Below are 72,089 nucleotides of genomic sequence, written 5' to 3'. Positions count from 1 at the left end.
CACTATAGGAGACATTTGTGGCATAGATTGTCCATAGTCAACACACTCCCATAGTAGTAGAAGGAGAAACAATTTTTTTTTTTTTTTATGAAAAATTGACAGACGTTACTGTCTCTTTAAGATTAAAATGTAACTCATTTTTGTGTGTTCTTGTTCCATCCTAAAACATAAAGGATGGATTAAACAAATAAACAGTGAAATTCCTTTAATAAAGATTAACAGATAAAAACTGTTACTGTCTCTTTAAATGTAAAAATCAACTCATTCTTTGTGTGCTTGTTCCAATCTACAACCCAAAGGATGGATTAAACAAATAAACAGTGAAATTATGTCAAATAAGATGAACAGATAAAAATGTTACTGTCTCTTTAAATTTTAAACAGTAACTTTTTATCTTTGTGTGTAGAAAGTGCTTAGACTAGGACACAAACATAGAACCACCGGCAGAAACATCAGATAAAACTTGCTGAGGCGCCCTCCAGATACTTTTACATCCTTAAAACGTCATGCACCTAGAATGACATGACAGATTGTAAACAGATCCGGAACGCAGCTGTAGCACTATCCGGACCCACCTAGAACAAGACACAGAGTGTTTAGCTAGCCCGGAATAAGACCTATCTCAGAAACTGCTCTATGCGATTTAACAGAAGAGCAAGTCGGCCCCAAGCTCCGCCCTTCGTGGGTGTGACACTCCCATCTTAGAGACTGCATAGAATATGCTGCTGAAAAGAAAGGCGCCAAAACTAAACCCCGCCCTTCGTGGGCGTAACAATACATGCTCTCCCGGTCGCCATCATTATGTTAAAGATAGATTACCGGGAGATGTTACTGAAACCTTCTAGAATCTGGGGGCAAATTGTAATACCAGAGAAGGTATAAAATGTGCATAACTCAAAAAGCTTATACAGATGAATTGAGCCTACACAAATATAAAGATAATATACTAAGGGGTTTAGCCCTCACTGTTATAGGGCATATCCCTCATGGTATCCAGCTCGGTTTAAGTGTCCCCAAAAGCCACTCTCCTCAGCCCCAGTGCCTGCTATAAACATGCTGTCAGAAAATCCTCCAAATTCTATATATAGGAGATATATGTCCCAGTAAAGTGCTATACTTCCTCTGTCCTGAATTTTTTCTGTGTGCTTCAGACCCAGAATAAAAAGTTAGCACTTACCTTGATATTCTGCCCGACAGCAGGGCAGCTCAGCAGGTTTAGGAGGTCCTCTCCCTCCCATAGCCCTGTGGAAGATGATAAAGCCTGAGTTAAGTTTGCTTAGGCTATCAGGATAAGGGCAGCATAAATGTATAGGAGGCGCAGTGAGAATTATGTCCCACCAGTTCCTATCGCTCTAAAGCCACCAATAGCTCTACTGTAGAGACTGATATGGACTATGGCTACACCCTAGAACAAAGCAGCACATTCTGGCACTACTTTAAAAATAATAAACTCTTGATTGAAGAATCTAAAACTAACACCTCCCTTTACCTCTTCCTATCACTAACGTAGGCAAAGAGAATGACTGAAGCGGGAGGGAAGGGAGGAGCTATATATAGCAGCTCTGCTGTGGTGCTCTTTGCCTCCTCCTTCTGACCAGAAGGTGAATATCCCACAAGTAAGGATGATGATCCGTGGACTCATTGTGTCTTTAGAAAGAAATATTAGTTAGTATATACCAGTGTTTCCCAAACTAGCTGAACTAGTGCACCGGGAAATAATCAGCTGATGGGTGAGAGCAGGTTAGTAACCATGGCTACTGATCAGCTGATTACTTCACCTGTGCACTAGTTTAGCTATACTGAAAACCTGGCCTGTAGGGGGTACGTGAGGACCACGTTTGGGAAACACTGGAAAATATACCGTTGACAAATATTCACAAAACCATTACTCAACAATATTATTTTACTAGCAGTGATGTCACAAAAATTCCCAGCTACGCAAATGTCACTGTAACATTACTGTGAATGAATTTTAATTGCCATAACATTTCCGACCTTGGAGCAGTAGTGGTGGTAGTGGCCAGTAGTGCATTAGGACACACACTGGCATGCCTTGTGAGAGTAACAATGATGATATGGAGTTAACAATAGTACAACGGGTTACCTGTTCTATTTTTGTCAACAATATTCCTGTAGAGAATATGTAACTGTACAACTTCAGTTCCAGACCTAATGAAAGCACCAAACCTGTAAATATTTGGCTTTAAACTGGTTTCAGCAATAAAAAGCTGTTTTATTCCAAATTGATACTGAAGATTTCATGTGTGCCTGGGTTATGAGTTGCACTTCACTAATACAACATCATAGTTTGGCAACTTTGTGGGGTAATTTTAATTTTACATGATGCAATACGAATAGGGCTATCTCAAGTATGGCTAAACATTCAAACCCATTTTTTTCCCCTTAACATTCTTTACATTTTAATTTTAAAAACCAACCTTAAAGGGACAGTCTATTTGAAAAAGTGTGTTGTGTAAAAAGATAGATAATCCCTTTATTACCCATTCCCCAGTTTTGCATAACCAACACTTATATTAATTTTGGTATCTTATTTGAAATGCAAGAATGTTAGTTTAGATGACGGCCCATTTTTGGTGAACAACCGGGATTGTTCTTGCTGATTGGTGGTTAAATTAATCCACCAATAAATAAGCGCTGTCCAGAGTCCTGAACTAATAAAAAAGCTTAGATGCCTTCTTTTTCAAATTAAGATACCAAGAGAACAAAGAGAAATTGATAATAGGAGAAATTAGAAAGTTGCTTAAAATTACATGCTCTATCTGAATCACGAAATAAAAAAAATTGGGTTTAGTGTCCCTTTAAGTTAAAGCAGTTTATTTTGAACCTAACAGGAAGAGTAACTGGAATTTATACAGGTCTGATTGCCCAATGTATGACATGCAGATCTTCCACTGCTTTATTAGGGGACATCTTACAAACAATTAAAAAAAAAAAAACTTAGGGATACATTTACTCCATATAACTGATTATCAACATTTTAATATCGCTCTTCATTAGATTATGATGATTTAAGGCACAATGTATACAAATAAATTGCATAAACACATTTTCTGGGGGGAAAAGTAATCTCTGGCTTGAATAAGTGGATTCTCTAATATAATAGGACTTCAGTATCAGTCACCCTGAAAGACTATGTACTTAATGGATTACTACTTAATTATAGGTTAAAATGGCCTTTATTAAGTTGGCTGCCAAAGTATTTCCACATCTGTCCATAGAAATTAGTTTTAATTAATTACATTTGCCTTTTCTTTACAGGAATATATTACTGAGCAAGATTTTTTTTCTTAAATAGTATGTTAAAGAGGGTTCATTTAGTCATAGAATTCATATGGATCGGAATGATTTTCATTCCTTGCTGGTGTATGGTTTTCAAAGCATTCTGCCAAGAACAATCAAGTAAAAGTACTATTCTATGTAGGTGGTCCATAGGAAGCTTAGCACCCACCAGAGAAAGGCATGTAAGGGAAAATATATCGCCTCACATATATAGACATCCAGCCATGAAGGGTAGAACGTTAGGTGTCTTTTTTTCCCAGCCACACACTGTGAAAGCCAAGGATAGCTAAGATATGATGCTTGAATGTTGCACCTGCAAGTTGTTTCCGACTTTTTGTTTTGCTTCTTAAAGGACCAGTCAACACAGTAGATTTGCATAATCAACAAATGCAAGATAACAAGACAATGCAGTAGCACTTAGTCTGAACTTCAAAATGAATAGTAGTTTTTTTTCTGACAAATTTAAAAATTATGTCTATTTCCACTCCCTCTGTAAAATGTGACAGCCATCAGCCAATCACAAATGCATACATGTACCATGTGACAGTCATCAGCCAATCACAAATGCATACACGCTTATTCTGCGAATTCTTGCACATGCTCAGTAGGAGCTGGTGACTCAAAAAGTTTAAATATAAAAAGACTGTGCACTTTTTTTAATGGAAGTAAATTGGAAAGTTGTTTAAAATTGCATGCTCTATCTGAATAATGAAAGTTTCATTTTGAACATACGGGAAACATTTGTTGTATACACCTCATAAGTCTTAGGCTAGACAATAATATATAGGGCAAAATGTATCATCCTTGCAGGAGGACAGGTTTGTAATAGTGAGGCTGCCTCACATGGAGAAATTTAATGGTGCATAAGAGTTTTATTCTGCAATACCACCCGTCGTTTCTAAGCAACCAATTGTGCTAGAGCGACACATGTCAATCACCCAGAATGAGCGAGTTTCTGCATCTTAAATAAGCAGTTTCTAGTTCTTAAATATGTGTCTGCAGGATCGCTCATGCGAACCTGCACCACATATTCTAAAAAGCTGCAAAAACAGCTTCATAAATCTACCCACTAGTATAGTAGTAGATATTCTCTGGTGTGGCAATGTTGCAACAGAAGATCTTATATAAGGTAAAGTTTGCAGCTACCGTGCTAGAGGCAACCCAATGTGCTGCACTCCTCTCTGGTATCTAAGAGGTTAACAACAGTGCCTCCACCCAAGCAACGTCAAATGCGACATTCCCGTACAGGCAATATAGTTAAAGCCATATCTCAGCTGCAATACTTTGGCAAACTCTTTTACTACCACTGGGGCAACATTACCAGATTTAAAAAAAAACCCACAAACACACACATTACAAGCGTTCACTTTATCCTTATGATTTACTATATCTGTTCATTAAAGGGACATGAAACCCCACATTTCTCATTCATATCATTCAGACAAAACATACAATTTTATGGTCAAAATTTAAATGCACATAGATGAATTACATTTATGAACAGAGACATATTTGCAGTATACATATATTAGCAAATATGCTTTTAGTAAATTATCACTGTTTTAGAGTTAACATTTTTCACTGCACGTGCATGTGAAGCATAGCTAGATATTCTCAGAGGACCAGCATCTTAAATACTGCAGCTGCTCAGAGCACCAGTGGGGCTTGCATCATGTCAGCAATTAAACTGAATCATTACCTGATGGTATAAGAACCTTAGGCTTAAATACACTTTTGAAACTGCTATAGCTTTTATTAGAAGGACTTTTGCTAATACATGTATATTACAAAAATGCTTCTATTCAAAACTGAAATGCATACAGGTGGATCACAATTTTGGCTAGAAAGTCCCATTTAAAAAAAAAAAAAACTTTCCAATTTACCTAATTATTTTAGTATCTTTTGTTGAAGGAGTAGCATTGCACTACTGGGAGCTAGCTGAACACATCGGGCGAGGCAATGACAAGAGGCATATTTGTGCAGCCACCAATCAGCAGCTAACCCCCGGAGTTCACTGCTGCTCTTGAGCCTGTTTCTTTAACAAATAATACAAAACGAATGAAAGGAAATTAGATAATAGAAGTAAATTGCAAAGTTGTTTAAAATTGTATTTTTGGGTTGTATGTCCCTTTAGGGACAATCTTAAGAATTCTGATGTAAATTTGAATTGCGTACTGTAGTTTATGCAAATGAAAGTATTCTAGGATAAGGGGACAAACAAGAGACAAATGGTTAATCAGTGGCCTGGTACCATAAACTTCCTGTATTGCATATGTCGTCACAGGCCACAAGCATATCATTAAATAGAAACTAAAAAGTTACTAGATAGAATGATGTATTCAATGCAAAGATTAGCCTGATAATAATATGCATGAGTATAATTTAAAATTATATTAAAGGGACAGTCTACACCAGAAGTGTTATTGTTTTAAAAGATAGATAATCCCTTTATTACCCATTCCCCAGTTTTACATAACCAACACAGTTATATTAATACACTTTTTACCTCTGTGATTACCTTGTATCTAAGCATCTTCTGACAGCCCCCTGATCACATGACTTTTAGTTATTATCTATTGACTTGCATTTTAGTCAATTAGTGCAGTGTCAGCCACAAGCCACAAGCGTGAGCACAATGCTATCTATGTGGCTCACATGAACTAGGACTTCTCTGTTGTGAAAAGCAAATAAAAACCATGTGATAAGAAGCTGCATTTAACGGCTTAGAAACAGGCAGACATTTAGAGGTTTCAATGTTTTAAAGTATATTAATATAACTGTTGGTTGTGCAAAGCTGGGGAATGGGTAGTAAAGGCATTATATATATTTTTAAACAATAACAATTTTAGTGTTGACTGTCCCTTTAACAGTAACTATTCAAATATTGAAGCAATAAGTGTAAAATTTTAGTCTCCGTATAGTAATATGTGCTACCATGTTCTAACTTAAAGGGACATGAAACAAAAATGTTCTTTCATGATTTAGGTAGAACATTTTAAACAACTTTCCAGTTTACTTTTATTATCAAATTTGCTTAATTCTTTTTGTATCATTTGTTGAAGGAGCAGCAATGCACTACTGGTTTCTGACTGAACACATGGGTGAGCCAATGACAATCGGTGTATATATATACACCCTCCAATCAGCAGCTAGAATCTAGGTTCTTTGTTGCTCCTGCGCTTTCCTAGATAAACCTTTCAGCAAAGGATAGCAAGAGAAGGAAGCAAATTAAATAATAGAAGTAAATTGGAGAGTTGTTTAAAATTGTATATTCTGTCTGCATCATGAATGTCTATTTATTACTTTACTGTCCCTTTAAGTTTCCTTTTTTTAAAAAAAAAAACATTTCTCTTCTGCTGAGGCTCATTAGGAACAGATGAAAATGAGCTACTGAATTGATGAAACAATGTCTGAATAGAATAAAGTAGGCTAAGGCTAGCGAAGTCTCGAGTCTTCATGTTTAAAATTGTGTTTTCACGTTAACACCAAGATTGCAAATGTTTTTTTAATACACAAAATTAAACTTGTTTTATACTATAACCTCAAAGTATCCCTTTAATAAAAAATATTAATCCATCAAGATAGTTTCTGATTGGCTGCGCTGAGCAGCCTTAGTTGCAGCAAAATGAAGAAGACTGGAAATTGGTATCACTTGACCATGGTAAGCATCCTCATTGCATGAAAGCACCCAGAGGCAACTGGCTGGATATTCCCAATTAAAATCCAATTGGTTTGCATAAAAAATTGTAGATTTTATTGGAACAAAAACAATAAAATCAGCTAAAGCTGAGCGCTCTTGTAAAGCAGACAGACAACAGGCACCGAGTCTGACGCGTTTCGGGCCCCCTAGTGGTGCTTATTCATAGACATGTCTATGAATAAGCGCCACTAGGGGGCGCAAAACGCGTCAGACTACGTGCCTGTTGTCTGTCTGCTTTACAAGAGCGCTCAGCTTTAGCTGATTTTATTGTTTTTGGTTTTTGTTCCAATAAAATTTACAATTGTTTATGCAAACTACCCCCTAGCAGTGCCTGCTCTTTTCTTCTTCATATTTCTATATAGAGTGGTTTGATTTCACCACTGCTACGTGGTAGTAGGAGGTGCTTGGATCACTTAGAGACAGCGGGTTCACTTCCGCTATTGGGGAGAAAAGGATCGGAAGCTGCCTGGACCTGTGTTCTTTTTTTTTGGTTTGAAATGAGGCATGTTTGACTTAATTCAAGCATTTGTCAGAATATCTTGTTTGTATGAGAAACAGAAGCTAATTTTCACACAGTTCATGTGGTCTGGAAAGCTTAGAGCATTGTTTAGTTAGTCATTAATCTCAGAATGGCGAAAGGAAAGGGAAACTGAAAAGTACCATTCCAACACAGTATGGTTTGGATTTATAACTAGTTAATGATCAGTGTGGAATCTCAAGGTCCTCACACAAGGTCCCTTTATGTTTAAACTCCTCAGACCCCAGCCTTCAAAACAGCAGTCAATATCACTTTGACAGTTGTAATCACTTTAAAAAAAAAAACCTCTATGATCTCCCATTTATCAGTGTAATAGATGTCTGCGTTTGAACTGACAAATAGAGCTTATCAGGAGAGCTATAAATTAATGAAACCAAGAGGTAAAACACACATAGGGTCACTGACAGCATGTGATAACAGGGACAAGGGAAACTAAACATCTGGTAAACGCACCCATTAATGCTATGAAGGAGCACTGTATCTTGACAATAAGCAATGACTTTAATGCCTTCATGTTTTACTGTTTGTGTTTTCCAGACATATTTTTTTGTCAGTGTATGTTAACTTAGGATCAGTTAGATGTAGGGCCATTATACCTTAAGGCCTAGTTTCCATTTAGGTGGTCTATGGAGAATTCTTATGTTACCACCAGTTTCCAAACTTTATCACCTCAATGGAAACTAGGCCCAAGTCAGCTGTGCTCATCATCTACTGAGCTGACATTTTAGCAACTGTATCACAGTGTCTACATACACCTTAAAAGGTTATTAAACAGTATGTGATTGTAATACAAAATGATTATGTGTAGTTAAAAAAAAATGTTTTCAATATACATTCATTATTTATTTTGTCCCCTTTTCCAGTAATTTAACCCTAAAAATTGTTGTTTTTCTTAAATGCTAATATCTCCTGTGGGAAAATGGTGATGATTTGCTGTACAATTATTATCATTATTATTATCAGGTATTTGTAGAGCGCCAAAAGATTCCGCAGCGCTGAGTGATCTGTTGTGGATCACTAGTTTGAATTTCATACTATCAGGAAGTGAATAACTGGTCTGTGCAATAGATGCCTACTAGCTGAAAAATAGAGCTCCCACAGCTCCAAAGTCTCTTCAAGTTGACAGTCATAGGGGCCCATTTACTAAGTGTCCGCCCGATATCGCTGAATGCCAACAGCATACGCTGTCGGCATTTAACATTGCACAAGCAGTTCTGGTGAACTACTTGTGCAATTCCGCCCCCTGCAGATTTGCGGGCAATCGGCCCCTAGCAGGGGGTGTCAATCAACCCGATCGTATCCAATCAGGCTGATTGCTGAGTCGACGGACTAGTTAAGGAGCAGCGGTCTTAAAGGCTCGCGTGGAAACAGGTGCATTCAGGGCCATTAATAAATCGGCCCCATAGACAGTAATAGAGGTTTTTTTGGAACACAACATTTTGTAGGAGCTCATGGAAGCATTTGGACTGGAACTACTGACGAGTCTCGGTTTGGAAAAAAATCAAAACTCAATGTTATTAGTACTCTGCAACTCAACACCTTACTGATTGATGCACATTAAAGAAGAACTATATATATATATATATATATATATATACACAGCATACAAAAGAGACTTGCACTTGCTGGATTTTTCAAAAGCAAATTTACTGTGACCGTGTAACGTCTGAGGAAGGGGATACATTATCCCCGAAACATTACACGGTCACAGTAAATTTGCTTTTGAAAAATCCAGCGAGTGCAAGTCTCTTTTGTATGCTGTTTATGACCATTCACTAGCACCCTGGTAGTTGACGTTCAAGTGAGAGTGCATTTCCCTGCTACATTATATATATACAGGGAGTGCAGAATTATTAGGCAAATTAGTATTTTGACCACATCATCCTCTTTATGCATGTTGTCTTACTCCAAGCTGTATAGGCTCGAAAGCCTACTACCAATTAAGCATATTAGGTGATGTGCATCTCTGTAATGAGAAGGGGTGTGGTCTAATGACATCAACACCCTATATCAGGTGTGCATAATTATTAGGCAACTTCCTTTCCTTTGGCAAAATGGACCAAAAGAAGGACTTGACAGGCTCAGAAAAGTCAAAAATAGTGAGATATCTTGCAGAGGGATGCAGCACTCTTAAAATTGCAAAGCTTCTGAAGCGTGATCATCGAACAATCAAGTGTTTCATTCAAAATAGTCAACAGGGTTGCAAGAAGCGTGTGGAAAAACCAAGGCGCAAAATAACTGCCCATGAACTGAGAAAAGTCAAGCGTGCAGCTGCCAAGATGCCACTTGCCACCAGTTTGGCCATATTTCAGAGCTGCAACATCACTGGAGTGCCCAAAAGCACAAGGTGTGCAATACTCAGAGACATGGCCAAGGTAAGAAAGGCTGAAAGACGACCACCACTGAACAAGACACACAAGCTGAAACGTCAAGACTGGGCCAAGAAATATCTCAAGACTGATTTTTCTAAGGTTTTATGGACTGATGAAATGAGAGTGAGTCTTGATGGGCCAGATGGATGGGCCCGTGGCTGGATTGGTAAAGGGCAGAGAGCTCCAGTCCGACTCAGACGCCAGCAAGGTGGAGGTGGAGTACTGGTTTGGGCTGGTATCATCAAAGATGAGCTTGTGGGGCCTTTTCGGGTTGAGGATGGAGTCAAGCTCAACTCCCAGTCCTACTGCCAGTTTCTGGAAGACACCTTCTTCAAGCAGTGGTACAGGAAGAAGTCTGCATCCTTCAAGAAAAACATGATTTTCATGCAGGACAATGCTCCATCACACGCGTCCAAGTACTCCACAGCGTGGCTGGCAAGAAAGGGAATAAAAGAAGAAAATCTAATGACATGGCCTCCTTGTTCACCTGATCTGAACCCCATTGAGAACCTGTGGTCCATCATCAAATGTGAGATTTACAAGGAGGGAAAACAGTACACCTCTCTGAACAGTGTCTGGGAGGCTGTGGTTGCTGCTGCACGCAATGTTGATGGTGAACAGATCAAAACACTGACAGAATCCATGGATGGCAGGCTTTTGAGTGTCCTTGCAAAGAAAGGTGGCTATATTGGTCACTGATTTGTTTTTGTTTTGTTTTTGAATGTCAGAAATGTATATTTGTAAATGTTGAGATGTTATATTGGTTTCACTGGTAAAAATAAATAATTGAAATGGGTATATATTTGTTTTTTGTTAAGTTGCCTAATAATTATGCACAGTAATAGTCACCTGCACACACAGATATCCCCCTAAAATAGCTATAACTAAAAACAAACTAAAACTACTTCCAAAACTATTCAGCTTTGATATTAATGAGTTTTTTGGGTTCATTGAGAACATGGTTGTTGTTCAATAATAAAATTAATCCTCAAAAATACAACTTGCCTAATAATTCTGCACTCCCTGTATATATATATATATATATATATATATATATATATATATTATTTTGTGAGAAGTACAACATTTTCCTCCCCTGCCTAGAAGTTCACAACTATTTATCACTCTCTCTAATAGTCTCTCTCTCTCTCTCAATCACTCTGTCTCTCTATTTCTCTTTCTCAATATCTCTCTATCACTATATCTATCTATCTATGCCAACATTTTGAAAAATACATCTACTATATTATATTGAGACACAGAGATAAAGTTTTTTCCATGCAGTCCAGCTGACCCTGTAAGCATCTGGAGCTCTATAATTCAGCATCACACATTTTTGTCATTCAGATTTTATCTTGGCCATAAATGGCACAGCTCCGACAATTGAACATTAGCTGCGGAAAACCTCATGGATATCTTCAATTGATTTCCCACTAGAGATTTTAGTCTGGAAGACTCTCTCTCTTCTTTCCTCTCTTCAAAGCAAAAGTATCTTCCATATACCGTACAGAAGTCTCACCCACACAGACATCCAATTATGCACACAAATCCAGCAGCAGTTTAATCCTAAAAGGGAATTCAATAAACCATGTGGTGTATTAAAGCCAAAATAAATACTTGTTTAATAGCAAAATACTTGTTCCTATGGAACGCCTTCAAATCTCAGACAATACAGCTGTAGAAATCTGTGATAAGGAAAAAACAAAAACAAAACATAAAGTGATATAGAACACCCACATTTTGATCAATAAAAAGATTATAAAAGTTTAATTTAAAGGGATGTCAAACCCCAAATTTTTCCCTTTTATGATTCAGATAGAGCATGCCATTTTAAACAACTTTCTTATTTATTTCTATTATCAATTGTTCTTCATTCTCTTGGTAACTTTTGTTGAAAAAGAGGGACTTCTACTTAGGAGCCGGCCCATTTCTGGAGCACTATATAGCAGCAGTTTTGCAAGAATGTTATCCATTTGCAAGAACACTAGAGGGCAGCACTGTTTCCTGCTATGTAGTGCTTCAGGCGTACCTACAGTCATGTGAAAAAGAAAGCACACCCTCTTTGAATTCTATGGTTTTATGTATCAGGACACAATAACAATCATTTGGTCCTTAGCAGGTCTTAAAATTAGGTAAGTACAACCTTAGATGAACAACATATGACATATTATACTGTACCTTGATTTATTTAACAAAAATAAAATGGAGACGCCATGTATGAAAAACTAAGTACACCCTTACTGCTTCCGAAAGAATTAAGAGGCTAAGTAGCAACCAGGTGCTGCTAATCAAATGCCTTTAATTGATCATCAGCAAGTGTGACCACATCTATAAGTTTCTGTATACCAAAGTAATCTCGAGTCAAATGTGAGGCCATCTGTCCGACAGCAAAAGCTTGGCCGAAATTGAGTCATGCAACAGGACAATGATCCCAAACACACCAGCAAATCTACAACAGAATGGCTGAAAAAAGAAAAGAATCAAGGTGTTACAATGGCAGACATCCCAACCTGCAAAAACTCATTTCAGGGAGATGGCTTCACCCGCTACTGTGCCGCCACCCGCCCCCCCCCCCCTTCCAGTTATATATTGGACACCTTGAAATGCTAAATAAGATAGAGACTTATCATTAAAGTAGCTTCCCACTAAAGTCACATTAAAAAAAAGTAGCTTAATTGCATAACCACATACAACAAACCTATTTTCCAGTGATCGTACGCTTGTTAAATGCTTAAATATTTTAAAATATGAAGTTTAATTACGTGCAGTAAATAAGGTAGTATTTGTGTTTTATTTTATTAAAATCAGTGGGGGCTTTTTGGTTACTGATGCATGCTTTGAGGGTTCTATAACTTCCCAGCAACTAAAGGCATTCCTTAGAGAAACACTTTTCCGGATTTGGGCCACATTGGATCATGGTACTTGGAGTTTCAGGGAGATTGCATTCCATTTGCTGGCATCAGGGAACCGCTATTACAATCAGGGAGACTCACTGAACTTCAGGGAGAGTTGGGATGTCTGCAATGGCCCACTCAAAGTCCAGACCTCAACCCAATTAAAATGCTGTGGCGGGACCTCAAGAGAGCGGTGCATAAACAAATGCGTGTAAACCTCAATGAACTGAAGCAACGCTGTAAAGAAGAGTGGGCCAAATCTCCTCCACAACGATGTAAGAGACTGATAAAGTTATACAGAAAACGATTACTTAAAGTTATTGCTGCTAAAGGTGGTTCTAAAAGCTATTGAATCATAATGTTTTTCACACATGGCTTCCCCATTTTGGCTTTATTTTCGTTAAATAAATCATGACACAGTGTAATATGTCATGTGTTGTTGTTCATCTGAGGTTTTTTTACCTAATTTTAAGACCTGCTAAGGACCAGATGATTGCTATTTTCTTTTTCCCATGACTGAAGGTATCACTTCAACACAGAATATCATGGGAACGAACATCGGATCTCTGGTTAATTTTATAAATGTGCCCAAAATGCCCCCAAAATCAAGTGTTAGCTTTCTTTTTTGTATTTTTTTAAATGTAGCATTTAAAAAAAAAAAAAAACTGCACTTAGCAGTTTTTGTGGGGTAAAAAAATAAATGTTTAAAAGCATTTAAAACTGTTACCTTAACTTTACGTATTGTAGAATAAGGCCTGGAATCTAAGATATTTTACATGGACTTTAATTCAGCAATTCAAATGAAGATACGCTATAACTTTTTAATGTAGCCGTGATATTCTAACACCCTACGCTCCGGCCACCCACTTTAAAACTATTTTTTTTGTAAAATTACATCTTTAGCTCTTTTCCAATAGGCCCTTTAGCCATACAGCACTCACACACACAAAAAAAAACATTTCTCATTGGTTCATCTGTGTTTAGCTAGCTCCCAACAATGCATTGCTATTCACAAGTCTACCTAGGTCTATTCTTCAACAAAGGATAGCAAAAGAAGCAAATTTGATAAAACTGCATGTTCTGTATGAATCATGAAGGTTTAACTTTCACTGTACCTTTAATTGTAGACAATAATGCTAGCATTTGCTCCACTGCTCTAAGCAATCAATGTTCAGTATGTAGCTTACTTAGGCTTTGAAGGAAACCTGGGTTACAGATTTTACTTAAAAGCCTCTCTAATGAGTGTGGGAAAGGCACAATATTAATAATGTTATGGTAAAAGCAGACTAAATAAGAAATGTTTATTATAAAATGTATTTTTACTTCACATAATCAAACAATTACATTATAGTCTCAAGATATTTAATGTCCCTTTAAAGAGACAGTTCACCCAAAAAATTTCTCCCCTTTAAATTATTCCCAATGATCCCTTTAACCTGCTAGAGTGTATTACATGGGTTACAAGTAGCTCCTTTACTCCTATTTCAGCATTTGAAATAGCTGATTTAGCCTGTGGTATCGCCACCTATACTGAACAAATTAATACTGGAGTATAGGCTATGGAATAGCCTAAGTATACACAACCAGCAGAAGAGATTACACTCTCAGTGGGATGCAGGATAGTTATGTAATAAAATGATAATTTTCCATTGTTCTCTCTATGTATTGAGCTTTGGTGTTCCAGCCAAATAAAAGATAAGGAAGCAAGTGTGTATACACAAAGTGATAACATAATGAGATCTGATATCACCTTTAAGTTCAACCCATTGTAATAGGCTGTGGTTTCAAAGCACAAAATCAGCTAATTCATATACAAAAATAAGCATGAAAATGGAATTTCTCAAATATTTTATACTCTGCAGCTGGTATAACAAGTCATTGAAAATACATTAATGGAAAAACAATTTTACAGTGTACTGGCCCTTTAAGCAAAATCAGAAGTGAAAGGGTTACCAAAAGCATAGTACGAGTAATTTTAAGGAAATGTCAATGGTAAACACCTTTCTAAGTGCAAAAGAAAAAAATCTGAGCTGACTTAAAGGGACCTGAAACCCTAAAAAAAAAAAAAATTATTCAGATGGAACATGCAATTTTAAACAACTTGCTAATTTGCTTCTTTCATCAAATTTTCTTTGTTCTTTTTGTATCTTTTGCAGAAAAGCAGGGATGTAAGCTCAGGAGCGTGCATGTGTCTGAAGCACTATATAGCAGCAGTTTTGCAAGAATCTTATCAATTTGCAAGAGCACTAGAACTATTTCCTGCCATCTAGTGTTCCAGAAACCTACCCAGGGATAGGCAAGGTGTCCTTACACGGTCACTGGTGTTCGTGACCGGCCCTTGCAGTGTCCGCCGCCTGTTTTCCGGTGGGGAGGGACTTGGGATGAATAGAATCCTCCGTGACACATGCAGCACCATGTTTCGCAGGGTTGGGGCAGCGCCCGCGTGAGGAAACCACTCAGTAGCGGGAAAGTAAGACGAGGAAGGGACAATTCAAGAAGCAAGCTGCCATTGCACTGTGTTTCTTTATATGCAAAGGTAAAGCATACAAAAGCAGTGCACTTTAACAGGCAGCAACCTGAGATCTAGGGGCCTATTTATCATATGTCTGTCGAAACCTGATCTGACAGTGCGGATCGGGTCCGACAGACATCGCTGAATGCGGAGAGCAATACGCTCTCCGTATTCAGCAATGCACCAGCAGCTCTTGTGAGGTGCTGGTGCAACGCCGCCCCCTGCAAACTCGCGCAGGGAGTGTCAATCAACCCGATCGTACTTGATCGGGTTGATTTCTGGCGATTCCTGTCCGCCTCATCAGAGCAGGCGAACACGGTTATGGAGCAGCGGTCTTTGTGACCGCTGCTCCATAACTTTTGTTTCTGGCGAGTCTGAAGACTCGCCAGAAAAAAGGGCCCACAAGCTCCTTACAGAGCTTGATAAATGGGCCACTTAGTGCTGATTATAAGGAAGCCATAGTGGTCATTTTAGCTCGTTTCCTGCTTTTGCACATCTCTAGTTTACCTCTGTTGTTATAAATGTATTACAATTTTAATCCCTTCAGTTGAAGACAATAGCTATTCTGATATCCCAGACTGTCATGATATATAAATACTCAATACTATTTAGTCATTTTGGCTATGTACATTTTAATTTAAAATGTATAATATTTATAAATTCAGGAGAATAGCTAAGAAAATCATAGTCATAGTAGAAAAACAAAATAATGGAAAACTACTATAGATTTATTAAAAATGTTGTTTCATGTTTTTATCACATACAAGTTACAGTTCTATCTGTTTTTTATTTATTTATTTATTTTTCTCTGAAAGATTAGATTTTTAACCATTAATAATAAACACATTTAAAAAACTTGTGGGGTTTCACAAACTAACAGGTCACAAAGAGGCCAGCATTCTATGACACCTTAATTTTTGTTACTGTATCTTTATGCCCTACAGCCAACAAAATGGTGATATTTTCATTTAACCTTTCTTGCACCACACACTATATAATATATGAGCCAGTTAGATTGATGGAAATTTTGTTTCTATTAAAGGGACACTAACCCTAATTTTTTTTCCATTCTTTCATGATTCAGATAGAGCATGCAATTTTAGGCAACTTTCTAATTTGTTCCTATTATCAATTTCTCTTCATTCTCTTGGTATCTTTATTTGAAAAAGCAGGAATGTAGGCTTAGTATACGGCCTATTTTTGGTTGAGCACCTGGGTAGAACTTGCTGATTGGTAGCTAAATGTAGACCTTGGTGTCCTTCACTAAGATCTGTACTTTGGAAAATGTCTGCCACAGCTTGGGTCCATGCCTATCCCGGAACCTACCTAAGTATCTTTTCAACAAAGAATACCATGTAACCTGTTAAAAATTGTATATGCTGTCTGAATCACAAAAAAGGAAATGTTTGGGTTTCATATCCCTTTAATATTACTAATTATACAACAGATGTATTGTTTTAGACAATTGTATTATGTACTATACTATATAAAAATGCAGTATGTTGTGGTTATGGAACATAGGGCTACACTTAAAGGGACACTGAACCCAATTTTTTTCTTTTGTGATTCAGATAGAGCATGACATTTTAAGCAACTTTCTAATTTACTTCTATTATCAATTTTTCTTCATTTTCTTGGTATCTTTATTTGAAATGCAAGAATGTATGTTTAGATGCCAGACCATTTTTGGTGAACAACCTGGGTTGTTCTTGCCGATTGGTGGATAAATTCATCCACCAATAAAAAAGTGCTGTCCAGAGTGCTAAACCAAAAAAAGCTTAGATGCCTTCTTTTTCAAATAAAGATAGCAAGAGAATGAAGACAAATTGATAATAGGAGTAAATTGGAAAGTTGCTTAAAATTGCATGCTCTATCTGAATCACAAAAGAAAAAAATCGGGTTCAGTGTCCCTTTAAGTGATATATTGCAAGTAAAGCCCTAAATATCAAGTACAAGTATAAGCTAAAGGTTAATAGTTGTATGATTTATGAAACAAGAGAATACTTGGCCATTGTATCATCTTCTTACACTCCACGCCCCACATAAATACTCGGACCTCACCCATCCATATCAATGGTCAAATGCCAGTAGTGTGATGTCATTTAATAAATAAACGCTGCAAACTATTCAAATCAGCAACATACCCATAAAAATCAAGTCCAACATGATAGCACATAATTCTAAACTATTAAGTATAAATAGCTTTCCAGCCTTGCTTTGATCACAATATACATTATGTAAGGAAATAAAAAAAAATATAAAAAAGAGAAATAATGTATTTTATTATTGCACTTGCAGAGAACTATAGGCCTGACGATGCAAAGCTCTCCGCTCTATCTAAGAAGTCTCATCAGTACTGCGAATTCCCACAAAGAATTTTAGAAAGGCAAATGTTAGCCCTAGTACTATTTATCCATCAATGCAGGTATATGGATGTGAAGGGGAGGCACAGGGCAATCATTTTGCGTGATTTTTCTTCATACTGGTGAGATTTTGATTATCAGGTCCTTCCTTTAAACACACAAAGCAGTTAAACACATAGTTAAAGTCAACTCCATAGCAGCAATGCCCTACTGATGCAGAGCTGAATAAGGCCACTGAGACAATCAAGGGCAATATTTGTGTGCACCATTCACTGGCAATTTTCAGCTCAGTATTAGCAGTGCATTGTGCATTGCTATTGTGAAGCGGATTTAACTGTATTTAATATACATGTGCATTTATTTTTAAGAATAAAAGAAAATAACGAAAATGGCGATTTTAAACTTATTGTAGACTGCTCAGAGGTTCAGATCTGTGTTATTCTTCACTGTGTTAGCAGCATTGCTATAGCAGTTGCCAGTTACTGTGTGACTGTGCCCCCCCAGTTATAATATTTTAAAAAAGATTATTTATTGCACTATTTTTGTATTGTATGCTTAAGTATTGTATGCTTAAGTATTGTACACTACTTATCTTTTTTTCTGAGTTAAAATACAAGTTGTTTGTTTAAAACTTTTTAAAGTGTATGAACATTTTAATAAAAAAGTGGCCGGTTTTTATTTTTTTTTTATTAAAAACAGGGGCACTTTCATTCATTAAACTTTACATTGAAGCATTTTTTTAAAATACTTACCTTTTTCTTTAGGAAAACCAGACCGGCGATCCTCGGCCCGCAGCTCCTGCTTTACTTAGCACAGCAATGACGAAACTGGCTTCCTCCAATCGTTGCATGGCCTCACGATCTGGATGCCTTGGGGTGCATGCAACGATTGGAGGAAGACGGTTCCGTCATTGCTGTGCTAAGTACAGCCGGAGACACAGACGCAGGTTCGCCAGTCTGATTTTCCTAAAGAAAAAGGTATTTAAAAAAAAAAATGCTTCAATGTAAAGTTTAATGCATGAAAGTTGCCCTATTTTTAATAGTATTTTTAAAAACCAGGCACCTATTCATTAAAATTTACATTGGCTTTAATAAGTTAGTATTTTCAATTTTAAAACGTTATTAACCCTTTTGTTGCATAGCTACCCGGCTGCTGGCTTTACACTTAGCAACCCAAATATGTTATTTCATGATTCAGATAAAGCAAGGAGCATACATTAGTAAGTAACTTTTCATTTTTTTTTATTATTTTTTTATTATTTATTTATAGATTTATTAACAAAGACAAAAGTTAAAAGATACATGTATAAAGTACATATACATCTATTTAGTTATTCCATATAGTAATTCATATCAAGAATCAATTTCAAATTATAGTCATGTACAATCATTAATCGGGGGAATACGTTAAACATTTAACAGTATCGCCCATGCTCTGACCTATTATACCGCTTATTCAATTGTTTAAAACAAAAGTCTATTATCTTAACATTGTTGTTATACTCACTATATCAGACCTTTATACACCATGTTTTGAGTTTCCTCATTCAGAGTCTTTATATATTGTTCCCATTTACTCATGAAGACACTTTTTCTCCCTCTGATATCTCCTAATATATCATATTTCTCAATGATTAATTGTTGCCATATCGCTTTCTTAAGGATTATAATGGATGGGTACTTTCTTTCTATCCATAATTTTGCAATTGTTTTTCTTGCCAATACTATTACCATCACTATAAATAATTTAAATTGTGAAATCTTTGGATCGGAAATTTGTAAAAGAAACATTGTTTGTTTATCAACTATATAATCTACTTTGATTATTTTTGATAGCAAAAATGAGACTTGTGCCCAATATTGATATATTCTTGGACAATCCCAAAAATAATGTGATAGATTAGGGAAGGGGTATGAACATTTTGGGCAGATTGGAGAATTTCCCTTTGTCCATTTATATCTTTTAGTCAATATTATATAATCGTTGTGTAAAATTCTATACTGTGATTCTCTCAAATCACTTGCCAATGTAATTTGCTTCACTATTTTCATACTAAGATATAATTGTTCCTTAGTATTTTCTATGTCTATTAACTGGTTGCATTTTTCAACTATCTTAAGGGTATTTGCATCCACTAACATATTTATTAGTTTGTTATATATATTAGTTAGCTTATAGTTACCTTTTTCATATTTTTCACATAATTCTATTATTTCATTTTTAATACTATCAGGCCCATTTATCAAGCTCTGTACGGAGCTTGAAGGGCCGTGTTTCTGGCGAGTCTTCAGACTCGCCAGAAACACAAGTTATGAAGCAGCGGTCTAAAGACCGCTGCTCCATAACCCTGTCCGCCTGCTCTGAGCAGGCGGACAGGAATCACCGGAAATCAACCCGATCGAATACGATCGGGTTGATTGACAGCTCCCTGCTGGCGGCCGATTGGCCGCGAGTCAGCAGGGGGCGGCGTTGCACCAGCAGCTCTTGTGAGCTGCTGGTGCAATGTTAAATGTGGAGAGCGTATTGCTCTCCGCATTTAGCGAGGTCTTGCGGACCTGATCCGCAGTGTCGGATCAGGTCCGCAAGCCCTTTGATAAATGGGCCCCAATTACTTTTTGAATCTCGAATAATCTTTTTTAGGTATGATTCAGTCTGAAAATAATAAAAGTAATTATTAATTTTAACTTGATATTTTTCATAAATTTCTTGAATAGAATATATACAGTGGGGCAAAAAAGTGTTTAGTCAGCCACCAATTGTGCAAGTTCTCCCACTTAAGAAGATGAGAGAGGCCTGTAATTTTCATCATAGGTATACCTCAACTATGAGAGACAAAATGTGGAAACAAATTCAGACAATCATATTGTCTGATTTGGAAAGAATTTATTTGCAAATTATGGTGGAAAATAAGTATTTGGTCACCTACAAACAAGCAAGATTTCTGGCTCTCACAGACCTGTATCTTCTTCTTTAAGAGACTCCTCTGTCCTCCACTCATTACCTGTATTAATGGCACCTGTTTGAACTTGTTATCAGTATAAAAGACACCTGTAAACAACCTCAAACAGTCACACTCCAAACTCCACTATGGTGAAGACCAAAGAGCTGTCGAAGGACACCAGAAACAAAATTGTAGACCTGCACCAGGCTGGGAAGACTGAATCTGCAATAGGCAAGCAGCTTGGTGTGAATAAATCAACTGTGGGAGCAATAATTAGAAAATGGAAGACATACAAGACCACTGATAATCTCCCTCGATCTGGGGCTCTACACAAGATCTCACCCCGTGGGGTCAAAATGATCACAAGAATGGTGAGCAAACATCCCAGAACCACACGGGGGGACCTAGGGAATGACCTGCAGAGAGCTGGGACCAACGTAACAAAGGCTACCATCAGTAACACACTACGCCGCCAGGGACTCAGATCCTGCAGTGCCAGAAGTGTCCCCCTGCTTAAGCCAGTACATGTCCGGGCCCACCTGAAGTATGCTAGAGAGCATTTGGATGATCCAGAAGCAAATTAGGAGAATGTCATATGGTCAGATGAAACCACAGTAGAACTGTTTGGTAGAAACACAACTTGTCGTGTTTGGAGGAGAGAGAACACCATACCTACTGTGAAGCATGGGGGTGGCAACATCATGCTTTGGGGCTGTTTCTCTGCAAAGGGAACAGGACGACTGATCCGTGTACATGAAAGAATGAATGGGGCCATGTATTGTGAGATTTTGAGTGCAAACCTCCTTCCATCAGCAAGGGCATTGAAGATGAAACGTGGCTGGGTCTTTCAGCATGACAATGATCCCAAACATACTGCCTGGGCAATGAAGGAGTGGCTTCGTAAGAAGCATTTCAAGGTCCTGGAGTGGCCTAGTCAGTCTCCAGATCTCAACCCCATAGAAAACCTTTGGAGGGAGTTGAAAGTCCATGTTGCCCAGCGACAACCCCAAAACATCACTGCTCTAGAGGAGATCTGCATGCAGGAATGGGTCAACATACCAGCAACAGTGTGTGACAACCTTGTGAAGACTTACAGAAAACGTTTGAACTCTGTCATTGCCAACAAAGGATATATAACAAAGTATTGAGATGAACTTTTGATGTTGACCAAATACTTATTTTCCACCATAATTTGAAAATAAATTATTTCCAAATCAGACAATGTGATTGTCTGGATTTGTTTCCACATTTTGTGTCTCATAGTTGAGGTATACCTATGATGAAAATTACAGGCCTCTCTCATCTTCTTAAGTGGGAGAACTTGCACAATTGGTGGCTGACTAAATACTTTTTTGCCCCACTGTATCTTTATTATTCTCATGATAGAGGTCCCCTATTTCATTTTATTTCTATTACCAATTTTGCTTCATTATCTTGTTATCCTTTTGTTGAAGGCGCAGAAATCCACTTCTTGGAGGGATCTAGCTGAACACATTGTTAAGCCAATGAAAAGAGGCATAAATGTGCAGACACCAATCATCATAGCTCCCTTTCTGCTTTTGAGCCTCAGCCTACCTGTAGGTATGCTTTTCAACAAAAGATACCAAGAATAATAATCAAATTAGATCAAATAAGTAAATTGGAAAGTTGTTTAAAAGTGCATGCTCTATCTGAATAATGAATGAAACAAATTGTGTTTCATGTCCCTTTAAGTATAGACACTTTAATAGTTTTTATAGTATTGTTATGCACATATAGTACTACTAGTTGTTACTGTACCTTCAAGTAAACTCTTCGTTTTACAAAGCATGCATTGTACAATAATGTGATGTATAAATAAGAGTAAGATTAAAGGAATAGTCTAGTCAAAATTAAACTTTCATGATTCAGATAGAGCAAGCAATTTTAAGCAACTTTCTAATTTACTCCTATTACCAATTTTTCTTCGTTCTCTTGGTATCTTTATTTAAAATGCAAGAATGTAAGCATAGGATCTGATCCATTTTTGGTTCAGAACCTGGGTAGCACTTTCTGATTGGTGTCTAAATGTAGCCACCAATCAGCAAGCGCTACTCAGGTGCTGAACAAAAAATGGACCGGCTCCTAAGCTTACATTTAAATAAAGATACCAAGATAACAAAGAAAAAATAGATAATAGGAGTAAATTAGAAAGTTGCTTAAAAAATCTGAATCATGAAAACATAATTTATGTAAGAACTTACCTAATAAATTAATTTCTTTCATAGTGCCAAGAGTCCATGAGCTAGTGACGTATGGTATATACATTCCTACCTGGAGGGGGCAATATTTTCCAAACCTCAAAATGCCTATAAATACACCACCCACCTCACTCATACTTAAGTTTAACGTATAGCCAAGAAGTGAGGTGTAAAAAAGGAGTAAAAAGCATACAAAAAAAGAGGAACTGGAAAAAATAATGTGCTTTATAGCAAAAAAAATCATAACCACCAAAAGATAGGGTGGGTCTCATGGACTCTTGCCACTATGAAAAAAAATAATTTATCAGGTAAGTTCTTACATAAATTATGTTTTTTTTCATGTATGTGGCAAGAGTCCATGAACTAGTGAGAGTCCATGAGCTAGTGACGTATGGTATGTAATACCCAAGATGTGAAAGTCCACGAGTCACTAGAGAGGGAGGGATAAAATAAAATCAGCTAATTCCGCTGAGAAATTAAAACCAAAAAAATAATTACGTTTTCTTAAAAATGTCAGAAAAACTCAAATCAAAGGCATTAGAATCAAACTGAGACAACTGCCTGAAGAACCTTTGTACCAAAGACTGCATTCAAAGAAGCAAACACATCAAAATGGTAAAATTTAGTAAAAGTATGCAAAGAAGACCAAGTTGCTGCTTTGCAAATTTGATCAACTGTAGCCTCATTCTTAAAAGCCCAAGAAGTGGCAACTGATCTAGTAGAATGAGCTGTAATTATCTGATTCAGAGACTGCGATGCCTCCAAATAAGCTTTGTGAATCAAAACTTTTAGCCAAGATGCCAAAGAAATGGCAGAGGCTTTCTGACCTTTCCTAGAGCCAGAAAAAAATAACAAATAGAGTAGAAGTCTTTCTGAAATCTTTAGTAGCCTCAACATAATATTCCAAAGCTCTTACCACATCCAAAGAATGTAAATAACTTTCAAGAGTATTCTGAGCATTAGGACATAAAGAAGGAACAACAATTTCCCTATTGATGTTGTTAGAAATCACAACTTTAGGCAAACATTTAAATGAAGTCTGCAAAACAGCTTTATCTTGAGGGAAAATCAGATAAGGAGACTCACAAGAGAGCAGACAACTCAGAAACTCTTCTAGCAGAAGAGATAGCCAAAAGAAATCACTTTCCAAGAAAGTAATTTAATATCCAAAGAATGCATAGGCTCAAAAGGAGGAGCCTGCAAAATTTTCAAAACCAAGTTGAGACTCCAAGGAGGAGAAATAGATTTAATAACAGGTTTAATATGAATCAAAGCCCGAACAAAACAGTGACTTTCTATGAAATAAGACAGAAAGAGTAGAAATGTGTCCTTTCAAAGTATTTGCAGACAAACCTTTATCCAAACCATCCAGAAGAAACTGTAAAATCCTAGGAATTCTGAAAGAATGCCAAGAATAATTATGAGAGGAACACCAAGAAATATAGGTTTTCCAAACACGATGATACATTTTCCTGGAAACAGACTTATGAGCCTGTATCATAGTGCTAATCACTGAGTCAGAAAAACCTCTATAACAAAGCACTAAGCGTTCAATTTCCATGCCATCAAATTTAGAGATTTGAGATCCTGATGGAAAAATGGCCCTTGAGACAGAAGGTCTGGCCTTAAAGGAAGTGGCCAAGGTTGGCAACTGGACATCTTTACAAGGTCCTCATAACAAAACCTGAGAGGCCAAGCTGGAACTATCAGAAACACATAAGATTGTTGCATTATGATCTTGGAGATCACCTTTGGAAGAAGAACAAGAGGCGGAAAAATGTAAGCAGGTTGGTAAAACCAAGGAACTGCTAGAGCATCTACCATCTCCGCCTGAGAATCCTTGGACCTGGAAAGATATCTTGGAAGCTTCTTGTTCAGACGTAAGGCCATCAGATCTATTTCTGGGGGACCCCACATCTGTACCAATTGAAAAAACACATCTGGATGGAGAGACCACTCTTCCGGATGTAAAGTCTGACGACTGAGATAATCCACTTCCAAATTGTCTACTCCTGCAATATAAATCGCAGAAATTTGACAAGAGTTGGATTCTGGCCAAGAAAGTATCAGAGATACTTCGTTCATTGCTGAAGGACTGTGAGTCCCACCTTGATGATTGACATATGCCACTGTAGTGATATTGTCTGTCTGAAATTGAATATAAAGTTCTCTCTCCAATAGAGACCAAGCCTGAAGAGTTCTGAAAATAGCTCAGAGTTCTAAAATATTAATTGGTAACCTCGCCTCCTGAAGTTCCCAACCCCCTTGTGCTGTTAGAGACCCCCAGACTGCTCCCCAACCTGTAAGACTTGCATCTGTTGTGATCACAGTCTAGGGAAGACGAACAAAGGAGGCCCCTTGAACAATAAGGTGATGGTTTAACCACCAAGACAGAGATTGTCGAATGTTGGGACTTAAGTATATCAACTGTGATATCTGAATATAATCCCTGCACCATTGGTGCAACATGCAAAGCTGAAGAGGTGTCATATGAAAACGAGCAAAGGGGATTGCGTCCGATGCTGAAATCATGAGACCTAAAACGTCCATGCACATAGCCACTGAAGGGAATGATAGAGACTGAAGGTTTAGACAAGCTAACACTAACTTCATTCATCTCTTTTCTGTCAAAGAAAGAGTTATGGACACTGAATCTATCTGGAAACCTAAAAAGGTGACCTTTGTTTGAGGAATCAAGAAACTCTTTTGTAAATTGATCCTCCAACCATGTCTTTGAAGTAACGACACAAGTTGTTTCTTGTGAGATTCTGCTAAATGAAAAGATTGAGCTAGTATCAAGATGTCATCCAAATTAAGATACACTGCAATACCTTGCTTACAGATAGAAGGGCACAGAGAACCTTTGAAAAGACTCTTGTAGCTGTCGCTAGACGAAATGGAAGATCAACAAATTGGTAATGCTTGTCTAGAAAAGAGAATCTCTGAAACCGATAGTGGTCTGGGTGAATCGGAATATGAAGATAAGCATCCTGTAAGTCTATTGAGGATAACCTTGCTGAACAAAAGGCAGAATCATCCTTATAGTCACCATCTTGAAAGTTGGGACCCTTACAAAATGATTTAAAGTTTTCAGATCCAGAATTGGTCTGAATGAATCCTCCTCCTTTGAGACAATGAACAGATTTGAATAAAACCCCAAACGGATATATTCCATCTTAAAAAGAAAGGAAGACTTATCAATTTTAGAGTCTGAAGTAGGATCCTCTGAGCCAGAGAAGTTCTCATCAGCAGACAATACTTTGGTATGCTGTTGGTCAATACAAACTTCATCAGAATTATGAGAAGTATGAAGAGACCTTTTACTTTTATTCGAAGGCGGAATAGCAGTCATAGCCTTCTCTATGGCTGCAACAATATAATCTTTTATATCTACAGGAATATCATGTACATTAGACTGTGAAGGTTTAACAGTAGATGTATTTGTACTTATAGAAACTTTATCAGCATGAAACAATTTCTCATAACAAGTGACATACTTGAGCTGAAGTAGGAAGATCAGTCAATTTACAACATACGCACTTAACTTTGGTAGATTTGTTTTCAGGCAACTTGATTCCTACAGTAACATTTAGAGGCAGGATCAGTTTGAGACATCTTGAAAAATGTAACAAAAAAGAAAAAATAACATTTAAACAAAATATCCAATTTCCTCAAAATAGCTGTTTCAGGAATGGGGAAAAAAATGCTTATATGAAAAACAAAAGCAAATATCATAGCCCTCTGTAACAAATGAAAGCAGAGAGCAAACGAGGGAGAGACTTAAAGGGACACTGAATCCAAATTTTTTCTTTTGTGATTCAGATAGAGCATGCATTTTTAAGCAACTTTCTAATTTACGCCTATTATCAAATTTTCTTCATTCTCTTGGTATCTTTATTTGAAAATCAAGAATGTAAGTTTAGATGCCGGCCCATTTTTGGTGAACAACCTGGGTTGTTCTTGCTGATTGGTGGATTAATTTAACTGACCAATAAACAAGCGCTTTCCAGCTTCCTGAACCAAAAAATAACTTAGATGCAAATAAAGATAGCAAGAGAATGAAGAAAAATCGATAATAGGAGTAAATTAGAAAGTTGCTTAAAATTGCCTGCTCTATCTGAATCACGGAAGAAAAAAATTGGGTTCAGTGTCCCATTAATAACTAAATTTTTGGTGCCAAAAATGACGCCAACAAAGATGACGCAAATGCTGAGAAAAAAACTTTTGGCTCCAAGGTTAACAGGAAATGACACAATCTGCATCATAACAGGTGCGACTTTGCGGCAAAAAAATTTGCGTCAACAAAGACGCAAGAAATGATGTGACTCGTGTCACAATAAACGCAACCTTCGCGGCAAAAATAAATTTGCGCCAAAAATGACGCAATAAATAGTATTTTGCACCTGCCCAAGCCTAAATTGCCTGCGAAAATTTGAAAAAACAGACAAAAGATACAACTAGCTGAAACCTCAGGTAAGTAAAAAATATACAAAATTTCTCCCAAACATAATTTTCCATGCTGAAACTGTTAGACTGCAAAAGGAAATAAACATAGACCTGACTCATGACAAATATATGCAATATATATTTAAAACTTTAAAAATATAAAATGCCAATCATAGCTGAGAGTGTCTTAAAACAGATATATACATACCTGAAGACACCCATCCACATATAGCAGACAGCCAAACCAGTACTGAAACATATCAGCAGAGGTAATGGTAGAGGAGTATAATGTCGATCTGTAAAGGGAGGTGGCAGATGAATCCCTGTGACCGATTTACAGAGAACCTTAGAATAGATTTCCCATAGGTGAAAACATGGTATCATCAGGAAATACTCCCTTCACATCCCTCAGACAAACACTGTACTTTGAGAGGAACTGGGCTTCAAAATGCTTAGAAGCGCCTTTCACAGAACAAATCAAGCACAATTTGCTTCACCATCCTCCAATGAAGGCAAAGTTTGTAAAACTGAGGTATGAGTGAGGTGGGAGGTGTATTTATAGGCATTTTGAGGTTTGGGAAACTTTGCCCCCTCCAGCTAGGAATGTATGTCACTAGCTCATGGACTCTTGCCACTTACATGAAAGAAAGTTTAATTTTGACTAGACTATACCTTTAAGAATTAAAGCTAATATACCTGATTACAGCTTCATATAATGAAAAATTGCAAGAATCTGCATTGTAGCTCAAACTAATTTTAGTTCAAAAGGAAAATTTCAGGCGAAAGTTGCCCAAATCGAAATTTTTTTTGCAAAATTGTGCTCCATACCACACTTCAATACCAGCGCTGCTTAAGTCAGCAGTGAGCTGGTTGTACGTGCTCGTGCATGATTTCCCCATAGACATCAATGGGGAGAGCAAGCTGAGAAAAAGTCTAACACCTGCAAAAAAGCAGCATAAATCTCAGTAACGCAGCCCCATTGATTCCTATGGGGAAATAAAAGTTATGTGTACACCTAACACCCTAACATGAACCCCGAGTCTAAACACCCCTAATCTTACACTTATTAACCCCTAATCTGCCTCCCCCAACATCGCTGACACCTACATTATCCCCTTAATGACCACAATGTACCCTGTATGTCACTGGTCGTTAAGGGTTTTTCAGGACATAATAGCACAAGTCTAGCAAGAACACGCTATTAATGCCCTCCCTCCAGCAGGCTTTGTGGAATAGAGCAGTCTCAACGCTGGTGGCAAGACCGCACTATAAAACAATCAAGTCCCAAAAAAAGGCCAGCGACATACAGGATACATCGCTGGTCCTTAAGGGGTTAAACTTATTAACCCCTAATCTGCCGCTCCCGACATCGCCACCACTATAATAAACATATTAACCTATAATCCGCCGCACTCCCGCCTCGCAAACATTAGTTAAATATTATTAACCCCTAATCTGCTGTCCATAACATCGCAGCCACCTACCAACATTTATTGACCCCTAATCTGCCGCCCCCAACGTCGCCGCCACTATATTAAATTTATTAACCCCTAAATCTAAGTCTAAATCTAACAACCCCTAACTTAAATATAATTTAAATAAATCTAAATAAAACCTACTATTATCACCTAAATTATTCCTATTTAAAACTAAAAACTTACCTATAAAATAAACCCTAAGCTAGCTACAATATAACTAATAGTTACATTGTAGCTAGCTTAGGGTTTATTTTTATTTTACAGGCAAGTTTGTATTTATTTTAACTAGGTAGAATAGTTACTAAATAGTTATTAACTATTTAATAACTACCTAGCTAAAATAAATACAAATTGTCCTGTAAAATAAAACCTAACCTAAGTTACACTAACACCTAACCTAACCCTACAGTTAAATAAATTACCTAAATTAAACACAATTAAATAAATTAAATAAAATTAGCTAAATTACCAAAAAAAACCACTAAATTATAGAAAATAATAAACAAATTACAAGATCTATAAACTAATTACACCTAATCTAAGAGCCCTATCAAAATAAAAAAAAGCCCACCCAAAATAAAAAAACCCTAGCCTAAACTAAACTATCAATAGCCCTTAAAAGGGCCTTTTGTGGTGCATTGCCCCAAAGAAATCAGCTCTTTTACCTGTAAAAAAATACAAACAACCCCCCAACAGTAAAACCCACCACCCACACAACCAACCCCCCAAATAAAAGTCTAACTAAAAAAAAACTAAGCTCCCCATTGCCCTGAAAGGGCATTTGGATGGGCATGGCCCTTAAAAGGGCATTTAGCTCTATTGCAGCCCAAAGCCCTAACCTAAAAATAAAACCCACCCAATACACCCTTAAAAAATCCTAACACTAACCCCCGAAGATTCACTTACCGGGAGAAGTCTTCATCCAAGCGGCAAAATGTCCTCAACAAAGCCGGCAGAAGTGGTCCTCCAGACGGGCAGAAGTCTTCATCCAGATGGCATCTTCTATCTTCATCCATCCGGGGTGGAGTGGGTCCATCTTCAAGACATCCGGCGCGGAGCATTCTCTTCTTCCGACGGACTAACGACGAATGAAGGTTCCTTTAAATCACGTCATCCAAGATGGTGTCCCTTAGATTCCGATTGGCTGCTAGAATTCTATCAGCCAATCGGAATTAAGGTTAATAGGATTGAGCTTGCATTCGATTGGCTGTTCCAATCAGCCAATGGAATGTGAGCTCAATCCTATTGGCTGATCCAATCAGCCAATAGGATTTTTTCAACCTTAATTCTGATTGGCTGAATTCTATCAGCCAATCGGAATCTAAGGGACGCCATCTTGGAAAACGTCATTTAAAGGAACCTTCATTCGTCGTTAGTCCATCGGAAGAAGAGGATGCTCCGCATCAGATGTCTTGAAGATGGACCCGCTCCGCGCCAGAAGGATGAAGATAGAAGATGCCATCTGGATGAAGACTTCTGCCCATCTGGAGGACCACTTCTGCCCGTCTGGAGGACCACTTCTGCCGGCTTCGTTGAGGACATCTTGCCGCTTGGATGAAGACTTCTCCCGGTAAATGGATCTTCGTGGGGTTAGTGTTAGGATTTTTTAAGGGTGTATTGGGTGGGTTTTATTTTTAGGTTAGGGCTTTGGGCCGCAATAGAGCTAAATGCCCTTTTAAGGGCAATGCCCACCCAAATGCCCTTTTCAGGGCAATGGGGAGCTTAGGTTTTTTTAGTTAGAGTTTTATTTGCCGGGTTGGTTGTGTGGGTGGTGGGTTTTACTGTTGTGGGTGTTGTTTGTAAAAAAAATTAAAGGTAAAGAGCCGATTTCTTTGGGGCAATGCCCCGCAAAAGGCCCTTTTAAGGGCTATTGGTAGTTTAGTTTAGTATAGGGGATTTATTATTTTGGGTGGGCTTTTTTTATTTTGATAGGGCTATTAGATTAGGTGTAATTAGTTTAAAGATCTTGTAATTTGTTTTTATTTTCTGTAATTTAGTGTTTGTTTTTTTGGTAATTTAGCTAATTTTATTGACTTTAGTTAATTGTATTTATTTTAGTTAATTGTATGTAATTGTAGGGTTAGGTTAGGTGTTAGTGTAACTTAGGATAGGTTTTATTTTACAGGTCAATTTGTATTTATTTTAGCTAGGTAGTTATTAAATAGTTAATAACTATTTAGTAACTATTCTACCTAGTTAAAATAAATACAAACTTGTCTGTAAAATAAAAATAAACCCTAAGCTAGCTACAATGTAACTATTAGCTATATTGTAGCTAGTTTAGGGTTTATTTTATAGGTAAGTATTTAGTTTTAAATAGGAATTATTTAATTATTAATAGTAGGTTTTATTTAGATTTATTTTTATTATATTTAAGTTAGGGGGTGTTAGGGTTAGGGTTAGACTTAGATTTAGGGGTTAATAAATTTAATATAGTGGCGGCGACGTTGGGGCGGCAGATTAGGGGTTAATAAATGTAGGTAGGTGGCGGCGATGTTAGGGGCGGCAGATTAGGTGTTAATCAAATTTAACTAGTGTTTGCGAGGCAGGAGTTCGGCGGTTTAGGGGTTAATATGTTTATTCTAGTGGTGGCGATATTCGAAACGGCAGATTAGGGGTTAATATTTTAGTGTTTGCGATGCGGGAGGGCCTCGGATTAGGGGTTAATAGGTAGTTTATGGGTGTTAGTGTACTTTTTAGCACTTTAGTTATGAGTTTTATGCTACAGCGTTGTAGTGTAAAACTCATAACTACTGACTTTAAAATGCGGTACGAATCTTGACAGTATAGGGTGTACCGCTCACTTTTTGGCCTCCCAGGACAAGCTCGTAATACCAGCGCTATGTGAGTCCCATTGAAAAAAAGACTATACGCAAATTGCGTAAGTTGATTTGCGGTAAGGCCAAAAAAGTGTGCGGTGCCCCTAAATCTGCAAGACTCGTAATACCAGCGGTAGTGAAAAAGCAGCGTTATAACCTGATAACGCTGCCTTTTCAGTATAACGCACAACTCGTAATCTAGCCGATTGATTTTCAGATTTAAATGACATGATAAACAACATTCCATTCCAAAGATTTTTATTATTATTATAGAAAATTTTATGGGGAATTCCGTTTTCAGTTTAAAGGGGTATAAAAGTGCAAATAGAAAATGCTTTAAAGGGATAGTAAACCCAAAAATGTTCTTATGATTTGGATAGAACATACAATTTTAAACAACTTTCCAATTTACTTCTATTATCAAATTTGTTTCATTCTCTTGTCTTGAATGAACAGCATTGCACTACTGGCAGGAAGCTGAACACGTCTAGTTAGCCAATCACAAGAGACAAATGTAGCACCAATTAGCAGCAGCTCCCACTAGTGCATGATAAGTGTGTATTCGTTTTCAACAAGGGATACTAAGAGAACGAAGCACATTTTAAAATAAAAGTGAATTTAAAAGTGTCTTAAAATTACATGTTCTATCTGAATCATGCAAGTTTAATTTTGACTTTCCTATCCCTTTAAAACGTTAAGAGCATTTTATTATTGTACTATGTGTATAAATGAGTGTTAAAAAACTTTGCAGGAATTAAACACATATAGTTAAAGTCAGCTGTAGAGCAGCAATGCATTACAGTGAGCTAGCTAAATATATCTGGTGAGACAAATGTGAGTAGGCACCATCACCAGCTAGCTCCAAGCCAGTAGTGCACTGCTGCTGCTGAGCATATGCACATATGCTTTTCAACCAAGAGAAAACATCATGAAAGTTAAATTTGACTTTACTGTCCCTTTAAATTCAAACTAAAGAGACATAAAACACCTTGTAATTAAAAGGTATTTCAGTTGTGTTCCTATAGAATAACATCCGTCAAGTCTAAGGGGTAGATTTATTATGCAGCGGATACTTTTGGCTCGCCGGAAACATAAGTTAAGAAGCAGCGGTCGTAATCATCACAATCAGATGGGATCAGGATGAATGACACCCCCTGCTAGCGGACACGAATGTGCAGGGGTGGCATTGCTCAAGCATTTCACAAGAAATGCTTGTGCAATGGAAGCGTATGCTGTCAGCATTTTCGATGTCGGCCGGACATGATCTGCTACAGCGGACCATGTCCGCCCGACATTTAATAAATCTACCCCATAATGTTTTAAAAAAAAAAGAACATTTTTTTTATGCATTTATTTTTCAATAGCCAAACTCCACTCACCATTTGCCTTATTTGAAGGAGCCAACCTGGGCTTTTGTCTGCAGACAATAAGGCTAGCCATGGTCATAAAGTTAGTATAAAGTGCTCTGTTATATGATAAAGCCAATTATTGAACGATATGTAGCAGGGCTAGCTTTAAGAATTCAGTTGGATGCTTTTCATGTTCAGAGAATTAGAAATTGCTCAATTTTGGGGGGCGGAGCCAACTAATGGAGGAGTAAGACGTGCTTTTATGTAGCTCTGGCTTTCAGATATGAAACAAGGGACAATTTTGTATTTAAAACCCTGAACTTTGTCTCCAGCTTATCAGTATTTACATATTAGCTTTTGCACACTAAGACTAGACGAGTGGCATGCTATAACGGGGTTCTGTTACATATACTCCCTTCTTAGATGAGCCACGCGGTGCTACTACATTTTTTCAAAACTCAACTAGGGCGACCAGTATGGAGGCTGTGCAGGCTTGGGAACAACACACTCAACGGATACTAGACAGGCATTTTCTGAGCCTAGAGGAGGACATATTATTGCTTCTGGAATCTTTCTCATTACTGCAACAACAGGAGCCTAGTAATGAGGACCCTTTGTCGGATATTGGAAACGGCGATGTCACAGAAAGTACAAAGGGGCTGCCGCAGGAGACCCGGATTGAAACAGCTCCTTTCTCACTAATGAGTGCCGTGAATAATCGGCCTCCAGAAGCACTTCATTTTACCGGTTATATGAGCCCTTTACCCACCCAGTCCCTGAGAGATGCAATCGACTTGCTAGGTGGGGAGGCACTTTGTCCTTTGAAAGACTTAGCCCTCTATGTGGATACGCTGGAGACGCCTGGCTCACACTATTTCAAGCATGACTCGGCAGCAGCATGGATGGCATCCGCCACTTCTTACCTTGCGGAGAGTGAGTTGATTTTCATGCCGGCGGACCTGCTGACTTGTGACGGCCCGGTTGGCTCTCCTACCCCTGTGTGCTATGCAGACTGTGCTTCTGTCGGAGGGTTAGTGCCTACGCAAGGGAACTTAAGTTTAGGATCATTAAACATCGATCCACATAGACTGGGTATTGGCTAAATCATATTGCTCATCCCCATACGTGGAAAGAACTTCCAGCTCTGCTAGTTTTTCTTTTTAGTTTAAGCCTTCACAGAGACTGGTAAACTCTCTACATTTGTGACCCTATCGCCTGTATCATCCTAGTCCATAAATTCTTGCATTACCGTTCATTGAAAATCTCACAGTAACACCATATCTGGGACCGTATTGTTTTGCACTGTTTGCTCTCCCTATAGATCTTTCTAATAAGACTCTAGACATTTCACTATGCACTTGTTTAATCTTTTGTTTATTATTGCCTTAAAAATGTTAATAGCGCAAAATGAGGATCATTATGTTTAACTAATTCATGAGGTTATGACTGGAATTGTTGGAGTTGTTTTATTTTGCATGCTTATCCCACACTATACCTACTCTATTGTCCTCCTATACGTGTGTACATAACCAAGCTGGGATCATTATGGCAGTGCATATCTAAGTAGCTTGCTCAGCTTTTTGCCGCACTGCCAGCGGCCGAGGCAGGGTGGTAGGCTGAGTATTGCAACTTAAAAACTATTACACAGAAGTTGGAATAGTATTGGATATATGGCTGGCACTACTTAAGCTCTCAGTTTATATCCCTAAAAGGATATAGTCCTTTGGGGTACATTAAAGGCCTACTAAGTAGCTGAGGATGTTGATGCATCTTGGGAGGTGATATCATATCTGCCCCTGATAAAAATGATTTGTTTGGACCATATCCAAGACTTCCTTTAATATATGCACAATGTCTAAACATTAGTACCCTGACTCTTCAGGTTTCATAGATACACATACTTAGCTAACCTTGTTTTACTTAATAGAGGTAGACCATATCAACTTACTACTTCTAAACATCAGGCTAAGATTGCTTAGCTCACACAATTATCCTCCATACTGGTTGCAATTTAGAACAAACAAGCAGCACCTGCATACTAGGCAAACCTTGCTCAGATTGGCCCTGTTGGTCTTGCACATACATAAAATATCTTTTCCCCATAGAATTGTACTCTTTACATAAAATTAGCACAGCAACTGGAATCAACAGACTTTAGAGTGTTTCATTTCCTCGTGCTTTACAACCTACTCTAGTTGTCGTGGCCATTATCACATTGCGGCACATAACTTTATTTTAAAGCCTCTGATATGCTTCTTGTGCGGGCTGGACCTGCATTACTACTGTTTTATATGACCTAATTACTCATAACATCCTATAGGAATTGCATATAATGTGTAGCCTCTGAGAACCTGAGGATCTATTGTGCCGAGTACAACATTAGTCTCGTGGGCAATCAGCGTATCTCTAATTTTTCCCCCTACTAACTCGTAAGCTCATGAGACTTTACACATGGACATGACAAGGTGCTACCTACCACACTTAAATAATCATCCTCCTCCGTCACATAAGCATATGCCCCTTGAGAATTTAAACTACCTCCCCCCCCTCATATAATGAGCCTCTTCGATGAGTAGACCTACCTATGTGGCTTCTCTTCCCTATGCCACAACCTTTAATACTCCCCTAGCATTTACCTTCACATATTAACATAGTACTGACCCTTCCTATTATACTTTGCTCAGCAAGACTGATTACCATAATTCGTTGGATGAGTCTTACATTGCTTCATCATATTACTTCCATTTAGAAATTTTGTTTAGACCATGTCAAAAAAGAAAAAAGAGGTCCCAGTCTTTTATATAGTATCTAGTATAATGTGAATGTTGTATATCCATATTGAATTGTATTGCACCATTCTTAGTTCGATTTACGACATGTTATTCAATATAAGTTGTATTGTTTCGCACAACCTCGATAAAAATAAAAAAAAATACTACATTTAATAAAGCATAATAATTTATGATAAAAAAAAAAAAAATATTGCTCAATTTTCATATCTAAATTACATGAAAAGTGGGCAAAATAAATTATTAGAATATACTGCAAAGTTGTTTCATTATGATTAACTAAACATTTTATTTAACAATCTCAAGATGTTTACTGTTCCTTTAAAGTGATAGTATAGTCCAAATTAAATGTTCATGATTCAGATAGGGCATGTCATTTTAAACAACTTTCAAAATGCACTTTTATTATCGAATTTGCTTTGTTCACTTGGTATTCTTAGTTGAAAGCTAAATTTAGGTAGGCTCATATGCTAATTTCTAATCCCTTGAAGGCCACCTCTTATCTCAGTGCATTTGACAGTTTTTCACAGCTAGAAGGCGTTATTTCATGTGTTTCATATAGATAACATTGTGCTTACACACATGGGCCTCTAGTTATTAAGGTCTGGCAGACCTGATCCGACACTGCGGATCAGGTCCGCCAGACCTCGCTGAATACGGCGAGCAATACGCTCGCCGTATTCAGAATTGCACCAGCAGCTTACAAGAGCAGGGGGGTGTCAATCAACCCAATCGTACACGATCGGGTTGATTTCCGACGATGTCTGTCTGCCTGCTCAGAGCAGGCAGACAGGTTATGGAGCAGCAGTCTTTGTGACCGCTGCTTAATAACTGCTGTTTACGGAGCTTGATAACTAGAGGCCATGGAGTTATTTAAGAGTCAGCACTAATTGCCTGAAATGCAAGTCTGTCAAAAGAACTGAAATAAGGAGGCACTCAGCAGAGGCTTAGATAAAAGGTAATTACAGAGGTAAAAAGTCTATTTCTAGAACAGTGTTGGTTATGCAAAACTGGGGGATGCTGAATAAAGGGATTATCTATATTTTTAGTATTTACTATCTCTTTAAGCGAGTTATATATTCTACCACATTTTTTTTATTTATTTTTTAAACTTATTAGTTTCCCACCTACTACTAACTAGTGATCCAGGCAACTTCCACAATAGTTCTGCAATACACATCTTGTTCCAATGTCTGAAGAATTAATTTCTCATTTCAACTTGAGGATCTCACCACCTGGGTATTTAGACCAGAACCTTGCTTTTAGCTTTTGATTGTGCCTTTAGTCCTTCTGTGACCCATAACCACTTTCCTGCACCGGTTGATCAGATGGATCTTTGAACTGTTCCAGCTCTCTTTGCTTCCTAATTTATGCACCTGCAGGTTCAGATCTGCAGCAGCCATAGACTACTGCAATCAAAGACATACGACTAATATTTCCTCATAGGTCAGTGTCATAGTTGATGATCAATCAAAGGTTTATAGCATTGAAGTTGCAGGTGATGGTGGAGCAGAAGTATCCGTTTGTTTATAATTGTCAAACACAGATGGTGAAGCAGTCTAGTTTTTCTTTTCTTTTTTCCAATCTCCCCTTTGGGATGGGTAACTAATACCAGCTGGCATTTAACAGTATGAAACTATGTGAAAAGCCCTACTCATGAGGATGGGCAGCACATTAATATTTTTGAATATGAAAGAAAAAGAAAAGTTGACACTACTTATAGTGTTGAATTTAAAGGGACAGTCTAGTCCAAAATAAACTTTCATGGATTCAGATAGGGCATGTAATTTTAAACAGTTTTCCAATTTACTTTTATCACCAATTTTGCTTTGTTCTCTTGGTATTCTTAGTTAAAAGCTTAACCTAAGAGGTTCATATGCTAATTTCTTAGACCTTGAAGGCGACCTCTTTTCAGAATGCATCTTAACAGTTTTTCACCACTAGAGGGTGTTAGTTCATGTTTTTCATATAGATAACACTGTGCTCATGCACGTGAAGTTATCTGGGAGCCAGCACTGATTGGCTAAACTGCAAGTCTGTCAAAAGAACTGAAATAAGGGGGCAGTTTGCAGAGGCTTAGATACAAGATAATCACAGAGGTAAAAAGAATATAAATATAACTGTGTTGGTTATGCAAAACTGCGGAATGGGTAATAAAGGGACTATCTATCTTTTAAAACAATAACATTTTTGGTGTAGACTGTCCCTTTAAACCAAGAATTAAATATGGTGCCTCCATCCCAAAAAAAGGTGAGGAATATGAGATTTTGATGCACAGGTAACTCCTATAATGTAACTTGTATTTGTTTATTAAAATCTATGTTGATGTTAAAAAAAAAAAAAAAAAAAAAGCTTTTGACTTTAAAGAGTCAAACAAGAGCTAATTTCTAAATATTATATAACAGGCAAGTGGTTCAGTACTAAAACACAAGCCAAAAGTCCTACAAAAACACATATTATGAATGTGCCTCCTGGTAACCTCTCAGAGAAACAGATACATCTGCATCAGGTGGGTACACCCTGTTAACAAATATACGTGATTATAGTGATAAGATGCATAACAGCAGCACATACTAAAAAAGCCCGGTCTGTGCAGTCTCTGGAAACGGCCCTTGCTGCATTGAAAGCAGCACTCAGTATGTGCTGTAATAGTGGGCGGGGCTAAGGTATTCGGCGGCCTACCGGGTAATTGCCCGGTATGCCCTATGGCCAGTCTGGGTCTGAATATACCACCAAGAGCTATATATATATATATATATATATATATATATATATATATATATATGTACACAAATACAGACAGGTTTTTTTATAATATGTAACACTGGGTGGACTAGCAAATTTTTTCTCCTAACATGTAGCTTCCCCCCCCCCCCCCCCCTGGAAAATAAACTATAGTGATATTGTTCCAGCCCTATAGATAACATTATAAAACATTTATTCCAACCTTTGTTTAACTAAACCAGTAAATATGTAACTACTTAAATTCTTTGATAAATGAAATGTGTTCAGTGCTTGAGATTATAAATAAAATAAATGAAATGTGGCAACATGTCAGAATATCAGTTGTTGGCGATAAACACAGCACACCATAGTCATGCTTGAACAAGGTAAGACGACTTCAGCATATGTGAAATCATTTCTCACCAGCTGGCAGATTAGAAGCATGTAATTGTCATCTAAACTAAGATTTATCAAACACACCACTTACCCCCAGTTAAAAAAAAAAAAATCCCACAAGTATCTATATGTAATCCCTGAGGGTGTTAGATGTAATAAACAGGACTTTTAATGGAATGTTGACAGTCATTAACAATTGAAGACCATTTAAGCCCTTGAATGATAGATGGGCTTTCAAAAGGTTATTAAAGAAGGTGCCCCCTGCCAGCACTTAAGTGGTTAAACATGATCCTTTTTCCTGTCAGTGACTAGATTTAGCTGATCCTTGAACAATTTTGTTTAGAGATTAAGATAAGTACTTTTTGAAATCCCTTTGTGAATGTGTCTTCATTGTTTGAGACCGCTTAAGAACTGCAGCCTAGTCTAAACAGCCAAGGATGTTTTGTAATTTGTCATAGAGTATCTGTATTCAAATTGGTGGGCTAACACTTTCATATCATTGCTCACACTTTCTCAAATTGATGGGTAATTCTTACCCCAGGTAACCTCAATACCCATATCCAGTCATCCAAGGGTTTCTGTAAATATCTCTCCTCACCACTGAGAAGAAAACAGACTTTTTGTGTGTGTGTAAAGCAGTTTCTAACTTTATTAGGAAATTAAAGGGACAGTAGGGATACTAAACCCAATTTTTTTTCTTTCATGGTTCAGATAGAGCATGCAATTTTAAGCAACTTTCTAATTTACTCCTATTATCAATTTTTCTTTGTTCTCATGTTATCTTGATTTGAAAAAGCAGTAATGAAAAGTTAGGAGCCGGACCATTTTTAGTTCAGCACCTGGGTAGCGCTTGCTGATTGGTTTGCTACATTTAGCCACAAATCAGCAAGTGCTACCCAGGTGCTGAACAAAAAATTGTCCGGCTCTAAACCTTACAGTAATGCTTTTTCAAATCAAGATAGCACGAGAACAAAGAAAAATTGATAATAGGAGTAAATTAGAAAGGTGCGTAAAATCTCATGCTCTATCTGAATCATGAAAGAAAAAAATTGGGTTTAGTGTCCCTTTAAGCATATTATGACAATTATTATTATGATCATCATCAGTTATTTATAGTAAAACAACTTTGCAATATACTTTCATAATTTATTTTGGCCCCTTTTATGTAATTTAGCTCTGAACATTGTCTGTTTTCTTATTCTCAGAGTTGGAAATGTATACTGTAGACCTCTCGAGGATAACCCTACTACATATTTTTCCTTAATTGGCTTCAGCAGATAACTGCAAATCAATGCACATTATACTAACATAATGACTGTAGCTAGTCTTGTCAGCTGCAGATTCAAGTGCTGACTGGCTCCTCCAAATTATTCAAGGTGTGGGTGAAATTTAAATATTGAAAAACAATTGCAGCAAATATTGGGGCATATTTATCAATGTGTGAGCGGACATGATACGAAGTAGTGTATCATGTCCGCTGCACATCGATAAATAGCGACAGCATACGCTGTCAGCATTTATCATTGCACCAGCAGCTCTTGTGAACTGCTGGTGCAATGCCGCCCCCTGCAGATTTGCGGCCAATCAGCCGCTAGCAGGGAGTGTCAATCAACCCGATCGTATTTGATCGGGTTGATTTCTGTCCGCGGCCTCAGAGCAGGTGGACAAGTAATGGAGCAGCGATCTTTAGACTGCTGCTTCATAACTTCTGTTTCTGGCAAACCTGAAGGCTCGCGCGGAAACAGGGGGCATCAAGCTCCATACAGAGTGTCGTTTATCGTGCTTTTATCGATCTTACATTTTGTAAGTGTATTTTTATTGTGCACAATCTTCTTTTCATTAAAACAGTTTTACCCTTAGATTGGGGTGCGCTGTGTTTCTTTCTTTTCAGTTTGACTCACATCAAGGATCCCACAGACGGAAGTTTCCTACAACATACAGCAGCGCCCAGCTCTGATTCACCCTATTCCAGGGAAGGCACGTTTATCATACTATTTATCTTGGATCCTCACCACCAGCCTTCTTGGATTGATTGTTATTTACCATACCCCAAGTGGGGAGAAGAATACGATCCAATCAATTGGGATTCCATTATACCTGCCCTCCATACGTGACTTCTACCATTACAGCCGGTACTGTATTTTTCTAACTTTCATTGTTTGGAGCCCCTTGGATCCGAGACTTTTTACATAAACTGTGGTTTTATATATATATATATATATATATATATATATATATATATATATATATATATATATATATATGCCAACTACTCATTTGTGGGACTTATTTATTTTGGTATTTAGAATTTGCAACCATACAGACATTTTAGGCACCCCTAAATTTCTTAGCTAATTTACAGTAGTATCTTTTTTTTTTTTTTTTTTTTTGGGTTAAGGTGTTACTCAGTAATTGCATTAATTGTTAAGGTGTTTCTTACATATTAATTGTTACTGTTTTGTTAGGATAGCCTTATGCATGCGCCAAGAAAACAGTAACATGTAATATGGATAGACTTGATGGGCCTTTTTGTTCTTATTTTCCTGCAAATTCTATGCTTATATGTTTCTATGCAATTACTGATGAACACCTTAATAAAAATAAATCAATAATAATAAAACAATTTATATATATATATATATATATATATACACAGGTATACCCTGTTTTATTGCGCTTCACTTTATTGCCTTTCACAGATATTGCTCTTTTTACAAATTAAAGGTTTGTGACAACCTTGTATTGAACAAGTCTATCAATGCCATTTTCCAACATACTGTATATACATGTAAACACAAATACACATGCATATATACATACAGTATATACACACACAACACCAGCAAAAAGATTATGACTCACTGAAAGCTTAAATAATGGTTAGCATTTTTCTTTAGCAGTAAGGTAGTTTTTAATTAAGATATGTACATTGTTTTTTTTAGACATAATGCAATTGCACACTTAATAGATTGCAGTAAAGTGTACATGTAACTTTTACATTCACTGGGAAACAAACAAAAAAAAATAGTGTGATTCACTTTGCTATATTCGCTTTATTGCGGTGGACATTTAGGGGTGTCCAAAATAACTGTTTTCAATTAATCTAATTTCTAAAAAAAAAATAACCTAACACATGTGCTGGCTGGTCAATGGGGTCCCTTATGGTAAAACCCATTCGGCAAAAAACACCACCACCACAATTGTTTCAGAATGTAAAGATGTTTTTGTTTATGAGTTTTTAAAATAATTTCTTGTCCATTATTCTTTAACCCCTCAATGACCGATGACATGCTGGGTACGTCCTCCAAAAAAATACAGTTAACGACCGAGGACATGCCCTGCACGCCGTCTGTCTTGGAAAGCGATGGAAGCGATCCTGATCGCTTCCAGCCACTTTCCGGTTATTGCAGTGATGCCTCAATATCAAGGCATCCTGCAATAAACATACTTGGCCATTCGATGCAGAGAGAGCCACTCTGTGGCCATTTCTGCATCGGACATCGATAGCCGCAATCGTTGGTGGGTGGGAGCCGGGTGTGTGGCCATCAATGGGTTGATGATGCAAGAGTGGGGGCGGGATCGTGGGCAGGATCGCTGGGGGCGCGCACAGATGTGTGCACGTGCACGGGGGCGGCGGGCGGGCGCGTGCACAGGGCGGGAATGGGTGTGAACCACTACACTATGGAAAATGTAATGCTACAAAGTGGGAGAAAGGGGGTGGAAATTGGGAATAATTTAGATCTAAGGGATCTGGGAGGGGGGGGAAGCTACACTACAGAAAAAAAAATTTTTTTTATTGTAAACTTGGAACTGGCAGTACCCAAGATGGCTCCCAATAAGGTAGAAATAAAAGATACCTTTTATTTTAGTACTGGCAGACTTTCTGCCAGTACTTAAGATGGCGGAGACAATTGTGGGGTGGGGGAGAGAAGAGAGCTGTTTGGGAGGGATCAGGGGGTGTGATGTGTCAGGTGGGAGACTGATCTCTACACTAAAGCTAAAATGAACCCTTCAAGCTCCCTATAAGCTACCTAATTAACCCCCTCACTGCTAAACATAATACACGTGTGATGCGCAGCGGCATTTAGCGACCTTCTAATTACCAAAAAGCAGCGCCAAAGCCATATATGTCTGCTATTTCTGAACAAAAGGGATCCCAGAGAAGCATTTACAACCATTTGTGCCATAATTGCACAAGCTGTTTGTAAATAATTTCAGTCAGAAACCTAAAATTGTGAAAAAAAAATTTTTTATTTGATCGCATTTGGCGGTGAAATGGTGGCATGAAATATACCAAGATGGGCCTAGATCAATACTTGGGGTTGTCTACTACACTACAGTTAAAATTAACCCTAGAAGCTCCCTACATGCTCCCAAATTAACCCCTTCACTGCTGGGCATAATACACGTGTGGTGCGCAGTGGCATTTAGCGGCCTTTTAATTACCAAAAAGCAACACCAAAGCCATATATGTCTGCTATTTCTGAACAAAGTGGATCACAGAGAAGCATTTACAACCATTTATGTTATAATTGCACAAGTTGTTTGTAAATAATTTCAGTGAGAAACCTAAAGTTTGTGAAAAAATTTGTGAAAAAGTGAACGATTTTTTTTTATTTGATCGCATTTGGCGGTGAAATGGTGGCATGAAATATACCAAAATGGGCCTAGATTAATACTTTGGGATGTCTTCTAAAATATATATATACATGTCAATGGATATTCAGGGATTCCTGAAAGATATCAGTGTCCCAATGTAACTAACGCTAATTTTGAAAAAAAGGGGTTTGGAAATAGCAAAGTGCTACTTGTATTTATTTCCCTATAACTTGCAAAAAAAGAAAAGAACATGTAAACATTGGGTATTTCTAAACTCAGGACAAAATTTAGAAACTATTTAGCATGGGTATTTTTTGGTGGTTGTAGATGTGTAACAGATTTTGGGGGTCAAATTTAGAAAAAGTGTGGGTTTTTTTCTTTTTTTTCCTCATATTTTATAAAACATTTTGTAGTAAATTATAAGATATGATGAAAATAATGGTATCTTTAGAAAGTCCATTTAATGGCGAGAAAAACGGTATTTAATATGTGTGGGTACAGTAAATGAGTAAGAGGAAAATTACAGCTAAACACAAACACCGCAAAAATGTAAAAATAGCCTTGGTCCCAAACGGACAGAAAATGGAAAAGTGTTGTGGTCATTAAGGGGTTAAAAAAGCACTGACATGGTTTAAAAAAAAAAAAACAATACTTTAACAATTGTTTTGTTACTTTTATATTTGCAATATGTTACTGTATAATCTTTATAATTACAGAAAAAAAATCTATTTTAAAAAGCTATGCTATGGACTCAAAGACAAAATCTTACTCTAATTCAATAGACAAAACACTCATTATAACATAAGAAAAAGATAGGAAATATAATCCTCGATGGATTAAATTTCAAAGTTTAAACTTGTTTATGCTAAATCAGCTTGTCCTGAGTAATGTGTTGCAGTCTTTTTTTCCCCAAGCTGCCCTTGTATGTCACAACAGGGTTAGGGCAACTTAGGGGGTGGAATAGACTTTCCCTGTGACTTCTCCATTATCTTTGTATATATAGAGCTAGGATACATTTAAAAAAACAATGCTTGGCTACTAAGAATTATTGTACAAGGGGCAGTAAACACCTTCACCTAGATTACGAGTTTTGCGTTAGAGGCTATGTGGTGCTAACGAGCAGTTTATACTCACCGCTCACAGACAGCACTGGTATTACAGGTTTTTACAAACCCGGCGTTAACAGACAAAAAGTGAGCGTTAAGCAAAAGTTTGCTCCACATCTCACTCCAGTACCAGCGCTGCTTACGTTAGCGGTGAGCTGGTTGTGCGTGCTCGTGCAAGATTTCCCCATAGGCATCAACGGGGAGAGACGGCTGAAAAAAAGTCTAACACCTGCAAAAAAGCAGCGTTTAGCTCCTAACGCAGCCCCATTGATTACTATCGGGAAATAAAATTTATGTTTACACCAAACACCCTAACATGAACCCCAAGTCTAAACATCCCTAATCTAACACTTATTAACCCCTAATCTGCCGTCCCCGACATCGCCAACACCTACATTATAACTATTAACCCCTAATCTGCCGCTCTGGACATCACCGCCACCTACATTATACTTATTAACCCCTAATTTGCTGCCCCCAACATCGCCGACACCTACATTATATTTATTAACCCCTAATCTGCCACCCCCAACGTCACCGCCACTATTCTAAATTTATTAACCCCTAAATCTAAGTATAACCCTAACCCCCCCTAACTTAAATATAATTAAAAGAAATCTAAATAAAACGTAATACTAATAACTAAATAATTCCTGGTTAAAACTAAATACTTACCTGTAAAATAAACCCTAAGCTAGCTACAATATAACTAATAGTTACATTGTATCTAGCTTAGGGTTTATTTTTATTTTACTGGCAAGTTTATATTTATTTTAACTAGGTAGAATAGTTAATAAATAGTTATTAACTATTTAATAAATACCTAGCTAAAATAAATACAAATTGAATGTAAAATAAAACCTAACCTAAGTTACACTAACACCTAACTCTACACTATAATTAAATTATTTCCCTAAATTAAATACAATTAAATAAAATAGCTAAAGTACAAAAAAAAACAACACTAAATTACAGAAAATAATAAACAAATTACAAGATTTTTAAACTAATTACACCTAATCAAATCCCCCTAACAAAATAAAAAAGCCCACCTAAAATTAAAAAGCCCTACCCTACACTAAATTACAAATAGCCATTAAAAGAACCTTTTGCAGGGCATTGCCCCAAAGTAATCAGCTCTTTTACCTGTAAAAAAAAAATTACAAATCCCCCCCAACATTAAAACCCACCACCCACACAACCAACCCTACTCTAAAACCCACCCAATACCCCCTTAAAAGAACCTATCACTAACCCCTTGAAGATCACCTTACCGGGAGAAGTCTTCATCCAACCGGGCCGAAGTCCTCAACAAAGCCAGGAGAAGTCTTCATCCAAGCCGGGCGAAGTGGTCCTCCAGACGGGCATAAGTCTTCATCCAGACGGCATCTTCTATCTTCATCCATCCGGCGCGGATCGGGTCCATCTTCAAGACATCCGACATGGAGCATCCTCTTCATCCGATGGCTAACACTGAATGAAGGTTCCTTTAAATGACGTCATCCAAGATGGTGTCCCTTCAATTCCGATTAGCTGATAGAATTCTATCAGCCAATCGGAATTAAGGTAGAAAAAATCCTATTGGCTGATGCAATCAGCCAATAGGATTGAAGTTCAATCCTATTGGCTGATCCAATCAGCTAATAGGATTGAGCTAGCATTCTATTGGCTGTTCCAATCACCCAGCAGTCTGACTTCCAGGGTAGCTCCAACTTCAAGAAAGGTGCTTCACTAAATGGAAGTGCAATTTTTCTTTATATATTATCTCACAAGAATACATACAGTGCTAGGCCGCTTCTGTTCCATTATATCCTCTACAGATTGTTGCTTTTATCTACTATAATCCTGATATTTGGTGCTTCTTACACTGTGATACCGCATCCTGAACCATTATAGTTTGAGCTACACCGGAGGCCAGTCTGCTGGGTGACAGTTCGATTCCAGCCTGCTCCATTTACACCAAGAGGGGTGTTTCACCAAATGTGAGTGCAAATTTCTCATATATCATCTCACAAAAATATATACAGTACTAGGCCATGTGGCACTTCTGTTTCTTTGTATCCTCTTAAAAATTGATAATTTGCTGAATCAACATTTTAAATGACTGCTTTTTAATGCACGCTCATAAGAGATTTCCAAACACCTGCACATACTGGTGATCTGCCAGGAATTAATTAGTTATGTTATTTCAATTTTGGATATACATGTCTTAATTGTTTTTGTTTCATCTTAAAGAGGGCATTTCAAAATGAACTACGTTTTTAAAAGCTATTTTCTTGTGCATGCACAAGCATGTTTCGCATAACTAACAGACTTGGTATATATATAAAAATTGTGTTTGGTTTTTTACCTCATGAAAAGGTGGGTAAAAAAAAGTTGTTTAAACTAAACCTAATAAGGCAGCATCAGTTGTGTATTTTCTATATTCAGACAAAACATTATTTATTTAGAACATAGTTTTTCATGTGTGTGACAAAAGAAAAATCTTCCTTGAACCCATTTAACAGTATATATACACACACGCACAGCACACACACAAGCATACCATATCATGCTATATAGAGAATTATTATACCTATGGAATTTATTTTTCAATATTTTGGCCATTAGTTGGGGTATTGTTCTAGGATATAAAGCAAACATTAAAGGGACAGTAAACGTACCAAATAATGTTGCACATAGTGCAGAATTATATCATATTAGCTTAGTGCTAGCTTTATAAAACAAAGGGCTGCATAGATATTTACCTGAGAAAATTACTTTAACAGAACGCTGCTCCTTGTTCTGCTGAGCGGGTATGTTTTTTTCAGAAGCGCATCGTGGCACACTGTCTATTCATAGCTGGCCCGACCGCACCATTAAACTCAATCTAGTTCGCTCCCGCTACCAGACCAGAGCGGGAGCGAGTCAGATTGAGTTTAATGGCGCGGTCTGCCGGCTGTGACTAGACAGTGCGCCACGAAGAGCTTCTGAAAAAAAACAGACCCGCTCAGTAGAGCAAGGAGCGGCGTTCTGTAAAAGTCATTTTCTCAGGTAAATATCTTGCAGCCCTTTGTTTCATAAAGCTAGCGCTAAGCTAATGTGATATAATTCTGCAGAATTATATAACATTATTTGGTATGTCTACTGGCCCTTTATAGTGATTATAAAGTTTAATTAATTAAAGGCCAGTATCTAAAAATAATCTTAAAAACAGGGGCACTTTAACCCTTTGAGTGCTAAGGTATTCTAAGTTTTTTTTTTTTTTTTTTTTACAGATACCCAAGACATACATTGTTGGAAAGGTTCGGCGATTACCTTTCCAACAGTGGGTCTTGGGGGTCTGTAGCTGCTTAGATGCCTGAGTTACAGGCTTCTAAGCAGCATGCCCCCTTTCCCTATTCTTGTCATTGTCTATTTTAAATAAAGTTGCGCAGTGTCATCACGTCATTGCACGTGACGTCACTGCGCAAAACGTGAAGCCCCAGCAATGCCTGTCACTATACAGGCCTGATCACCGGGGTAGGAGCGGGTGGGAGCCCCCAGATCTCCCTCAAGGTGGGAGAGTGTTAGCGATGGCTCTGAGATGTCATTAGCACCTGAGTGAGAAACTCTGCGACGGCTCAGAGCCATTGTTGGCACTGAAAGGGCCAATTCATTAAACTTTACAAACACACTTCTTTTTTTTAAAACCTTTTTATTTTGATACGGTAAACATACCTGCCAATCCTCCTCCCTTATCTCCTTCTGTATTGAGCATATCGATGTCAAACCCAGCTTCCTCCAATCGTTGCGTGCGCCCTTTGGGGTCTAGATATTGGAGCATGCAAAGATTGAAGGAAGCCGTATTCGTCATCGATATGCTAAATACAGAAGGATATGCGGGCGGAGGATCGGCGGTCTGTTTACTGTAATGAAATAAGTATTTTTAAATAAATCGTCTTTATAAAGTTTAATGACTTAAAGTGCCCATGTTTTTAAGATTATTTTTAAATACTGGGCTTTAATTCATTAAACTTTACAATCACTTTAAGAACCATTTTTTACTTTTGTGTTGAGTTACTATGAAAAGCTGACAGCCTGCTGTTTTTTAAAAAAAATACTTCTGATATTCAAATCATTAAAGAATCAATAAAGCCAAAATTAAGATTTTATGGTTTAAATTCAGCATGCAATTTTGCTTCATTCTATTGATATCCTTTGTTGAAGAGTAGGTTCAGGAGCAGCAATGCACTACTGGGATCTAGCTGAATACACCAGATGAGCCAATGACAAGATGCACATGTGTGCAGCCACCAATCAGCATCTATGTAGCTCTCCGTAATGCTGGAAGTACTGACAAATGGCTCAAATTAAAATAATTCTAACAATTATTTTAAAAACGTGTTCATTCAAATAATTTTTACAAGTTTTGTAACTGTTCATGGAATATCATAGTACATACCCAAGTGAATAAAACAAACATATCAATAAGACTTAAGTATTATACATACTGTATCTAGAGGACATCCATTTTTATAAGTTATTTAGTTGATTATTGCCGGCCCTACCACCTTAGACACCCTTAACAACATTACCTGGGCCATGTACTGTACCTATCAGGTGGTTAGCCTACTAATTAAATATGAAGCATTTGTTTTAGACAGTACTACTGCATTGGTTAATTAGTAAGTTGAAAGGTTACCAACATACGTTAGGACAGTTATGTAGATCCTGACATTTGCTTTCTACTTTCTTATAATTTTCTTAGTTTAACCCACTGGACTCTACTTGACTGGATATGATTTCCCATATTGACATTGGACAGTAAATTAAAATCTTACAAGTTAAATAAATGTTTTTTCTTTCATAGGATGACAAAAGCAAGAGCAAATTTGTGTGTCCATCAGTATGGAAGCAACCATTAATAATGTCCACTGTAGTATTTATATAATATCCATTAAAGCAAGCCCTATGCTTCAAGCACTAAAAATGGTCAATATCAAGAAGTCACCACATTAAACCAGCACCCAAAATTCTTTTATAAGCTATAATATAACAGTGTTTATATATTGAGAATACTACTCCCGCCTATTGAACGGTTGCTTCAGCCTTGATGACTAAATTCAGGGGTCAAGTCCTACAAAAAAAAGTGTGGGAACTCACCAAGACTTCCACCCCTTCACAATTAATATTGTTTTATACACACACACTGTATTTATATAATTAATTAATTTATATAATGTTTCATGAAAGCAAATTAAAACCAATAAAGGGTTGAATGGTTGCCTTTGGGCCTGAGACTCCTCCTCTGTCACAGAGTCTCACTTACTTACAGTGCAATAGTCCTATTTCTGCTGAGGGGAGCTAAATAACCCCAGAGCAAGTCACACAGAAATGTAAGCACCATGTGTTCCACACAGTGCAGAGTGATCACACAGCAGGACCGCTATCAGGCTTCTTGAATGTATTGTAGGTAGTGATACTGCCCATTACTAGAGGATCTCACTATACCTCTAACCAGACTGTGCTCCAGCTCCTCCCACCAGCAGCAGCAGTGTTTACTGAAGCATTTCTGTTCTCTGTCCAGAGGTAACTTAGTTCCTACTGCAAAAATAGTGCAGGAACTCCCCCATGCGTTCCCGCTCAACTTAACCCCTGACTACACGGCTTGCAATAAGTTGATAATTGGTTGAAGCATTGTTCACTGTTGGTAGCATAAATCCTATTTGATTTGTAGCACAGTGTAAGAGACTGTTATCAGGACCTTTAGCAATATACTTATTGACTACTAATGCAGCATATCTGTGCAACATCACGTTACCTTTCTACACTTTGTTGCTGTACTACTGCTGTCTACCGTCTACCTTGAAATGTAAAATAAACCCAAAAGTTCTCAGCAATGTGATGGCATTTAAAATAACTCCAGTTTGCTGTCATTATTTTCATTTGATGTCAACTTGACACCTAAGATTTGAAAGTTTATTTGTATTGGTGTGAAAACATGAATGTTGCTTGGTATATCTAATATTACATTCATCTCTGAGTTTCTCCAGTTAAAGGGATACTAAACTAAGCTTACATCACTGCTTTTTCAAAAAAAGCTATAGAGAACGAAGAAAAATTGATAATAGGAGAAAATTAGAAAGTTGTTTAAATTGAACGTTCTATCTGAATCATGAAAAAAAACAAGCACCCCAAAAACAGACAAGGACAGTGCAATGTTTTAAATATTCTCATTACTAGCCATTTTAAAGTGATGGTAAATCCTAGCGTTTGTGAAACCCTAGGATTTACCATTGGAACAAATAAAGGGGTCTTTCCGTCATGAAGTATAAAATACTTCATGATGAAAGTTCTTTTATTTGTTCCAAGCGATCGCTGTTCTGAGCATGCACCAAGCCGGATTTCCCCACACAGCTATTGGCTAAGAGGTGGAAACGTCACCTCTCAGCCAAATAGGGAAAATAATGATCTGCCGGTGGGCTGCTTTAGCGTGCTCAGACCGGTGATCGCTTGAAACAAATAAAGGAGCTTTCATCATGAAGTATTTTATACATCATGAATGAAAGTCCTCTCATTATTTGTTCCAATGGTAAATCCTAGCGTTTCACAAACGCTAGGATTTACCATCACTTTAAGAACCAATAATAAGCCATGCTACAGATGAAATTTAATATAATATTATCTTGCCAGATAAGGCAATCCGCTCTACTCATAAAGACATTAATGTCTATAAGATCAACACTGGAATAATCTCCTTCCTAACTGACATATTTCCTTATTTCTCAGCCATTCATGGCTAATCAACATTTAATTTGCTTTAAACTTGGATTGCATTAAAAATATAGCTGAGTTACTTTTATTCTGTTCAAAGTAAGGTGACATGATGTGTAACAAAAGTCCCAATATACCCTGCTTCTGGTCTACACTTGTGGGCCCTAACTTAAAGGGACACTAAACCCAAAATCTTTCTTTCATGATTCAGATAGAACATACAAATTTAAACAACATTACAATTTACTTCTATTATTTATTTTGCTTCATTTTTTAGATATCCTTATTTGAAGAAAAAACAATGCACATGGGTGAGCCAATCACGTGAGGCTTATATGTGCAGCTACTGAGCATATCTAGATATGCTTTTCAGCAAAGAATATCAAGAGAATAAAACAAATTAGATAATAGAAGTAAATTAGAAAGATGTTTAAAAATGCATTATCTTTCTAAATCTTGAAAGAAAAAATGTGGGTATCATGGCCCTTTAATCCTCTTTATTGGATACTTTTCCAGTGTTGCAAAAGTCTCCACTCTCAGGATACCTCTAGAATAGTACTGAAGAGCAACATTTCCCTTATTTTGCTAAACCTAAGTAAGCAGTTTAAAAAGAGAGACAACACTCTCCAGGGTTATGTTTGGGGGAATGTTTGAAGAGCGGTGTCTCTTTTTTTAAACTGCTTGCTTTGACAGTTGTTGATACATATCCAAATAGATACTATTTATTTTTAATTATAGCAGCGCTACACTCTTACGCTTGGTGGGAGCTGTCTACCTTTGACATACCACTTGGATTAATTATATTTCATGCATTTGCAGTAATATAGATATATGCCATAGGGAAAGATAATAATAATACAGCTCCCGCTATAGGAGCTTAGCCGCTCAGGACAAGTTCAGCTATACCTATAGCGTCTGTTCCACGAATATTCCTATTACTGTCAAGCTTAAAGGGACAGTCTAGGCCAAAATAAACTTTCATGATTCAGATAGAGCATGTAATTTTAAACAATTTTCCAATTTACTTTTATCACCAATTTTGCTTTGTTCTCTTGGTATTCTTAGTTGAAAGCTTAATCTAGGAGGTTCATATGCTAATTTCTTAGACCGTGAAGGCCACCTCTTTTCAAAATGCATTTTAACAGTTTATCACCACTAGAGGGTGTTAGTTCTTGTGTTTCATATAGATAACACTGTGCTCATGCACGTGAAGTTATCTGGGAGCAGGCATTGATTGGCTAAACTGCAAGTCTGTCAAAAGAACTGAAATAAAGGGGCAGTTTGCAGAGGCTTAGATACAAGATAATCACAGAGGTTAAAAGTGTATTAATATAACTGTGTTGGTTATGCAAAACTGGGAAATGGGTAATAAAGGCATTATCTATCTTTTAAAACAATAAGAATTCTGGGGTAGACTGTCCCTTTAAGTAATTGTAACTAGTATTATGCTGGTATGACTGAATTTATAATTTAATAAAGTTGAGATAAATGATTTATGAATGTTACAGACACTAATCAAGTAATTTAATTTGGGTTAAAGGCATTCTTTTTTGAGGTACTACCTCTCAGTCGCAACTCATTTTGTCGTGAATAACATGTATGTATCTTTACTTTAAAGCCCTACGCGTTCCCCTTTACTTTCAACTTGTAATATGAGCTCTCCTTCCGATGTGCGCAAACAGCCGTGATAAACCAGATATTGCTTGCGTGAAAAAGAGTTAGCGCGCCACTCGTAATCTAGCCCATAAATGGACAGTAAAGTCACATTTATTTATTTTAAGTTTCAGATAGAACATAACATTTTAAACAAATCTACTTCTATTATCTGGTTTGTTCTCTTTGCAACCTTTGTTGAAAAGAATACCTTGGTAGGCTCAGAAGCAGCAAGGCACTACGGGGAGCTAGCTGGTGATTGGTGGTTTAGATATATGGCTCTTAACATTGGATTACCCAATGGGGCCCATTTATTAAGCTCCGTATGGAGCTTGAGGGCCCGTGTTTCTGGCGAGCCTTCAGACTCGCCAGAAACACAAGTTATGGAGCAGCGGTCTAAAGACCGCTACTCCATAACCCTGTCCTCCTGCTCTGATGAGGCGGACAGGAATCGCCGGAAATCAACCCGATCAAGTACGATCGGGTTGATTGACACCCCCCTGCTGGTGGCTGATTGGCCGCGAATCTGCAGGGGGCGGCGTTGCACCAGCAGTTCACAAGAGCTGCTGGTGCAATGCTGAATGCAGAGAGCGTATTGCTCCCCACATTTAGCGATGTCTGACGAACATGATCCGCAATATCGGATCATGTCCGACAGGCCTTTCATAAATAGGCCCCAATGTGTTCAGCTATCTCTCTGTAGTGCATTGTTGTTCCTTCAACAAAGGAGACCAAGAGAATGTAGCAACGTGGATAATAGATGTAAATTGGAAAGTTATTTATAATCGTATGCCTTCCAAATGACAAAAAGAAAAATTAGGTTTCTATGTCCCTTTATACCTTATTTTTTCCTACAAAAGATAAAATCTGACAAGTGGTTTTTTTTTTAAAACTCACTTCATTCTAAAAGTGTCTAAAATGTTTATGAATGTTGCAAAAGATAAAAAAGAAAAAAAAAATTGCTTTAACTTTTTAATGAGCTGCCACAAAGAAATAGCTGAACACAACAATAAAATAAGATTAAAGATGTTTCTGATTTAATGCACCACTGGATTTTCATGCTGCAAATCAAAGCTTTGTAATTTCTACTTGATAAAGAAATGCATGTGAAGGTTATATGTCATAGGTATTTTAAGTAAAAGAATGTTGTAGGTTACTAAAGAAAACAACAAAAAAAACGGAAATTAAATTGAATTACAATGATACTAAACGTAAAAACAACATTAATTTCTCGCTGCATGCACACACTGTAACAGAAAACATGGGAGTTAGAAATGCATTAGTTTGTTTTGGTAACCAGCAATTATACTTTTTTTTTTTTTTTTAATATAATTAAAAGGTAGGGGAAGAGGCATGTTGAGTTTGAAATTTCAGGAATGTCTGATGTTCTGCCAACATTGGCAGTAAATTATCAGACTCATTAGTGGGTATATCAATCATGAAAGTCAATATCTGGATTCAAGATTAGCAGAAAATATTTCTATATATAGTTACAGCATATAAATTCACAGTATGTATATATGTTTTATATTGTTGTTTGTGTGTATTGGTACAATGCAGCCTCATTAACCCTTTGCTACATCCAAATTTCTGCAATAGTAATAAGTAATCACGCGATCGTACATGCGAAAGTGTGATTTAAATGATGGGATTGTGTTGGGGGGGGGGAGTGCAAATGACACCATTCAGAAGGCGCCTATGGCTTCAGTACAGCCAAACAGCTACAAGGTTCGATGCCGTCCTAAGGGTACTAAAGCTCAGTGCAGTTAGGACAGCATAGACCATCCTTAAGGGTGGGAAGGGGTTAAAGGTACGTGAAACCCAAAATGTTTTGTTCACAATTCAGATGGAGCATGCCATGACAAAAAATAAATTCTAATTTACTTTTATTATCAAATTTGCTTTAGTCTCTTGGAATTCTTCGTTGAATGAGCAACACTGCACTACTGGGAGCTTGCTGAAAACAATGGGTGAGCCAATGACAAGTAACATATATGTGGAGTTATCAATCAGTAACTAGCTCCCGGTAGTGCATTTTTTGCTGCTGGGCCTACCTAGGTATGCTCTTCAACAAAGGATACCCAGAGAATGAAACAAATTAGATAATAGAAGTTAATTGGGAAGTTGTTTAAAATTGCATGCTCTGTCTCAATTGTGAAAAAAAAATTGGGTTTCAAGTCCCTTTAAGAATGAACAACAATGGAGATTTTCAAATGCTTGAGTTACTAAGAACATATGTGAGCTAATTGTGTACATATGTTTTAAATGATTATTTAAACTGATCTGGAATCGTCATTTTTAAGCTGTAACCCCAGAGGGAAACTTTGATATATCTTCATGGTGGAACAGAGACTGAAGTTCAGTGCGCTGATATTCTTGTATACTTCTCCTTTTTACTCTTGAAGAGGGGGGCAACTGTCAGTTGTCTGTACTAGGAGGCACCCTTCTTTGTTCTTTTCTATTTCAGTGTTTGGATGATTGGTACATCACGGAAGGAACAGGCCTATCTGTCCTATTCAAGTTTGAATACAGGTGGCCCTCGGTTTACAATGGTTCAATTTGCACCATTTCAGAAAAACCTTTTTTTTCAGTCATGTGACTGCTATTGAAAAGCATTGAGAAGCAGTGCATTGATTAAAATAGCCAATAGGTGAAGCTGTCCGCTTGTGTTGCAGCAAAGATATGCAAGTCAAGCAAGCTGAAATTAATCAGTTTAACCAGACCTGAGCTATCGAGCAGCTTGCAAAGGAACAAGATCTTCCTGTCTTATAAATCAGTCCAGATTGGAATGCATATAAAGAACTGTTTGCAGAAAAATGTAAGTAAGGTCTGTGCTGTGTGATTATTTTACTAGGTTTATAATGCTGTTTAGCAAATGTTTTTGTTCATTTAACTTAGTTTAATTATATATTCTGTGTTGTGTGATTATTTTATTATGTTTATAATGCTGTTTAGCATTTAAAGTCTTCATTTCAAAGCTTTAAAAATAATGTATTAGGTGTTACTTATGCCAATTTTGAGAGGGGCCTGGACCCTAACTCCCTCACTTCCCATTGACTTACATTATAAACTGGGTTTCAATTTACAACGGTTTCGATTTACAACCATTCCTTCTGGAACCTAACACGGCGTAAACTGAGGTCTACCTGTACATTTTGTGAACTATCACTCCAAGAAAAGGAAACGTTCTATTAGAAGACCATGGAGGCTTTATACCTTGGAACTGGGACTATATTGTACGATGAACATTTTGTCTCCTCAAGCTTTTTGAGACATAACACCTTTTTGTTAGCTTATACACAACTTGGCACCCTCTTTAGTCTAATCAAATAGGTTTGTGTTTTGTTAAGAAAACCGGGGACACACCTTTAGGGGGACCACCTAGCCCTACATTCATTAGTGATGTCATTACAGGAGGTCTCATTAGAGCCTGGGCACCACTTGTATCAAATATGGACCCTCTGTTGGCTTCCCTGCAAAAAAGGGCTCACATTGTAATGAAAATGTATGGATTTGCCTTTACAAATATGGTGAATTTCCAAGGCCAGCACATTGCTGATGTACAGAAAGACAATGCATATCCTCTTGCACAGACAACCAAGGGAAAGGATGACTCACAATCACAGAGAAAAAAATCATCTTTCTCCTATGTGGCTGAAAGCCCATGTCCTAGTTCCCTAGACCCCGTACAAGGACAAGAAATGCCTCATTTGAAAGAGAGGAGTCTTGCCTCATCTGAAAGAGGGGAGTATTGTGTTAAAACATCAATAGCCTGCAGTTGCAGTTAAACTGCCGTTTTCCCTATGGAGGTGGGGATTTCATGGAGTCCCTATGTCCCCATGTTTGAGCTAGTTATCCATTATTTGAAAAAAGGGAATTCCCCTCTTTTAAATGAGGGGTCGCACCTCATTCTAATTTTTTGATGATTATCATGATGTTGAAAAAAGCTTGCCACCTTTTAATGTGCAGGACAAAACAGTGAAAACTATAGGACAGAAATGTTTAGAGAATTACTCTGGGATCTGAGAAAAAAATGTCATATCTGCATATGGAACGCCTATTTTACAAAAAATCAACAATTATGCTTTGTATTTATTTTGTACTCCTAAATACAAATATATATACGTTTCTTACACAAGCATTGTACTTAAATAACTATTTACGCTTTACACATTTAATATGATTTATTTCTGTGTAATTTGCATACAAATTTAAAGTTTTTGATAAAATGCGATTTTTGGTGAACAATTTTGACACAATTATTGATGCACCTTATCAAAATATTTTTTTGTGCCTATTCTTGTTAATGATTCAATTATTCGTTTTGTGATATTTATAAAATCCAAATTTTATTGTGCACTTTTGTAATGTATGCATGTCGCGCCGCGCTGCTCTAGCTGTTGCTAGGGACACGGTGCCTTCTGTTTTGCTCGTTGCCTAGGGGGAGTTGACGCCTATCTGCGTGCGGCGGTGACGTCATCGCCGCATACTTCCTCTGTTCTAAAGCCGGTCAAGATCTCCTGTGGCGCGAATCCTGCGCCTTTGTAAGTTACTCACTTGCTTCCTATCACTGACCAAGTATAGGTGTTACTTAGCGTTCTCCTGGGTGTTATTATTGCTGTATGCTGGACTGTTATATTGTTGCTGACCTCTGCTTGTCTGACCACTCTGCCTGTTAACCCCTAAACTGCTGGATTGATATACTGCTGCTGAACTCTGCTTGTCTGACTACTCTGCTTGATTAACCCCTATTGCTCTGGATTGCCTCTCTGTTGCCAAACCCTGCCTGCCTGACCATCTTAGTGGTTTACCTCTGGACTGCTTACCGTTGCCAAACCCAGCCTGCCTGACCATCCTAGTGGTTTACCTCTGGACTGCTTTACTGTTGCCAGACCCTGCCTGACCATCCTAGTGGTCTTCCTCTGGACTGCTTTACCGTTGCAAAACCCTGCCTGCCGGATCATTCTAGTGGTTTACCTTTGAACTGCCTTTCTCTGATTCATTGCCTGTTGCCCTCGAAGACTATCCTGCCTGTGGTGAGTGTCACTTACCTCATCTTGCGGACGTTCTCTGCTCCGGGATTTTCCCTATCATTCTGGCTCGACGACGGGATATGAAGACTACTGGCCAATGTTCGGTTTGATAGTGGAATATCCCTTGAGCATAACATTATACTTGGGCCATGGAGCCAAATGAGGTAGCAAGAGCAATTTATCTTTAAGGACAGATGTTGGGAACCCATACCAAACAGTTGCAGAGTGTGGATTCCAAACTAGAGGCTATAACTGCTCAACTCTCTGCACTAGTTGCAGTAAGGAATACCGCTCCTGTTGTTGTACCGCCAGTCTCCGCTCCTAGTACTGAGGCTTCTTTCCCTGCTTCTGGAAGCATTCCCCGGATACCATTGCCTGACAAATATGAAGGTACTATTGGACTTCCGTAACGATCCTCACACCTTTAAGTCTCACCAATCAAGGGTCACCTTTATCATTAACTTGCTGAAAGACAAGGCCCTAGTCTGCGTCTCTCCCCCTTTTGGAACAGAAGGCTCCACTCCCTTCATGATGCTGATCTCTTCATTTCTGCATTTTCTTCTGTCTTTGGGACTTCTGACCGTACTTCTGCTGCAGAATTTTCTCTTCTGGATCTCCGCCAGGGCAATAGAACTGTGGCACAATTTGCCATCGATTTTCGCACCTTGGCACTTGAAACCACTTGGGATGGCAGTGCTCTCAAAGCAGCCTTTAAGAGGGTCTGCATGAACGCATCAAAGATTAACTCACTTATCGTGATATTCCTTCTTCTTTGGATGACTTTATAATACTTTGTATCAGTCTGGTCTCTCGCTTTCAGGAGAGACAACCCGAGAACTAGGAGGGTCCTTCCCTCTCATCCTTCTATTCGTCTGGTTTCTGCAGTATCCTCTACCTGTTCAACAGCTCCAGTTACCACAGTGGAGGAACCCATGGAGCTCTCCTCCAATTCTTCAGAGTCTGAAAGACAGAGAAGAAGGAGATTGAGACTATGCTTTTATTGTGGACCTAACACCCACCAACTAAAGAATTGTGACATTCGGCAGGTAAAAGCCAATGCTTAGGGGCTAACACTGGGGTATCTCTAAACATGATCACTGCTAAATACCCTCACTCCTCTCGGATTCTGGTACCTGCTACCGTTACCTTCCTTCAGAATACTGTCCACACTAAAGCCTTCATTGATTCAGGGGCAGCTGGAAACTTTCTGGATCACCGTTTTATGATCCAAGCTGGCTGGCCTCTTCTGCAGAAAAGACATTGTCTCAAAATAACTACTCTGGGTGACACCCCCCATGGTTCAGGGTTGATCCATTTTGAGTCAGCACCCCTGACCCTGACTGTGGGAGTTCTTCATACCGAACAGCTGCAGTTCGAGGTCATTCATTCCCCAACACAGCCTGTCATCCTTGGTTTTCCTTGGCTTCGTATACACAATCCACAGTTCGACTGGCCTGAAGGACAACTTGCCTCCTAGGGTACCTTCTGTTTCTACTCCTGCCTTACTAAAGTCACTCCTCTGCTCTGTATCCCTATAGCCAGTATACAGACTCCTCCAAACCTTCCCTCAGTATATGTGGACTTCGCAGATGTGTTTGAGAAAAAAGCAGCCGACGTGCTGCCACTCCACCGTCCTTATGACTGCAAAATCGACCTCTTTCCCGGAGCCCCACTTACTAAAGGGAGGACTTATCCACTCTCCAAAGCTGAAACCAAATTCATGGAGGAGTACATCCAAGAGAACCTAGCTAAAGGTTTAATTCGCCCTTCCTCCTCTCCTGCTGGGGCAGGCTTCTTTTTCATCAGTAAGGATGGTGGGCTCAGACCCTGCATCGACTACAGGGCCTTGAACAACATAACTATCAAGAATCGCTATCCCATTCCTTTGATCACCAAACTGTATGACTCACTCAAGAATGCTCGCTTCTTCACCAAGCTGGACTTACATGGGGCATACAATCTGATTTGTATCTTTCCAGGTCACGAATAGAAGACCGCCTTCAACACAAGATCAGGGTATTACGAGTACCTTGTAATGACCTATGGGCTGTGTAACGCCCCTGCAGTCTTCCAGGCATTTGTCAATGATGTCTTCCGTGACCTCCTCAATAACACTGTCATCGTCTACCTAGATGACATCCTTATTTTCTCTTCCACTCTGGAGGAGCATCATAAGCACATGAGACAGGTACTTCAACGTCTCAGAGACAATTCTTTGTTAGTCAAACTAGAAAAATGTGAGTTTGACCAAGTTCAGATCCAGTTCCTTGGTTATGTCATCTCGAAAGAAGAGTTTGCCATGGATCCTGCTAGACTCACTGCAGTTTTAGAATGGCCTCAACCTACTTCATTAAAGGAATTGCAGAGATTATTGGGGTTCTCCAATTATTACCACAAGTTTATAAAGAACTTTTCTATAACAGTTGCTCCACTCACGGAATTGACAAAACGGAACAAAGACTGCAAACATTGGCTCCCTAAAGCCATATATGCCTTCACTCGTCTAAAAAAAGGCTTTCTGTTCTGCTCCTGTGCTCTGCCATCCTGATCCTGACCTACAGTTCACTAGAGGTTGATGCCTCTGAAATAGGGGCTGGAGCAGTTCTAACCCAAAGGGATCCTTTAACTTCCAAGTCGCACCCGGTAGCCTTTTTTTCCCCAAACGCTTTACTCCTGCAAAGAGGAATTACGATGTGTGTAATTGTGATCTCTTAGCCATTAAAATGGCCTTGACTGAATGGCGCCATTGGTCAGAAGGCACCGCCAATCCCATTCAGATTCTCACCGACCACAAGAATCTGACTTACCTAGAGACTGCTCATAGATTCAATCCTCGACAGGCCAGGTGGGCCTTGTTCTTTTCCCGTTTTAACTTTGTGGTCTCTTATCTTCCTGGGACCAAAAACAAGAAGGCTTACGCCCTTTCCCGTCAGTTTCCTCACTCAAGTGATTCCTCTGAAGCTTCTATTGAACACATCATACCTCTGCTCAACTGAACACCACCCTTCTTCAAAGACTGCAATGTTCCCAGTCTATTAAACCTCCTGAAGCCCCCGTGGCTTCCGATATCTTTTTTGTACCTCTGAACCTATGCACTCCTGTGATGTCCTTGGCTCATGATAGTAAACTCTCAGGACATCCTGGTTTGACAAGGGTTTTTAAGTGTCTTTCCTAACACGTATGGTGCCCTACTATGAAGTCTGAAGCTCAGGATTATGTTAAAGCCTGCACAACTTGTACTGCCAACAAAACTCCACGATCCTTGCCTCCCGGCTTGCTCCAACCATTGTACATTCCCAAACAACCATGGACACACAACAATGGATTTCATTGTGGACCTTCCTTATTCTGACCACCATACAGTTATCTGGGTTGTGGTGGATCGCTTTTCCAGACTGGCTCATTTTGTACCCCTAACCAAACTGCCTTCTGCCAAGAATTATCATTTCTTTCTCTTGCATGTGGTACGACTTCATGGCATTCCTCTGAATATTTTTTCAGACAGAGGTCCACAGTTCATTTCTACCTTTTGGAAAGCCTTTTGTTAGTAGATTGGAACCACTGTTTCCTTGTCTTCTGGCTACCATCCTCAGACCAATGGACTAACAGAGAGTAAACCAGGATCCCAAGGCCTACCTTAGAGCCTTTGTCAACACTCTCCATACCAACTGGTCTGAGTTGCTACCCCTAGCTGAGCTGGCAAGAAACACTCATTGGCACTCTTCTCTTTTATGTTCTCCATTTCAAGCCCCAGCAGGGTATTAACCCTGTGTCTTCCCTCTTTCTGCTCAGTCCACTGGGGGTTCCTGCTGCAGACCGACACGTTACTGAACTCACCACACATTAGCAACTTATTTGCTCTCAGCTACGTTCAGCTGTCTCTAGATATAAAAAGTTTGCTGATCGTCATAGAGCTCTCTACATGCCATCTCGGTAGGTGAACATGTTTGGGTCTCTACTCGACATATTCATCGACGTCAACCCTGTCACAAATTGGGGCCTAGGTTTATTGGTCCATACAAAGTCCTGAAAAACCTGTCTCCTGTTGCCTACAAAGTGGTCTTGCCCAAAACCCTGCGCATACACCCAGTCTTCCACATCTCACTACTCAAGCCTTACATCAAGAATAGATATACCCGGCTCCGAGCTCCTCCTCCGCTCCTGGTCCGTGGTGACTTTGAATATGAGGTTGCTAAGATCATGAACTCCAGATACAGGTGCAGACAATATATATATATATATATATATATATATATAGGTGGGTATATATATATATATATATATATACCCATCCATAAAAAAAATATATAGGTCTGTGAGGCTCACTATAGTAGTTGAGCAGTGGAAAGATTATTGGAAATGTTTTTCAAGTAAATAATATAACTTATTCTTACCTGATTATTTTCTTTCTTGGTGGGGTGTGTCCACAATTTCTATTTTTAATCATGGGAAGTACTTCACCTGGCCACCAGGAGGAGGCGACAACACCCCAAACAGAGCATTCAAATACCGCCCCTACTCACTCAGTAGTTTAAGCCAAAGATAAAGAAAATTAAAGAGATAAAAAGGGTAAAGAGGTGCCAATAGAGTGCTGCCACTACACTATATTCAGGGTGGATTCGTGGACTCTCACTACTAAGAAAGAAAATAATTTATCAGGTAAGAATAAATTATATTATCTTTCTAATGATAGTGAGAGTCCATGATGCCTATTCTTACTTATGGGAAACCAATACCCAAGCTGTGGAGTCCACAAAAACTTAAAAGTTAAGGCAGTCCCTAGAAGCTAGACACCACCACTTGAAGAACCTTTCTCTCCAAGGAAGCTTCCACTGAGGCAAAAACATCAAACCAATAAAAAATTTTGAAAGTATGTAATGAAGACGAGGTGGCAGCCTTGCAGATCTGTTCAACTGAAGCCTCATTCTTGAAAGCCAAAGATGTAGATACCACGCAGGCAGAATGGGCCGTAAAATGGGCCGGAGGCTGCTGACCCGCCTCTAAGTAAGCCATACAAATCAGACGCCGTAGTCAGAAAGAAAACAGCAGTGGCCTTTTTGGCCCCTGTGCTTACCAGAAAACAGTACAAACAGGTATGATGACTGTCAAAATTCCTTGTTAGCATGAAGATAAAACTTTAATGCTCTGACAACATCTAGATTATGTAACAACCTCTCCTTTGAAGAGGTTGGATTGGGTAAACAGGTGGAACAACTATTTCCTGGTTGATATTGTTTGTCAAAACCACCTTAGGTAAAAACCATGTCCTCGGCTGAAGAACAGTTTTATCTGTATGGAATACCAGTTATAGAGAGGCACATTGGAGAGCAGATAATTCTGAAACTCTACGTGCAGAGGAAAACACCTTTCAAGTCAACAACTTAATATCAATAGAATGCATAAGCTCAAATGGAGCCTGTTGTAAAACTCTAAAAACAAGATTTAGACTCCATGGAGAAGCAATAGGTTTTAAAACTGTTCTAATTCTAGCTATAGCTTGAACAAACTATTGAATATCTTGCAAATGAGCCAACTTATTGTGCAACAAAACTGAAAGAGACAATATCTGGCCCTTAAGAGAACTAGCTGAAAGACCCTTCTCCAGTCCTTCTTGTAAGAACTGAATATGCAGAATCTTCACTCTGTACCAAGAAAATCAATGTTCAGCGAACCAAGAAAGATAAACCTGCCATACCTTATGATATATATATATACACATCTGGTCACAGGTTTATGTGCCTGAATCAGAGTAATCAAAGCCTTAGAGAATCCTCTCTGGGCCAAAGTTATTCATTCAAACTTCATGCAGTCAGCCTCAGAGAATTAAGATTTTGATAGAAGAACAGACCCTTAGTTTGAATGCCCAGCCTCTGAGAAAGCCGCCATTGAAGAGCAGACGGCATTCATACGAGGTCTGCGTACCAAGTCCTGAATGGCCACACAGGAACTAGAAGGATCGCTGATACTCCCTCTTGCTTGAGTCGGGCTATTACTCTAGGAAGAACAACAACTGGAGGAAAGAGGTAAATTAGGCACTATCGCTATTGAACTGCTAATGTATCTACTAACTCTGCCTGAGGGTCCCTCGATCTTGACCCATATCTTGGAATCTTGAAATTGAGATGAGACACCATGAGGTCTATGGCTGGAGACCCCACTGACGAGTGATCTTGCAAAAATTCTCCTGGTTCAGAGACCACTCCACAGAGTGGAGAGTCTGCCTGCTTAGAAAATCTGCTTCCCAGTTCTCCACGCCTGGAATTTGAATGTCTGAAATTTGACATGAGTATCTTTCTGCCCATTGAAGAATGCATAATACCTCCAGCAACGCCAGAGAATTGCAAGTCCCATCTTGGTGATTGACATAAGCCACTGTGGTGATGTTGTCTGATTGAAATTGAATAGAATGGACAGAACGTAACTGGGGCCACAACATCAGAGCATTGAAAATGGCCCTTAACTCCAAGACATTTATAGGGAGATGTCTCCCCCGGCAGCCAAACTCCTTGGGCTCTTCAAGTTCCTGATACAACACCCCATCCCGTCAGATTTGTGTCCATGGTGATAATCTCGCAGGATGGGCGGTGAAAACACATGACACGAAGAATGGGTTCCTGAGACATCCACCAGGAGAGAGAGCTCCTGATATCCAGATCTAGAGAGATTACTTGAGACAGATCAGAATGGTTCCCATTCCATTATCTGAGCATGCATAACTGTAGAAGTCTCAAATAGAAGTCTCAAATGAAAGTGAGCAAAAGGTATAGCATCCAAAGCCACTACCATAAGACCTACTATCTCCGTGCATTGTACTACAGAAGCTTCCTTCCTACCGCCCCAGGTCAGATTGCATATTTATCCTGTTTTTCATATCTCGTAACTGAACAGATTAGGTTAAGAGTACAGCGCCATGCACCAAGTCTGAATGGCAAGTCCAGTCGGAAGACCTGGTGCTGCTTACAGTATCAGGCTGCACTGAAATTAAAAGTGGAGACTCCGCAACAAACTCAGCTAGTGAGTATTAATGCCCCCAGATTGCTAAATAAAGAGGAGATTATTTTGTATAACTATCCCCCAATACTGTTTACAATAAGTCATAGGAATGCAATAAACTCCTGCATCTACAGGAGAGTTTGTGCAGATGGCAACCTGAACCTCAACTCCAGAGCACCCCTATCTCTGCCTACTTCCATGAACGAGGTAAAGAACTACTAGGAAAGTAGTGGAAGTAGGAGCGATATTTAAATGCTCTGTTTGGGGTGTCTTTGCCTCCTCCTGGTGGCCAGGTGAAGTATTTCCCATAAGTAAGAATAGGAATCGTGGACTCTCACTACCATTAGAAAGAATAGTTTATTTTACATAAATTCAAACAACTTAAATGATCAAAGCAAGAAAGTAATTGTTGTTTATCTACATTTTAGGAAACAATTTGATTCTATCCAGCACAGCAAATGAATTCAAGTACTCTTGGACTAAAAGTAACTGAGAAAAATGAGAGAGAGAGAGAGAGAGAGAGAGAGAGAGAGAGAGAGAGAGAAAGAGTGAAAGAAAAACATTTTAATTTATGAAGTGCATTTAAAGGGACATAATACTCATATGCTAAATCACTTGAAACTGATGCAGTATAACTGTAAAAAGCTGACAGGAAAATAATCACCTGAACATCTCTATGTAAAAAAGGAAGATATTTTACCTCACAATCTCCTCAGCTCAGCAGAGTAAGTTCTGTGTAAAAAGTTATACTTCACCTGCTCCCAGTTGCAGGTAAAAATTAAAAAAAAATGAAGAAATGAACAGCAGCCAATCAGCATCAGCAGTGCTGAGGTCATGAACTCTTACTGTGATCTCATGAGATTTGACTTAACTCTCATGTCATGAGATTTCATAGTAAGCTTCCTACCTGATTGGTGAAATAATATGAGAGTTCACGAGGCTCATCCTTTCAGCTGTCCCAGGACAGACACACTAAAATGCTGCTTAGAAATCCTTTACAATGGGAGGTGGCTACTGAGGAACTTTTGAGGTAAAATATCTTTCTTTTTTACATAGAGATGTTCAGGAGATATTTTCTAGTCAGCTTTTTACAGCTATACTGCATCACTTTCAAGTGTTTAAACATTTGGGTATTATGGCCCTTTAAAAGAGAAGAGATTTAGTACTAGTCTACCTCAGGGTTCAGTATGTGGGCCTGTAAAACTTTAATAAAAGGTGTGTCTTTTTACAAACGGAACAAGCATTTTCAGGGTGGTGGTTGTTGATCCAATGGGCAGTCAAGATTTGACAAATGAGTAGAGTTGCTAGGTGTCCAGTATTTAACTAGACAGTCCAGTATTTTAGCAGGCTGTTTAGTAAAATCTTCACAAAAATACTGGAAAAACTTAAATTTCCAGTTTTTTTCTTTTCTTTTAAAGTTCCTGAGTTTCAGCTAAATGTAAAAAGTAGTGAGTGGAAGTTAACCTCTTAATGACCAGCGCCGTACCCTGGGCCTCTCTCTGCTGCGATCTCTCTGAAAAGACTTTGTGGCCCTCTCTGCTTCGGGCAGCAGTGGTGCCGATCGTTGGTGGCGTGGGAGGGTAAGGAGGGAGGCGGGCATTATTTGGCGGTGAAATGATGGCATGAAATATACCAAAATGGCCCTAGATCAATACCTTGGATTGTATACTAAAATATATATATATATATATATATATATATATATATATATATATATATATATAAATCCAGAAAGAAGCAGGCACTCTCCGTTTAACATTTCAGTATTTTACTTAATAGTGACGTTTCGGGGTTTCACCCCCGTCCTCAGACTTACAGCAAATGTGAAAATAAACAGTGGCATATATATACCCCACCCCACACCAATTACTAAATGCATTTACATAATTAAACAATTAACTTAGTGTAATACAGTCACCTCAACTTCCCCATTGTATCTCGGCTTGCAGCAGTGCATACCCGGCGCTTGCAATACGTCATCTGCAGGAGACGCCACGCTCTATTGGGTCACACCCCCGGAAGCCACCAACCAACTACCAGCGCCAACCACAGCAAATACTCGTCATCTTAGACGTAGTTTGTGGCTGGAGGCGCAACTGCGTGATCGTGTCATTAATTTCTGTGCTACACAAAAAAGCGTGATAAGCCATGTGAAACCATAAAGTGACAGCCTGTAAAAAAATAAAAAGAGAAAGTGACAGTATGTTATTTACACGTTAAAAAAACAACAGCAACATATATCCCCATTGATAATATGATTATGTTTATGTCAGTATACATGTTCAATAACCTCTCAGTATATCTAGCTCTTAATATCAATAAGATAAATCTAGGCACGGGGATGACCATAAGAATGATGTAACCTATTAGTCATTAAATATATTATCACCTAAACAGTAGTAAAGCTAGAATTAACTCTAGGGGCACCCTATTTTGTTAAATGAAGTAAGAGAATTAAGAGAATTAAGAGAAATAATCAAAAGAAGCACTGCCAGTCCAGCTTCACATTCAAGCCTTTAGGGGTAAGGGTGTCCAATTCATATGTCCATCTAGATTCTTTTTGCAATAAGATGTTACCCCTGTCTCCCCCTCTTCGTAGGGCAGGGACATGATCTATTAGTGTATATCTCAGATCACACACATTATGTCCACTCTCAAGGAAGTGGCGAGCCACCGGCTGATCAGATTCTCCCTTTTTGATGGCCCTTCTGATGGAACTTTTGTGATTGGCCATCCGTATCCGCAGGTTGTCGCTGGTCTTACCCACGTAGAATAGACTACACGGGCAATGTAACAGGTAAACCACATGACTTGTTGTGCATGTCATCCTGTACCTATGTATATACTTTTTCCTACTTCTTGGATGATGGAAGAATTTGCCGGTTATCATTCCATTGCAGGTGGTACACCCACTACATTTGAAGCAGCCAGGCTTAACATCCTTCAACCATGTCCTGGTTGTGTAGCAGTGTACAGGGTCTGTTAATTGTAGGATATCCTTTAGTGATTTGCCTCTCCGATATCCAATTCTGGGTTCGCCCATACCTTTAAAGGGGAGGGCATCCTCAAGGCTCAATATCCTCCAATTATTTTTCAAGATAGCGTTCAGACCATTCTTGTCCGCCGCATACGTGGTTACCAGGGTCATCCTTTCCTGCTCTCCCACCTGTTGTTTTCGGATTTCACCTGAATTGACTTCAGTGATATGTTTCTCCAATATTTTCTTATGATAACCCCTTCTCAGGAAGCGCTCTTTCATCTCAGCCATCTGTATTGTTGCTTGACTAGTGTCGGTATTATTCCTTTGGACTCTCATAAACTGAGATTTAGGCAGCGCTTTCTTTAGCGCCGGTGGATGGCAACTGGTCGCTTCCAACAGAGAGTTCCTATCAGTGGCCTTCCGGAACAGAGTTGTCCCTAGACCCTCATTTGATTTAAAGATCTTCAGGTCCAAAAACTCAATACTCTCCTGACTCAAACTCATCTTGAATTTGAGTGTGCTATGTTCAGTATTGAGCTCATTGAACCAGCTAAATAGATCCTCCTTGTTTCCAGACCAGATCAGTATTAGATCGTCTATATACCTCTTAAAGTAGATGATCTCCCTCTTCTTAAAGCAATCCGTTCCATGTTCCTCGAATTCAGCCATAAAGAGGTTCGCGTAAGATGGGGCCACATTGGACCCCATCGCCGTTCCCATCAATTGTTGAAAGTATTGTTGTTCAAACCTGAAGTAATTCTTTTTCAGACAGGTCTCCAGGAGATCCAGGATAAATTCTACTGGTGGTCCTATATACGGGTTCCTTAATAGCTGCTTCCTTATGGCTGCCAATCCCTCTTCATGGGGGATCACCGTATATAGGCTAGTGACATCCAAAGTCACCAGCCATTCGTCTCCTTTCAATTTCATCTTTACAAGTGACTTTATAACATCATTGGAATCTTTTATATAGGTCTTCATATTCCGCACATGATGCTGTAGCAGACTATCGATATAGACAGCCAGTGGTTGTAGTAGTGAATCAATGGCCGAGACAATCGGCCTTCCAGGGGGTCTCTCCAGATTCTTATGCACCTTAGGGAGTGTATAAAAGATGGGTACCTTTGGGTAATCCTTTGTCAGATAATTCATTGTATCCTGTGTAATAATGCCATCCTCCAGGGCCTCCTTCAGGTAGTCGTCAACCTCCTTTTTAAACCTATCAGTTGGATCTCTAGGTAATCTGGAATAGACAGTCTCATCATCTAATTGGGACAGGATTTCCTCCCTATAGTAGACATAATCAAGCAAAACAATCGCCCCACCTTTGTCAGCCTTTCTAATCACTATAGTTTTGTCCGTTGTTAGTGCTTTTAGAGAGTCTCTTTCATCTTTAGTCAGGTTGAATCTTACCTGTTGCCTCTGTTCTTTAATCGAGCCCTGCATTTCCTTTTCTAGTACTTTGCAAAATGTTTGTATATTAGGATTATTACTCCTAGGGTCAAAGGAGCTCTTTCTTTTAAACTCCACCACCTGTTCAGTCCTACTAGGACCAAAATGTTCTTTTAATCTTAGCATCCTCTGGAACCTTTGTAGGTCAACATGTAGGTCAAAGTAATCAGTAAACCCCGTGGGTACAAACGATAGTCCTCTCTTCAAGAGCCTTAAGTCGGTCTCTGATAGTGTCCTTTGGCTCAAATTAATGACGATATTGTCTTCCTCTATCGCCTCCGACGTGGCGGTCTTCCTCTTATGCTGCCCCCTCCTCGGGTGGGGGCGTCCCCTCCGGCGTTTTTTGACCTAGTTGTAACCCCCTCCTGATATTGTATTCCACTTTGTGGTCCTCCTTCGCCCATATTCTCAGAGTCCGTCCCTGAGCCTGAGCTGTCCACTGTAGTTAAATCAGCTGGTCTTCTTGCCCTGAATCTCCTGGGCCTGTAATCACGTATCCGTTGCCTCTCTTCTGGTTTTAGTGTCCACTTGTACACCTTTCGCTCACGGTAGTCCTCCTGTACTGCCTCAAATTTCCTATTCTTGAAAGCAGTAAGTTCTTTCTGATACTGGTTAAGTTGAGTCTGTATTTTTGCAGTCCAATCCTCCTCACTCCTCTGTGTTAGAGTCTCCTCATTCTCTGTCGTGTAGGTTTCAATCTCTATGTTTAATTGTGCCATGAGGTTCCTCACCTCCTGTATGACAAGTAACATCAAGTCTAGTGCACATTTATTTAAAATGTTACACCATCTTTCACAAAAATTAGGGTTATTTCTCCCTAGCGTAGGCACATTCTTCACCCGAAATCCTCTGGGTATGAATCCCTTGCGGTAATACTCTGAGAGGTATTTACCATGTAATTCCAAGTCCTTCTCTCTTTTCTTGAGTTTTAGTAAATGGAAGATAATATGCTCAACCGGTCTGTCCGTTGGACCTGTGGTTAGGGTCTCAAAAAGTATATCCTGGGCATCTTCTTCTGTGTAATGAAATACTTTAGCCCCTGGAGTGACCCCACTGTTAAATCCTTCAGCACCAGCCTGTACTGGCTGCTCCGGTTGGGACATGTTGCAGAAAATAGTGCTGAGTAATATATGAGTATAATATACCCTTTCTTCCACTTGGGTGCTTCAAAACAAAATTTAGCAAATAACAGTCATTGGTATAGCACTCTCAAATCAAGTCCGGGGTGCACAGCAAAAGTAACCAATAAATCCAGAAAGAAGCAGGCACTCTCCGTTTAACATTTCAGTATTTTACTTAATAGTGACGTTTCGGGGTTTCACCCCCGTCCTCAGACTTACAGCAAATGTGAAAATAAACAGTGGCATATATATACCCCACCCCACACCAATTACTAAATGCATTTACATAATCAAACAATTAACTTAAGTTAATTGTTTGATTATGTAAATGCATTTAGAAATTGGTGTGGGGTGGGGTATATATATGCCACTGTTTATTTTCACATTTGCTGTAAGTCTGAGGACGGGGGTGAAACCCCGAAACGTCACTATTAAGTAAAATACTGAAATGTTAAACGGAGAGTGCCTGCTTCTTTCTGGATTTATTGGTTACTTTTGCTGTGCACCCCGGACTTGATTTGAGAGTGCTATACCAATGACTGTTATTTGCTAAATTTTGTTTTGAAGCACCCAAGTGGAAGAAAGGGTATATTATACTCATATATTACTCAGCACTATTTTCTGCAACATGTCCCAACCGGAGCAGCCAGTACAGGCTGGTGCTGAAGGATTTAACAGTGGGGTCACTCCAGGGGCTAAAGTATTTCATTACACAGAAGAAGATGCCCAGGATATACTTTTTGAGACCCTAACCACAGGTCCAACGGACAGACCGGTTGAGCATATTATCTCCCATTTACTAAAACTCAAGAAAAGAGAGAAGGACTTGGAATTACATGGTAAATACCTCTCAGAGTATTACCGCAAGGGATTCATACCCAGAGGATTTCGGGTGAAGAATGTGCCTACGCTAGGGAGAAATAACCCTAATTTTTGTGAAAGATGGTGTAACATTTTAAATAAATGTGCACTAGACTTGATGTTACTTGTCATACAGGAGGTGAGGAACCTCATGGCACAATTAAACATAGAGATTGAAACCTACACGACAGAGAATGAGGAGACTCTAACACAGAGGAGTGAGGAGGATTGGACTGCAAAAATACAGACTCAACTTAACCAGTATCAGAAAGAACTTACTGCTTTCAAGAATAGGAAATTTGAGGCAGTACAGGAGGACTACCGTGAGCGAAAGGTGTACAAGTGGACACTAAAACCAGAAGAGAGGCAACGGATACGTGATTACAGGCCCAGGAGATTCAGGGCAAGAAGACCAGCTGATTTAACTACAGTGGACAGCTCAGGCTCAGGGACGGACTCTGAGAATATGGGCGAAGGAGGACCACAAAGTGGAATACAATATCAGGAGGGGGTTACAACTAGGTCAAAAAACGCCGGAGGGGACGCCCCCACCCGAGGAGGGGGCAGCATAAGAGGAAGACCGCCACGTCGGAGGCGATAGAGGAAGACAATATCGTCATTAATTTGAGCCAAAGGACACTATCAGAGACCGACTTAAGGCTCTTGAAGAGAGGACTATCGTTTGTACCCACGGGGTTTACTGATTACTTTGACCT

The sequence above is a fragment of the Bombina bombina genome, chromosome 2, assembly GCF_027579735.1.
Source record: "Bombina bombina isolate aBomBom1 chromosome 2, aBomBom1.pri, whole genome shotgun sequence".
NCBI lineage: Eukaryota > Metazoa > Chordata > Amphibia > Anura > Bombinatoridae > Bombina > Bombina bombina.
Note: the sequence above shows the minus strand (reverse complement) of the source record.